Source organism: Heloderma suspectum, chromosome 5 (genome assembly GCF_057233095.1).
Source record: "Heloderma suspectum isolate Gila_16-S chromosome 5, 16-S_ref, whole genome shotgun sequence".
NCBI lineage: Eukaryota > Metazoa > Chordata > Lepidosauria > Squamata > Helodermatidae > Heloderma > Heloderma suspectum.
The window spans coordinates 233,385,320-233,446,267 of NC_139462.1; the positions used below are offsets into that span (position 1 = coordinate 233,385,320).

A 60,948-nucleotide genomic window follows, 5' to 3' on the forward strand; every position below is an offset into this window, starting at 1 on the left:
TGGCAGCCACCATTAGCGTATCGCCTTGTATAGGGAGCCGGAGAGCCGTTCCACGAACTGCCACAGAGGAACCCCCCCCCCTCCCCTGGACAGGAAGGTAGGGGATTCGTACATCACTAGTTTCAGCTAATGTCTTGCTTCCTTCATTGCCTTCAGCTCCAAGGTATACCAAGGAGCTAAATTGGCTCTACTAAAGTGGAGAGGGCAGATTGACCAGGGTTTCGACAGCAGCAGCAGCCATACTAACTGGAAAATCCCCCAAAGCCACCAGGCTCCATTAGTCTCTGGGGCAGACCATTATAAGAGGTTCCCTCTCCCTTGTCGAGGGGAAATGCTGCTGAAAGTCTAATCATCAACAGGTAATAATCAAACCATGACAAAGGGGTAGATATTATATCCCCCACTTTCAGATCACTGCTAAAATGATGACACCAATTCCAGAGTGTGACCTGCTGCATGTGTTGGGCTGATGACATGTTGGGACAGCCCCATGGTTGCCATGGTGTCCTCTTTCAAAACTGCACATGTCAGCCTGTGTAAAGGAGCTGATCTTAATCCCGCAAGGAATCCAGGATGCAGAATTTCAACCTGGTGTGATGAAGCCCCAAGTACCACCTCTCTATGGACCACAAGACAGGGTAGAGTAATACACAAAGATCAAGATGAGCTATCACACACACATGCAAACACAATCAAACAAATACTTGGGGTACCTGGAAAAGGACCTCCTGCCCAGATTGCATAACCTTTTAGAAGGGCAATAATCACATTTTGTTGTCTTTCCTCCTCACTCATCTCTTTCTGTCCCTTCCCATACATCTGTCTCTTCCCCTCTTGTTGTCTTCCCCTTTCCCTCTTCTTGGAAAATTGTCCCCACCCCAAAAAACATAGTTTAGGAAAAAGACTTCCATTGGCACCAATTGACAGGTTGTTTTCCTAAGTTTAATTGCATGTGGAAGGAGGGGGCTGGGGGGGGCACATTGCACAGGGAGGAAAGGGTTAACCCTTCCCTGTCCAACCGTGATTCCCCTGGAATCCCTATTGGCAATTAAGCTTAGAAAAACCTTCCAGTGGCGTCAATGGAAACATTTTCTTCTCATCTTAATTGCCGTGCAGGGGGGATTTGGGGGAGGGTTATGAAGCATGTGGGGAGGAGAGGGTTCACTTCTCTCTGTGCAGCTGCAACCCCTTGAAAATTGCCCCCTAAATGGCAATTAAACTGATAAAACAACTATCTGCTGGCACCAATGGCCTCTCGGGGCTCTGAAGAACAGATTCAGGGACCTGGGGAATAGATTAGGGACCAGGGCTCCATAGGCCCAGGCCTAGCAATGCGCCCAGTACCTCGTGCTATGGCACAGCATATGATCTGAAGGGGGAAGGTCCCCAGTCTAGCCCCTGTTACCCCCTGCTAAAAGCTAAGTGGCAGTCAGGACAGGGAAAGACCCCCACCCCAACCCATAGGTGCCTGGAGACAGAGCTGGGGGCCCTGAAGTACTTCTGAAAGCCAGGAGATCCTGGAGCCAAAGTCCAACAGGAGGGAGGAATGATTTGGAAGAAGACCCAGTGCTGCTGCCACTTGCAGAGAAAGGAAGGCACAGATGGTTCCTTCTTCCTCGTGTGCTCACTCTGCCAACAAACAAATGCTGGGCAGCAGGAAGAACTGACTTTGCAAACTGCCACAGGCCTCCTGTTTGCACTCAAGGACCTTTAAGATAGCAAACGCAATGAATGGAACATAAAAGTAGCATTAGCCCTTCCTAGCTTATCTCTGTGCAGAGCCAGAAGTGTAGGTATGATCCAGAATTAATTAAATCAATAATGGACACATTTCTTTTCTCGTTATCCCTGTCCCATCTGTATTTCTTTGCACAGGAATTTGGACTGCCTGGAACTCTGAACTGGGACTTGTCCTTTGTGGATCAAGACATGGTGAGAGTCAACGGAGGTAAATCTCTTTCCAGCCTTAACTGCAAATTCATTGATGAACCAGATGAAGAAAGATGTAAACCAAACTAAACAGTTTGCTGCTCACCCCCTGCACTTCCAACAGATCCACCTTCTAATCTTGTGGCATGCTTTACCAGGGGCTCTAATCACTGTGCTTTGAGGGAGGGCATAACCGATAAGCGCATCTTCTTTGAAGACCCTCATAATGTCAAGGCTGCTCTTTTGCACCGCCCCCCCCAGCTATCACTCTGAAACCTGGCAGGCTTGATCCCTCTTAAGGATAAACGATCTCTGCAATATTCATTCAGTTCTGCCAAGAAATTTTTAAAAAGTGATCACCAGTTCACTTTTTTAAAAAATAATCAAAATAGAAAGACATGTAGCATGAAGATGCCCTGCACCTCTTTTTCTAACATTGGGTAGGCATAATCCCCTTAAAAGTTCTGGCAAAGAGGGAAATGCTATAGCCATTTTTAAAATTCCCCGTAATAGTCAAAGGGAAGCATGAACCCTCTGATTTCTGACCCTGGACAGGTTCGGTAGTGGTGGGCAGACTCCCAGTCAGTCAAAGCTTAACTGGACCATTTTCCAAAACACTGAATTGGGGTCTGAATCAAACCTGAGGGTCTGTGTGCATCTCTGTTATGAATGGCTGCTGGTCATAATCGCTATAGCTGGATCTACATGGAAACAGTTTTTGAGGAGATTCTGTTTAAATATTTTGTTTTTGGCCCATGCAGGCAGATTTTCATAAAATCAGGTTAGTTCCTCCCGAGGCAAATGGTAGCCAATAAAGCAGTGTATACGTAAAAATAAATCTGCTTGCAGTGGGCAAACGGCTCCTAAAACCACATTAGTTCAGGGTCGGGTGGGCGGAGTCGCACTGAACATCATCAACTGCATAAGTAGGGGCAGGGGACGAGCAGGGCTTGCTCCCCGCACCTCTCCCCACCCCCACACTCAGTGAGGTGTAATGGAGGATGAGTTACTTCCAAGTAGGCATGTTTAGCAGACAGCTCTCTCCGTGTCCAGCCCTTTTAAAATCTGTAAGGCTCTGCATACTCGTGCACCTCCATAAGAGCTTAGCTCCGCACTTCCATAACAGCGTAGTTTTAAAATGACAGGCTTGAGGCTTAGTCTCCAACAATCCCCCCCCCCCCCCCGCACACACATACACACATACACACGTGCTTGGTGAAGTGCAGAAGAGGACGAGCTACGTCCAAGTAGGCTTGGGTGGTTTTCAACTTGACAGGCTTGAGGCTTGCTCTGCGCCGCTCCCCCTCCCCAGTCACATGGTCAGTGAAGTCAAGTGCAATTGGAGAGAGTTGCTTCCGAGATAGCATGTCAATCCAGCACACTTTCGCAACAGCATGATTTCAAACAACAGGGCTGGTTGCCTGCCCTCTCCCCACTCCCACAGTCAGTGAATACTTAAAGCAGTGGGGAAAGGAATTCTCCCAACCCCCCTGCTCCTGTACTTGGTAAAGTGCAACTGAGGTTACTTCTGAGTAGGCATGTTCAGCCCTTTGCTCTCCCCACACCCTCCCCCAACTTCCCTTTCCGCCAATAAGCACTGCTCCCAGCAGCCCGCACTGAGCGCAGTTCAGGTCACACAACTCCCAAACCACACTGAAGCCACCCCAACAGGAAAATCCATCAGAAAAGCAGTCCCCACCCCACGCAAAGAAATGGATTTCACTGCAAGAAACAGCACACTTCCTATGGAGAGGGGCATGCATCGTATGCCACGATTGTCTTGGGGCTGCAGCAGGACCAGAGTAAATATCGTATGTAGATAGGCTTGAACTGTTACCTCCAGTATGCCCTTCAATCCCAGCTGCTGGGGAACATGATTGGGAGAATACTATTGCATTTATGTCCTGCTTCAGGGGTTCCCATTGAGGCATTTGGGTAGCCACTGTGGGAACAGAAAGCTTGACTAGATAAACCTTTGGCCTGATTCCACACCAATTTTCTTCTGTTCTTATTTCTGATATAACTGGTCAAGGCAGCCAATTAGAATTGTATTCAGAAGCTGTTTCCACCTTCTTACTAGTTCTAAACTTCCATTACAAAAGAAATGGCCAGTACTGACCCGTTAGGTTATTGCATAAATGGGATTAAACTGAGAATATATCACTGGGATAAAACCCAGGCTAGGGCTTCCTTATCACAGGAGTCGCAGTTCATACGCTCTAGGTGTGGCAGCTGGCCTGTCTCAGAATACAGGGTCTGTCAAAGGAGGACTATGGAGCGACCTAGGTAGTGTTCTGAATATATTCCCAAACAGTGAAATCACCCCAGGAGGATATCAGATTCAATTAACAAAAAACCCTTTCAGTTTAATTTGTTGCATTACGCCAGGGATGGGGAACCTCTGGCTTGTGAGGGGTCCCCGCGTGGCCCGTGGAGCCTCCTTAGATTCCTCCAGAGAGTGGGGTTTGGGAATCCCCATGGTTATCTTAGGATGTGCAGAGAAATCCCCACTGTTACAACAGCAGGGATGAGGGCAGTGGAGGACTTGGCTGGCTGTGGGAGGAGAAACTGCTCCTTCCAGCGTTGGTCAAGACTGTTTGTGCACTGCACACTGTGCCCATGAGGAAAATGTGCACTGTGCAAAGCCCCAGGGACTCGCTCATGCAGTGCCTCCTGTCTCTTGGGGAGGATGCCACATGGGTGAAGCTTTCTGGCCAAGCTGCTCCAGTCTCCAACGTGGATGGGGTGGCTGCAGCCATGTGGTGCCTTCCCCCTTGGGGAGGACAGTGTGCAGGTGAAGCAGCAATGCTTCCCCAGCTAAGCCATCTGGAAAAAGCCAAAGTGCCAGCTGATGGCATCAGGGGGTGTGGTCATATGGCCCACAATGGGCTGCGAGATCATTCGGGGGCCACCAAAACTGTTCACCACCACTGTTTCCATGTACGCTCAAGCTCCAAAGTGCCATGCCTACTACAGCTGTGTTATTCTGGCAATATGGATATGGGATAGTATCCTATGCCTAGATGGTTTGACAGATTTCAAGGCTGCTGTCCAATGAGAAGGCTTCAGTTTAGTTTCTAACTCTGCATTCCATGTAAACCTCAGGGGATCCAAGTTCAGAGAAGATGTATCTCAAACTAAGCCATACAGGAATTTGTTGGTATCAAGGTTCCACTTATGACCTGGACACTCTCAGCAACCCCTTAGGGATCTCTTGCCTCCTTAAGAGTCCCACCTTCCTTCTTTTAAACTTCCCCTTCCCAGTAACATGGGGTTCAGGCTGTAATCATCATGGCAATCACTTGTGACCGAGTAAGATTGTCTTCCAAAGGTAGAGTCTTAGCAGGTGGCTGGTCTGCAGGTGGCTGTGAAGGCTGATTCTGGATCTACACAGCCTCCCACAGTGAGGACATAGGTTTCCAGGTGGAAGGTGGTCACGGTGAGGGAGGATTTGCTTGACGTGTCTTCTGCTGAGCTCGTTTCTCCCTTTCACCTAGGGATGTCAGAGAATTCCGCCATGGATCTTGTTGAGGCCGAAAGCCAGTGCATTCGGCCCCCCGAAATCCATGGTGGAACGAAGCCCCCCCGCCCCCCCGCCCCGCAAAAGGCGTGTGAAACGGGACACCTAACTGCTGCCGTTCACGCTGACTTGTGAATGGTGGCTGCGGCCACAGCTGCCATTCGCTTCTTCACTATAGCCGTGATAGGCTACGTAAATACTTACGTAGCCTATCACGGCTAACGCAGGAACGCCATTTGCATCCCTGTATTTTGCTGTGATAGGCTACGTAAATATTTACGTAGCCTATCATGGCCCCCCCCAAAAAACAGCGAACACAAATGGCGGCAGCTACGGCGGCCGCTATTTGCGTTTCCTTTTTTTTTTTTGCCATGATAGCCTACGTAAATATTTACATAGGCTATTACGGCAAAAGAGGGGCACAAATGGCATAGTGGCCGCCATTTGCATTCCCTTTTTTTTTTTGCCGTAATAGGCTATGTAAATATTTGTGTAACCTATCACAGCAAAAAAAAAGGGAAGGCAAATGGCGGCCACTGTAGCCACCGCCATTTGCGTTTGCTGTTTGTTTGTTTTTTTTTGCCGTGATAGGCTACGTAAATATTTACGTAGCCTATCACGGCAAAATACAGGGACGCAAATGGCGGTGGCTACGGCAGCTGCCATTTGCGTCCCTGCAGGCTGCCCAGCAGCTGAATGTCCAGCTGTGGGCGGCCCTGGCTGGTGGCTCCATGGAATCTCGGCAGAGTGGAGCCAGCCGGAGAAAATTTCAGGGGGAGGGACGGAGCGCCTCCCCCCCCCACCGCAAATGTCACCCTTCAAAAAGGTAAGTGACTTTCGTACATCCCTACTTTCACCCTGTACTTGTGCTTCTTCAAAGTCCATAGTGCCTTTAATATAGGCTGACCTCCAGCTGGAACGCTCATGAGTTAGAGCTTCCCAGTTCCAATGCTTGTGTTACATTTTTTTAGATTAGTTTTAAGAACATCTTTAAATCTCTTTTGCTGTCCACCAATATTCCGTTTTCCATTCATGAGTTGGGAATAGAGTAGGTGCTTTGGAAGATGATAATCAGGCATTTGAACAACATGGCCGATCCAGCGAAGTTGATGTTGGAGAATCATTGTTCCAGTGCTGGTGGTCTTTGCTTCTTCCAGTACACTGACATTAGTCCATCTGTCTTCCCAAGTAATTTGCAGAATTTTTTGGATGCAGTGTTGGTGGAAGCTTTCAAGAAGTTGGGAGTGGCGTTTATAGATGGTCCATGTTTCACAGGCATACAGTAAGGTTGGTAGTACAATGGCTTTGTAAACAAGCATTTTGGTCTCCCTGCGAATGTCCCAAACTTTGAACACTCTGCGCTTCATTCAGGAGAATGCTACACTCGCAGAGCTCAGGCGATGCTGAATTTCAGCATCGATGTCGGCTTTTGTAGAGTGATGGCTGCCAAGAAAGGAAAAGTGATCGACATTTTCCAGCATCACACTATTAAACTGGATTGATGGCGCTACAGAGGGATTGGTTTGTGCTTGCTGGTAAAGCACTTTGGTTTTTTTGATGTTAAACGAGAGGCCGAGCTTTTCATATGCTTCTGCGAAGGTATTTAGGATAGTTTGGAGATCTTCCTCTGGGTGTGCACAGATTATGTTATCATCAGCATATTGAAGTTCTATGACAGAGGATGTAATTACCTTACTTTTTGCTTTCAGCCTACTGAGATTAAAAAGTTTTCCATCTGTTCGATATATGATTTCTACACCAATGGGAAGTTTCCCTTCAACAAGGTGTAGAATCATAGTGATGAAGACAGCAAATAAGGTTGGAGCAATGATGCATCCCTGTTTAACACCTGATCCCACTTTGAATGGATCACTTTGACTCCAGCAGTTCATGGAATGAGAACTGCCAGATGTACAAGCTGGGTTTAGAAAAGGCAGAGGAACTAGAGACCAAATTGCCAATATCCGCTGGATAATGGAGAAAGCCAGGGAGTTTCAGAAAAGCATCTATTTCTGTTTTATTGACTATTCTAAAGCCTTTGACTGTGTGGATCATAACAAATTGTGGCAAGTTCTTGGTGGGATGGGGATACCAAGTCATCTTGTCTGCCTCCTGAGGAATCTGTATAACGACCAAGTAGCAATGGTAAGAACAGACCACGGGACAACGGACTGGTTTAAGATTGGGAAAGGAGTATGGCAGGGTTGTATACTCTCACCCTACCTATTCAACCTGTACGCACAACACATCATGCGACGTGCTGGGCTTGATGAAGCCAAGGCTGAAGTTAAAATTGCTGGAAGAAACATTAACAATCTCCGATATGCAGATGATACCACTTTGATGGCTGAAAGTGAGGAGGAGCTGAGGAACCTCATGACGAAGGTGAAAGAAGAAAGTGCAAAAGCTGGGTTGCAGTTAAATCTCAAAAAAACCAAGATTATGGCAACCAGCTTGATTGATCACTGGCAAATAGAGGGAGAAAACGTGGAGGCAGTGACAGACTTTGTCTTTCTAGGCGCAAAGATTACTGCAGACGCTGCCTGCAGCCAGGAAATCAGAAGACGTTTACTTCTTGGGAGGACAGCAATGACAAATCTTGATAAAATAGTGAAGAGCAGAGACATCACACTGACAACAAAGGTCTGCATAGTGAAAGCAATGGTCTTCCCTGTAGTAACCTATGCCTGCGAGAGCTGGACCATAAGGAAGGCTAAGCGAAGGAAGATCGATGCTTTTGAACTGTGGTGCTGGAGGAAAATTCTGAGGGTGCCTTGGACTGCAAGGAGATCAAACCAGTCCACACTCCAGGAAATAAAGCCAGGCTGCTCACTTGAGGGAAGGATATTAAAGGCAAAACTGAAGTACTTTGGCCACATCATGAGAAGACAGGATACCCTGGAGAAGATGCTGATGCTAGGGAAAGTGGAAGGCAAAAGGAAGAGGGGCCGACCAAGGGCAAGATGGATGGATGATATTCTGGAGGTGCCGGGCTCGACCTTGGGGGAGCTGGGGGTGGCGACGGCCAACAGGAAGCTCTTGCGTGGGCTGGTCCATGAAGTCACGAAGAGTCGGAAGCGACTGACCGAATAAACAACAACAACAAACTTTGAGAGCCATTGTTATCCAAGATCGTTGCCATCATGGAGGAGCCGCAAGATGTTCACAAATTTATTAGGGCATCCGGTTTTCAGAAGGATGGTCCAGAGGGCAGTATGGTTTACAGTGTCGAAGGCCTTAGTCAGATCAATAGACGCCATGTACAGGGGTTGGTTTTGCTCCCTGCATTTTTCTTGGAGCTGTTGTGCGGTGAAGATCATATCCACTGTCCCCCTGGAAGGGCGGAAGCCATTTTGGGATTCAGGGAGGATGTCTTCTGAGATAGGTAGAAGGCGGTTTGCGAGGATCCTTGCCAGGATTTTGCCTGCCGTAGCTAGAAGGGAGATGCCTCGATAGTTTCCACAATCTGTTCTATCACCCTTTTTAAAGAGAGTGATAATTATGGCATCCCTGAAGTCTGCTGGGATCTCTGCCTCCTCCAGATATTTTCGATGAGCTTGTGAAGCTGTTGTGTCGCTTCAGGCCACCTTCTTTAAAGATTTCAACAGGGATCCCATCGGGTCCGCTAGCTTTATTATTTTTCATTTGATTAATGGCTTTACTGACTTCCTCCAAACTAGGGGATGCTGCAAGCTCATCTCTGGTTTGTTTTTGTGGGATTTGCAAAAAAACCTCATCAGCCACAACAGAGTTACGGTTAAGGAGGTTGTAGTAATGCTCTTTCCAACGCAGTGCAATAGACTCTTTGTTCTTTAGAAGTTCGGCACCATCTACTGAGCGTAAGGGGCTTGTACCATGGTTTGTTGGTCCATAGATGGCCTTTGTGGCATTAAAAAGCCCTGCGCATCATGGCCATCTGCAAGATGCTGGATTTCTTGTGGGATGTCAGAGAATTCCGTGACGGATCTCAGTGAGGCCGAATGCCAGTGCATTCGGCCCCCTGAAAACCGTCACGGAACGAAGCCCCCGCCCCCCGAAAGGCACGCAAGATGGAGCACTTACCTGCTCCCATCCGTGCTGCTGTGCGAATGGCGGCCGTCCTGCGGCCGCCATTCGCTTCCTCCTCCTTCAGCCGTGATAGGCTATGTAAATACTTACGTAGCCTATCACAGCTAACATAGGGACACTATTTGCATCCCTGCAGAGGCCGTGATAGGCTACGTAAGTATTTACGTAGCCTATCACGGCGGGGGGGGGGGAACCCCAGTGTACACAAATGGCAGCGGCTACCGCCATTTGCGTATGTTGGGGTTTTCCCCCTGCCGTTTGCGTCCTTGCATTTCCCTGCGTCCCTGCATTGCATCCCTGTTTCCTGTTTCCATTTGCATCCTTGCAGTGAGCTGTGATAGGCTACATAAATATTTACGTAGCCTATCACGGCTCACTGCAGGGACGCAAATGACAGCGGCTATGACAGCCGCCATTTGCGTCCCTGCAGGGCTGCCCAGCGGCCGGATGTCTGGCTGCGGGTGGCCGGAGCCAGCTGGTGGCTCCGCGGCTTGGCCGCGGAGCGGAGCCAGCCAACCAGGATTCTGGGGGGAGGCACGGAGCACCTCCCCCCCCGGTGAGGATTCTGGGGGGAGGGATGGAGCACCTCCCCCCACCTGCGGAGCCCGGCGGAGCCAGGTAAGTGGGGTTTCGTACACCCCTAATGTCTTGAGCTTTGTTTATTCACCAGGTGTTCTTAAGTTCCCTAGCTCTTCTTTGGACCTCAGCTTTTGCACTGGCGTGGATTTTTTTTTCAGTGGCCCAGTTGATGTCTAGGGATGTACGAAAGTGACTTACCTTTTCACGGATTCTGTTCATGGTGGGGGGGGGGGATGCATTCCATCACTCCCCCCAGAATCCTCGACAGGGGGGAGGCGATCCGGTCCTCCCCCCTGGAATCCTTGATGGCCGGCTCTGCTCCGCGGCAGCTCCGCGGAGCAGCCGGCCAGGCCAGGGCCGCCCGCAGCTGGATTTCCGGCCGCGGTGGCTGCTGGGTAAAAACAAAAAATAGCATACGCAAATGGGGAACATGGGAAAATGGGGAAAAATAAAGGGGAACGCAAATAGCCTAGTGGGCGCTATTTGCGTCCCTTTTTGATTTGCTGTTTTAGCCCACGTAAATATTTACGTAGGCTAAAACAGCGAATCAAAAAGGGACGCAAATAGCGCCCACTACGCCATTTGCATTCCCCTTTATTTTCGCCGTAATAGTCTAGGTAAATATTTACGTAGACTAAGACGGCCAAAAATAAGGAACGCAAATGGCAGTGGCCGTAGCCGCCGCCATTTGCGTACGCGTTTGTTTGTTTTTTTTAACCGGGATGTGATAGGCTACGTAAGTCTTTACGTAGCCTTTCACATCTCTGTAAAAAAACACACACCCTAATGACCAGACTGCAAATGGTGGCGGCGACAGCCAGTTGGAAGACCAGCCGCCGAAGCCGCTGCCGCTGCTGCCGGAGCCGCCGCCGCCCGGAACATCCGCCCCAGGTAAGTCTCGTCCCAGGGGGGATCCGCGGTGGGGCAGGGGGGTGGCAGGCCATTCCGCCACAGATTTTGTGGGGCCGAATGCACTGGCATTCAGCCTCACCGAGATCCATGGCGGAATTCTCTGACATCCCTATTGATGTCTTTTTGCTATATTTGGAAGGTTTTCCTTTTCTTATCAATAATATGTTCAATCTCCCTATCATTCTCATCAAACCAATCCTGATGTTTCTTAGTTTGGTATCCGATCGTTTGTTCACAGGCTGCGATAATGGAATTCTTCAGTTTATTCCAGTGTTCCTTGACATTTTCAGGCGTTTCCATAGGCAGATGTTCCTTGAGAGTTGTTTGAAAGCGGGCTCACTTAATAGGATCTTGAAGGGTTTGGGTGTTCATTTTACGCCTTGGTTTTCTTCCTTGGAGCCTATGTTGAGGGACAATCTTAATGGCCATTGTGGAACAAATTAATCGGTGGTCTGTCCAGCAGTCGTCAGCAGGCATCATGGCTCTGGTGAGGAGTACATCGCAGTGATCTCTGGCATGGACAATTACATAATCTAGAAGTTGCCAGTGCTTCGACCGAGGGTGCTTCCATGATGTTTTAAATTTATTTTTCTGGCAAAAAAGTGTGTTGGTAATGACAAAGTTATGCTCTGCACATTTAGTCAGAAGTAGAATGTGGGATGCGGATGCCAGACTGCGCATCACATATTCAAAATCGCATCTTCCAGTTGAGCAAGGTGGCTTTAATCTCCCCAATCTGAGATTTTATTTTATAAAATAAAATGCGGAATTGCCATGGAGCAGAGTCGGCCGGCTAGAATTCCGGGGCGAAGGGACGGATCGCCTCCCCCCACTGTGGTCACCCCCCCCGGAACGGCAGATAAGCCATCTGCCCATCCCTAGGGATGTACAAATTTTATACAGTCCATTCCATCTGCATTTCATGGATTGTCAGGTGCCTTTTGTTCCATTGTCCACTCATGGGTGGAATCGGATTTTTTCAAATTTTCTGAATATGCAAATTCTCATTTGCACAAATTTGTACTTGCACAAATGCACAAATTTCCCCTCCAAAATGTGCATTTTCATGCTTTAGCTCTATGGTGGAAATGTGTATTTTTGGCTGATGTTTTAACATGAATTTTTCTATGACTAAATTTGTGTAAAATTCCAGAAAGTAAAACAGACAAACAAAACATGGTCCGCAGGTCCACAGACTCCATGCAACTCAGGAAAAGACAGTCTACTACAGAATCTACAGGTTGGATCCATTAAACTCTGAACTCATTTGATACCACTGCGGATTTTTCTTACATCCCTAATTCTAACTAGCAGCTGCTGTTCCAAGGGTTCAGTCAGGGAGTACTAGGGCCGTGCATGGTCCCCCCTGATCTGACTCAGAAACCGCTTTGTGGCTTTGGAGGTGGGCCCGATTTGGCTTGGGCTGATTTGGGGGGCCCCCAAACCGACTCAGCCCCGAAACTCAAAGCAGTATTTGGATGGCTGAATCCTGCTTCAGAGCTCCCCAACACCCCCAGCAAACCCCCAGCTCCTTACCTTAATGCCGCCTTCTCCTCCTCCACTGCCTTCTCCTCCAACCCCACCCTCCACCACCACCTCCTCCGCTGCCACCTCCTCCTCCGCTGCTGCCACTGCATCCTCCTCCATCGTACACACACACACACACACACACACACACGTTGTTAAATGCAAAACACAACATGCACAGTACAAGTTCCAAAAGTCTTCCACCTGGTGCACTGAGCAGTGCTGACTCTACTTTTTCACTTCCGTGTTCTCTAAAACCCACAGGAGAAGGAAGAGAATCAGGCCTGAGGATCATCCTCGTCGGCAAGGCTGGTGGTGGGAAGAGTGCCACGGGAAACACCATCCTGGGCCGGGCGCAGTTTGAGTCCAGGCTCCAGCCAAAGGCAACGACCGTGACCTGCCAAAGAGGCCAGGGGAGGTGGGGAGACTGGGGTGTTTCGGTGACTGACACAGCAGATATCTTTGACTCGGAGGCCTGCAGTGAAGGATCAGCGGCTGAGATCGCACGTTGCATTGAGCTCTCCAGGCCCGGCCCTCACGCCCTGGTGCTGGTGACCCAGGTGGGCCGCTTCACTGCGGAAGACGAGGCAGCAGCCAAGCAGGTCCAGGCCGTGTTTGGAGCGGGAGCCACCAAGCACATGATTGTCTTGTTCACCCGCAGAGAAGACTTAGGAGGGGGCTCCTTGGAAGATTATGTGATGGGATCAAATAACGAGACCCTCCTGGAGCTGATTCAGAAATGCAGGAAACGCTTCTGCGCTTTCAATAACTGGGCAGTTGGAGCAGAACGGGACAGGCAGGTCTCGGAGCTGATGGAGATGGTCCTGGGAATGGTTCAGGAGAATGGAGGAGGCCATTACGCCCATGAGCTCTACTTGAAGGACAGCTTAACAGAGGCAGAAGTCAGATGCTACATGGGAGGAAAAAAGAGAGCTGTAGAAAGGGACTCTGAGGTCTCAACTTACTTTGGTAGAAATCAGCTGTTCACTTATTTAGGGTTAGGGTTAAGGAGAGTGATAGATTTATGTAAGTATCCCACTGGCTTTTCATGGAGTACAAAGTCACCAGGGGCAGGGCCCAGGGGCCCACCAGGGGTGGAGCCCAGCAACACACCATGTGCAGAACCAAGTGACACACCAGGGGCAGAGGCCAGCAGCCCACCAGGGGCGGAGGCCAGGGACCAGCGAGGGGCGAAGCCCAGTGACACACGAGGGCTGGAGCCCAGCAAAACACCATGGGCAGAGCCCAGCGGCCCGTCAGGGGTGGAGGCCAGGGACCAGCAAGTGGTGGAGCCCAGTGACACACCAGGGGCAGAGCCTAGTGGCCCACTAGGGGTGGAGCCCAGGGGCCCACCAGGAGCAGAGCCCAGTGACACACAAGGGATGGAGCCCAGTGGCCCATCAGGGGCAGAGGCCAGGGGCTCACCAGGGGTGGAGCCCAGTGACACACAAGGGCTGGAGCCCAGTGACACAACATGGGCGGAACCAAGCGACACAGCAGGGGTGGAGGCCAGCGGCCCATCAGGGGTGGAGGCCAGGGACCAGCAAGGGGTGAAGCCCAGTGACACACGAGGGCTGGAGCCAAGCGACACACCCAGCGTGGAGCCCAGTGGCCCGCCAGGGGTAGAGGCCAGTGGCCCGCCAGAGGCAGAGGCCAGGGACCAGCAAGAGACGGAGCCCAGTGACACACCAGGGGCAGAGCCCAGTGACACACCAGGGGCAGAGCCCAGTGGCCCACTAGGGGTGGAGCCCAGTGACAAACAAAGGCTGGAGCCCAGCGACACACCACGGGCAGAACCAAGTGACACTGCAGGGGTGGAGGCCAGCGGCTCACCAGGGCCGGAGGCCAGAGACCAGTGAGGGGCGAAGCCCAGTGACACACAAGGGCTGGAGCCAAGCGACACACTTAGCGTGGAGCCCAGCGGCCCTCCAGGGGCAGGGGCCAGGGACCAGCGAGGGGCAGAGGCCAGTGACACATGAGGGCTGGAGCCCAGTGATGCACCAGGGGTGGAGCCCAGCGGCCCACCAGGGGCGGAGGCGGAGCCCAGCAGGGAGCCATACCACAGAAAGGAGAAACTGAGGTGCATGAAGTTTAGGGTCATGAGTTCAAAGTGAGTGTGTGTGGTTCACACAAAAGTACTCCTTTGGAGAGACCTTGTCCTGTTTGATCAACAACTCCCTTTGCATAGGCAATTAAGTGATTTTAAAATCATGAATGCAAAATGGGGAGGGGGTCCACAAAGGGTCATCATCTTCATCATCATCATCGCAATAATCCATCGCAAAAAGGAACAGCGAGAGAGCATTCCTGCAAAGCTGAGTGTGAAGGGACCAGGAAAGGGACAGTAATAACAACAACAACAATCCCAACAACAATATGCTCACACAGAAAAGAACAGCCTCTGAAATGTAGCAGCAGGTTCTGAGAGCATCCAAAATTCAGCCCTTTGCATATACACTACAAATCCTCTCCATAATCAACCTTCTCTGTGCATATACAGAAGTAACAGTGAAAAGCAGCACAATTCAAAAAACAGGTTATGTACCTACTGAGAAACAGAACTGAATTACAGTCAGGAATAAGCATGGGCAGCGAATTCTGAGGACATTCGCCACAATCCATCCCTTTGCATGTGGTGATGATGATAACGATGATGACGATATCCTGTGGAACCCAGCAGCTACCCATTGCAGACACACATGGACACACATGGTCCATTCATAGTCAAATACCCCACTGACACACACACACAGGCATTCTCAATCTCCCTCATCACCCCTCGCCCCCATTCACACACACAGGCACCCAATTCACATAGACACTCGGGCATTCTCAATCATAAGAACATAAGAAGAGCCATGCTGGATCACAACAAGGGTCCATCTAGTCCAGGATTCTGTGCTACTGGAGGTAGCACATAGCCATTGGGACTAGTAGCCATCGATAGCCTTTTCCTCAAGGAATTTATCTAACCCCCTCTTAAAGCCATCCAAACTGGTGGCCATCACTACTTCCTGTGGTAGCAAATTCCATAGTTCAACTATGTGCTCTGTGAAGAGGGACTTCCTTCTATTTGTCCTGAATCTCGGTCCCACCAGTCAGCTTCATCATGGGATGACCCCAGGTCCTAGTATTATGAGAGAGGGAGAAAAATGTCTCTCCATCCACTTTCTGCTGTGCTTAATGTTGCACACCTCTATCATGTTTCCCCTTACTCACCATTTTTCTAAGCTGAACAGTCCCAGCTATTATAATCTTTCCTCATAGGGGACTTTCTCCAGTCCCTTGATCATTTTAGTTTCCCTTTTCTGTACTTTTAACAACTCAACAATATCCTTTTTTAGGTGTATTGACCAGAACTGTACATAGTATTCCAAGTATGGTCACACCAGAGATTTGTATAAGGGGTGTATGATGTTGGCAGTTTTATTTTCAATTCCTTTCCTAATTAAGCCTAACATGAAATTTGCCTTTTCCCCCCCCCAAAGTAGTCACACACTAGGTTGACAAGTGTATATGCGAAGGTGGGATTTGTTGCCCAAACAGTCATCACTTTACCTTTGCTTATATTGAACCTAGGGATGGCGGAGAAATCCTCCACAGACTCCAATGAGGCCAGATTCGTTAGAATCTGCCCCCCCGGAGTCCATGGCAGAGCGGACTACTCCCCTCCTCGCCACCCCCGAAATTCTCCCCAGACGGACCCTACCTGCTGCCAGCCGGTCCGGGTCTGTCCGCTGCCATCTATCCACTGCCCTGGACTGCAGATGCAAATGGCGTCTAGCATAGCCAACACCATTTGTGTCCCTGCTCTTTGCCATGATAGGCTACGTAAATATTTACGTAGCCTATCACCGAAAAGAGCAGGGACGCAAATGGCGTTGGCTATGCCGGACGCCATTTGCATCCGCAGCCCGGCAGTGGACGGAAGTCTGGCTGCGGAAGGGCCCAGCCAGGGAGGATTCCGGGGGGAGGGACGGATCGCCTCCCCCCCCGTAGATGCCCAAACCGGAACGGGGTGAGTATTTTGTACACCCCTAATTGAACCGCATTTGCCATTTGGATGTCCATTCTCCCAGACTGAAGAAGTCCTTTTGGAGCTCTATACAATCCCTTTTTGTTTTAACCACCCTAAATAATTTGGAGTCATCAGCAAACTTGGCCACTTCACTGCTCACTCCTAATTCTAGATCATTTATGAACAAGTTGAAAAGCTTTTGTCTCAATACAGGTCATGTGGGACCCCACTGTTTACATCCCTCCATTGGGAGAATATACCATTTATTCCTACTCTCTGCTTTCTGTTCTTTAAGCATTTACTGATCCATAAGATGACTTCTCTTAGTCCATGGCTGCTACGTTTGCTCACAAAGCTTTGGAAGTCCAAGTAAAGAGTGTCCAACAGATTACCCCTGTCCACATGTTTATTGACACTCTGAAAGAAGTCTAAAAAGTTAGTGAGAGAGAAGCCTCACTACCTTTACAGAAGCCATGTAGATTCTATTCAGCAGACCTGTCCTATAAGATTACAACTTTTATATTCGATAATGATTTCAACCAATTTTCCTAGATCAGACGTTAAGCTTAGCAGCCTGTAATTTCCTGGATGACCCCTGGATCCCTTTTTAAAAGCTGGTGTTATATTGGCCATTCTCCAGTCCTCTGATCCAGAGGGTGATCTTAGGGGCGTGTTAGATATTTCTGTTAGAAGATCAGCAATTTCACATTTGAGTTCTTTAAGAACTCTAGGATGGATGCCATCTGAGCCCAGTGATTTATTAGCCCTCAGCCATCTCTTCAACATTTTTATTAATGACTTGGAGGAGGAGGTGCAGGGAATGCTGATCAGATTTGCAGATGACACAAAATTGGGCAGGATAGCTAATACCCTGGAAGGCAGAAACAAAATTCAAAGTGATCTTGATAAACTGGAGAGCTGGGCAGAAAACAAAAGAATGACATTTAATAGGGATAAATAGGGATGCCGGAGAATTCCACCACTGATCTGTGAAGCCGAATGCCAGTGCATTCGGCCCCCCGAAATCCATGGTGGAATGAAGCCCCCCCACCCCATCCCCCCATGAAAGGCATGTGAAACGGACCACCTTCCTGGTGCCGTTCGCGCTGCTTTGCGAATGGCGTCTGCGTCTGCGGCCGCCATTCGCTTCATGATTTTTCCCGTGATAGGCTACATAAATACGTAGCCTATCACGGCTAACGCAGGGATGCCATTTGCGTCCCTGCGGAAGCCGTGATAGGCTACGTAAATATTTACATAGCCTATCATGGCAAAAAAAGGGAACGCAAATGGCAGTGGCTACGGCAGCTGCCATTTGTGTCCCTGCGCAGCCCAGCAGCGGCCGGATGATGCTGCGGGCGGTCCTGGCCAGTGGCTCCGTGGAGTTGCTGTGGAGCGGAGATGGCCAGCGAGGATTTTAGGGGGAGGGACGGAGCACCTCCCCCCCACCGCGGATGTCATGAAATGAAACAGATAAGTCGTTTCGCACATCCTTAGGGATAAATGCCAAGTTCTGCACCTAGGAAAAAGAAACCAAATGCACTGTTACAAGATGGGGGATACTTGGCTCAACAGCACTACAAGCGAGAAGGATCTTGGAATTGTTGTCGATCACAAGCTGAATATGAGCCAACCATGTGATGTGGCTGCAAAAAAGGCAAATGCTATCTTGGGCTGCATTAATAGAAGCATAACTTCCAAATCCCGGGAAATACTAGTTCCTCTCTACTCAGCACTGGTTAGGCCTCCTCTGGAGTACTGTGTCCAGTTCTGGGCACCGTGCCTTAAGAGGGATGCAGACCAGCTGGAGAGGGTTCAGAGGAGGGCAACAAAGATGATCAGGGGACTGGAAGCAAAGTCCTATGAGGAGAAACTGAAAGAACTGGGCATGTTTAGCCTTGAGAAGAGAAGACTGAGGGGAGATAGGATACGCTCTTCAAGTCCTTGAAAGGTTGTCACAGAGATGAAGGCCAGGATCTCTTCTCGATCATCCCAGAGTGCAGGACACGGAATCATGGGCTCAAGTGACAGGAAGCCAGATTCTTGCTGAACATCAGGAAAAACTTTGTGACTGTTAGAGCAATACAACAATGGAACCAATTACCTAGAGAGGTGGTGGGCTCCCCAACCCTGGAGGCATTTAAGATGAGGCTCGCTGGACAGCCATCTCTCAGGGATTCTCTGACTTGGATTCCTGCATTGAGCAGGGGGCTGGACTCGATGGTCTTGTAGGCTCCTTCCAACCCTACTATTCTATGATTCAATGAGTATTTGCCTCAGTTCCTCAGACTCCCTTCCTGATAATATCAGTTCAGTGACAGGTGTATGTCCTACATCTTCTGCAGTGAAGTCAGATAAAAATAAGTTATTATCCTCCTTTAGGACTTCTTTAATTCAGTTGTCATCCAGTGGTCCAACTGCCTCCCTAGCTGGTTTCTTGCTTCTGATATATTTAAGGAATTCTTTATTGTTGTCAAGAACAAATCCTGCCCGACAAATCTGATCTCATTTTTTGATCAAGTCACCTCCCTTGTAGACTGTGGGAATGCTGTAGACATCATATTCCTCGACTTCAGCAAAGCTTTCGACAAAGTGCCCCATGATCTCCTGATGAGCAAACTAGCTCAAAGTGGGCTAGATGAAACAACGATCCGGTGGATCCACAGTTGGCTACAGAATCGGACTCAAAGAGTGCTTCTCAATGGGATCTTGGGGTGGGTTAGGGTAATTTTAGAAATGTGATGTTTTTAATGTTGAATTTTATTGGTTTGAAATGTTTTTATTTTTGTACATCACCCAGAGTGGCTGGGTGACCGGCCAGATGGGCGATTAATAAATTTAATAAATAAATAAGTAAATACGTAGATACATACTTACATAAAATCTTCTCTAACTGGGGAGAGGTAACGAGTGGGGTACCGCAGGGCTCAGTCCTGGGCCCAGTTTTCTTCAACATTTTTATTAATGACTTGGAGGAGGAGGTGCAGGGATTGCTTATCCAATTTGCAGATGACACAAAATTGGGAGGGATAGCTAATACTTTGGAAAACAGAAACAAAGTTCAAAGTGATCTTGATAGCCTGGAGCGCTGGGCAGAAAACAACAGAATGAAATGTAATAGTGATAAATGCCAAGTTCTGCACCTAGAAAAAGAAACCAAATGCACAGTTACAAGCTGGGAGATAATGTGGCTCAACCACACTACAAGCAAGAATTGTTCTTAGAACTGTTCTGACTTGGATTTCTGCACTGAGCAGGGGGTTGGACTCAATGGCCTTGTAGGCCTCTTCTAACCCTCCTATTCTAGGATTCTATGTTGTGGATCACAAGCTGAAGATGAGCCAACAATGTGATGAAGCTGCAAAAAAGGCAAATGCTCTTTTGGGCTGCATTAATAGTAGCATAGCTTCCAAATCCCGGGAAGTACTAGTTCCCCTCTACTCAGTGCCAGTTAGGCCTCATCTGGAGTACTGTGTCCAGTTCTGGGCACCACACTTGAAGAAGGATGCAGGCAAACTGGAGAGGGTTCAGAGGAGGGAAACAAAGATGATCAAGGGACTGGAAACAAAGCCCCTATGAAGAGAGACTGAAAGAACTGGGCATGTTTAGCCTTGAGAAGAGAAGGCTGAGGGGAGATATGATAGCACTCTTCAGGTCCTTGAAAGGCTGTCACAGAGAGGAAGGCCAGGATCTCTTCTTGATCATGCCTAGGGATGGTGGAGAATTCCGCCACAGATTCCAGTGAGGCTGGATTCTTTAGAATCTGGCCCCCCGGAATCCATGGCAGAATGGCCTCCTGCCCCCCGCCCCCCTGCGGAATTCCCCTGGGACGGCACTTACCTGGGACGGATGTGGCGGATTCAGCGGCGGCGGCAGCTCCGGTGGCAGCGGCGGATCCAGCGGCTGGTCTCCTGGCCAGCCGCAGCAGGGCTGCTGCTGCCGCCATTGCCATCCTTGCAGCTGTGATAGGCTATGTAAGAATTTATGTAGCCTATCACGGCTAACTTCAACACCCCCCCAAACCGCAACGTACGCAAATGGCGGCGGCTACGGCAGTCGCCATTTGCGTTCCCTATTTGTCGCCGATTTATCTTACGTAAATATTTACGTAGGCTAGAACGGCGAAAAATAAAGGAACGCAAATAGCGTCCACTATGCTATATGCGTCCCCCTTTTGTCCCGCCGTTTTATCTTACGTAAATATTTACGTAAGATAAATTGGTGACAAATAGGGAACGCAAATGGTGGCCGCCGTAGGCGCCACCATTTGCGTATGCTGCTTTTTTTTTTTAGGTTAGCTGTGATAGGCTATGTAAATTCTTACGTAGCCTATCACGGCTGTCTGGCTGGACGCAAACGGCGGCCGCTATGGCGGCCGCCATTTGCGTCCGCACAAGCCCGTCTGCGGGTGGAAATCCGGCTGCGGACGGCCCTGGCTGGCTGCTCCACAGCCTGGCCATGGAGCGGAGCCGGCCGTTGAGGATTCCGGGGGGGAGGAGCAGATCACCCCTCCGTCGAGGATTCCGGGGGGAGGGACAGAGCGCCTCCTCCCCCTCGCAAAAGATTCCGCGAAAAGGTAAGTGAGTTTCGTACATCCCTAAGAGTGCAGGACACAGAAGAATGGGCTCAAGTGATAGGAAACCAGATTCCGGCTGAACATCAGGAAAAACGTCCTGACTGTTAGAGCAACACGACAATGGCATCAATTCCCTAGGGAGGCGGTGGGCTCTCCCACACTGGAGGCGTTCGAGATGAGGCTGGACAGCCACCTGTCAGGGATGCTCTGACTTGGATTCCTGCATTGAGCAGGGGGTTGGACTCGATGGTCTTGTAGGCCCCTTCCAGCCCTACTATTCTATGATTCTATGCCCTTGATGTTGTTAGTATTATGCTCCTCCAAATGCTTTTTTGCATCTCTTATTGTGTGCTTGTGTCTGCTTTGTGCAAGAGTGTGCTCCCTTTTGTTTTCCTCATTTTGGCAAGACTTCCGTTTTCTGAACGAAGCCTCCTTTTCTCTAATAGCTTGCTTGACACTGCTCATTAACCATGCTGGTGACCTCGTACTTGGTGTTACCTTTCCTAACTTGTGGTTATCATTCTAGCTGAGTTTCTAATACTGTGGTTTTGAGTAACTTCCAAGCATTTTGAAGTAATTTAACCATGGGCCCATCTACATGGGAGGTTTTCTCTGATGCTGCTGTGGCTTAAAGTCATTAGGGACATATGCCCTCATGGTCACGTTGCAGCCAGCCCAGAGTTTACCTGTGGGGAAGATGAATTTTTACAGAGTACTTTTACCCTGTTTTTTTTTTTTTTTTCATTTTGGCTCCCCTGCAGTTCAGCTGCTGTGTGCCCATCCCTCTGCTTTAAATTTGGTATGATGGGGCATTCCTAGGGCTGTGTCTTTCACCTGGCTGTGCCCTCAGTAACCTTGGTAACTAGAGTAGCTCTTTTGAGCTTCCAGAATGACCATGCACTTCCTTTTTGCCAGTAGGAGTAATTAGCCTCAGTGGATTATTCACATCTCTGATGTTTGCCTTACTTTGCTTGTCCGATGTTGTGTAAAAATAAGAACTTTATCACAGTAGTGCTCTGGTGAGGTCTCGGGCTCATGGGAGCCTGTCATTGTGAGCAGGGAGAAAGCGCCCAGAGAAGGAGAAAGGGGATGGTGGAAGCTATAACTCCCCGACATTTGCTGGGAGGAGATCAGTGCCACAGAAAGCTCTGAGTGATGCTGGGGCTGGAAACCAGACAGGGTTTTTGTATGTCGCTTCAGCAAGGAGCAGATCAGATTGGAATTTGCCATCATCACCTGGGCTCCTTGGAAGAAAGGTGGGATATAAATGTAACAAATAAATATACTGTCTCTACTCTGATTGGCATTGGCTCTGCAGGGTCTCTGGCAGAACTCCTTCCCAGCACCTGCAGTCTGAGCCTTTTAACTGGAGATCCCACGAATTGAACCTAGGAGCTGATCTATGGCCCCTCACAGTAGCCTCAGAGGGGATGTCCCCACCAGCGATTTACTCTGAGCTGGCGGTGTTTGGAGGTCATTAGGGATACATGATGTCATGGCCATCCAGCAGCCATCCCTGAGCTTCAGGGGAAGAAACAGATTTCCTGAGACTTCCTGATTTCCTGAAGTCCAATTTCCCCCTCTTAAGTTGGGTTCACCACGATATAGTTGCTGTGCGCCCCAACTCCCGCATTGACCTCGGGTATGCTAGCCCTGCCCAGGTCTGTGCCTTTCCCCATGACCCTAGTCAAGGGGTGTTTCCCATCCCTGTGTTTCCCAGCACAAACCAATTAGTCTCTACTCAGAAGTAACTCCCATTGTGGTCAATCAGGCTTCTCCCCAAAATGCTCACTCATGAAGTTACTAGATTTCCATGAATTGAAATAATGCATTTGGGGGCCTCATTGTCGAAGCTTTGATTGATTGCAGCATCAGGGCAGAAAGGACACTGTGTTCCTTTAGTGATTGTTCTTTAAGGGAGTAAATAATGCGAGGGGGGATTGCTCTTGGCATCATCAGTTTCAGGGGAAGGAGGATACTGTGTTCCTTTAGTCATTGTTCTTTAACAGAGTAAATAATGCTGTGGGTGGATGGCGAGGGGGAGACAGACAGAGAGAGGAGGAGAGTGATTTATGCAGAGACACAGGAGGAAACCTCCTGGGATTTTATCAAAGGTGAAAGTGGGGGGGGGAGCCTGGAAAGGGGGGGGGCTCTGTTATTGGTTGAGCAACCCCTGCCAGTCAGATGACATTTATTTATTTATTTATAATATTTTTGGCCACCTTTCAGGGCAGGCTTACAGCAATAAAATACATAAAAAGTTAAAATATTAAAAGTGATAAAAATATAAAAACAATAAAAAACAATAAAAGCCAACAATAAAACCAGCAACAACATTCACTCAAATCCCCCCACCCAGAAGTATGTTCTGTGAAGTGATTTATACTGCTCCGGAGCCCTGCTTGGACCAAAGCCATTTCCAAGAGAAGTCTGGGTATGATATCATTCCCTCCCCCTTCCATGGTCGTGGAGAGAGGTCCAGAGTCACATTCCCCAAGTCACGGGCAGCTTTTCCTGGGTTTCAATTACATGAGCAACACGGAAGACGTATGGTGCCTTTGCAGTGTTTGCTTTATTTACACATATAATATAAGCAGAGCATAAGTGGAGGCAAACGATAGGGATACCCCCATGGTGGGGATTATGCTACCCCATAAACAGACTCCTCCTAAACCACCAGGTGCTTCACCTTCTCCACACACAGCACGGTCACTCACTCTGCCTGGCTCCTAGCATTTCATACAGAGTTTTTGTGAACTGCCCAGATGGTTTAATATGTTTTTAGCTGTTTAAATTATTTCTTGTTTTATACTGTTTAAATTGATTTTATCTGTATGCTGCCCTGAGATCTTAATGATATAGGGTGGGATACAAATGTTACAAATAAATAAATAAATAATCAATCAATCTAGCCTGGGCAAATGCTGCACCAAATATACAGCCAGATTGACCCCACCCAGCTTACCCACCCAGGTTTCCATGATGCATGCCAGGTTCTGTCAGGATTGATTCTGAGCACAGGGAGATATTTAGCAGCTCAGGTTCAGAAGACGAACTGCCAGAACTGGGGGAGGCATTTTCCCAAGCCAGTTCAGATATGGGTAGGTGTGCTTCTCAGGTTATTAACACCCAGATGGCTGGGCCTGAAGCCCCCTGTGCCCCCCCCGTCAGAAGCCGGGAGGAGGAGGAGGAGAGTGTGGGATGTGACCTCTAAACTGCCAAATCCTCCTTCCCCCACTCATGTGTCCACCCTGACCAGCAATCACGCCTACAGGGGCAGCCCCATTCTTCTCCCCACTGTCCCTCCTATGTAGACACATCCCAACCCACTGAACATTCTGCACACGCATGAATTAGAAACACACGCATACACCCTCAGATGCCCAGAGAATAAAGGGCATTGGTCCAACAATTCTGTATTCAAGGCACCGCAAGAACACACTCTTAAAAACGCCCCACCAAGCATATCAATGTATTCATGGGAAGAAACCAATCCATCACCTTGGCTACTGTCCCCAGGCTCAGCTCTCACCAGAGCTTGGGCTGAAAACCCCCACCCCCACCCCCAGGTGCGCCTTGCTCTTGCTGAGGAGAATTCAGTACAAACAGCCCAGGTAAATTCCACAGGAGAATGTGCCCTCTGTGGCACAGGAGTAGCACCTTTGGGGCAGGGGACCAGATGTGATCAGTTTCTAGATACCTTCAGGCTGCTGCTGTGTCTTGTGTCCTATCTTCCACTGGCTGCTCGCTTCACCAGAGAGCTGCAAGACGAGAGCCCCTTACCCTCGTCCTTCAGCGTGCACCTTTTCCCAGGCTCAGTCTTTATATTACCTGGATGGGAGAGAGATGAAACAGCCTGAATCAGGAGCCCCAGGTGAAATCAGGTGGCCAAATTCACCCTCCAGTCTGCTCCTCTCCAAAACTGCTCTTGCCCAGGCCCAAGCTTTATATTAGGTGGATGGGAGGGAGATGAAACAGCCTGAATCAGGAGCCGCAGGTGAAATGCAGTGGCCAAATACACCTCCCACCCAAAAAACTTCCTGTGCAGGTCGAAGCTTTATATTACTTTGATAGTTGAATCCCAAATGCAATTTGTGCCTATCGTTGTGGGAAAGGATGTGTTACAGCCAGATGCAGACATCTGTGTGGTGACCCATAGTCCAAAGAGGACATCTGAAAGTGAAACAACAACAAAAACTCTGGTGTGTCTCTCCGGAGTTAGCAAGCCTGAAAACAAAACCAAAAAAGGGGCGAGGAAGCCCTCCCTGAGACCCTAATGAACCCTTTGATGGAAAGCAGGATGCAGCACCGAGAAAAAGCTTCAAGATAAAGAACAACGGGGGAAACTTAGAAGGTTTACAAGAGGCCAAATTGACAATAACCCGCCCCCCCATCCCACCCTGGGAAGTAATGGAAACAAAGAATTTCAGGGATCTGGTATTACCAGAGATTCCAGTTATAGAGCTGGAAGATGCAGAGAACTTTAAGCAAGACTGTCTCACAGTTCTTAGTCTAGACTAGAGCCCTCAGAAAAAGTGCTGTGCAATGAGAGGTTCCCTTCACAGAAAAGGTGAGAGAACACGTGATCTGGAAAAAGGACTGTTACATCAATTACAGTTGTGCAAAGATGGAGATGTAACTTGGGAAACTCATAAAACATTAGTTGTACCCCATAGATCCCATAAAAGTATGTGTTGGTATTAGGGCTATGCATGGACCCCCTGATCCACCTCAGAGGCTGCTTCGGGGCTTCTGAGGCAAGTCTGATTAGCTTCAGGCTGATTGCGGGGCGGGGGCAACATGCTTTGCCCTACAGAGCCGAAGCAGGATTCAGATATCCGAAACCTGCTTTGCCCCTCCCCCCATGCACCACCCAGCCCCCAGCTCCTTATCTGGGCCCTTAGGCTGCCAGCCATCCTTCTCGGGGGAGTGGGGAGTTGCTGCTGCCACTGCTGCCTGGCGCCGGGAGAGCTGCCGGCACTTGGCCACTGGGGGAGCCATCACCTCTGCTGCTATTTTTAAAATGGCTCCCCCCTCAGGAACAGCAAGACAGCTGACGGCGCCCGTCCAGAAAACCCAGGTAAGGAGCTGGAGGCTGGGCAGTGGTGGCAGCACGGCTGGGCTTCTGGATCACACCAAAGTGCTTTGGGGCAACCTGACCTGCTTTGTGCTGCTTTGTGTCCTTTCCACCTTGCCTCGGAGGTGGCATGACGTGGTCTGAAGAGCCCACTTTGACTTGGAGCTTGGGCTTCAAGCCAAAGCGGTGTACAGCCCTGGTTGGTGAGACTAGGCAGCATGTTAGGGGATGAGGTCATGGTCTTCCTGCCTTTATTCAAGGACAAGTCAAAGGCTGTAAGGGACGTTCCTTACATAATTATAGGTAGAATGCTGTTGAAGTGCCAACAAATTTGGAACACTCAACAGTGGCCACAAGACTGGAAAAGGTCAGTTTACATTCCAATCCCAAAGAAGGGCAACGCCAAAGAGTGTTCAAACTACCGTACAATTGCGCTCATTTCACATGCCAGCAAGGTGATGCTCAAAATCCTACAAGCTAGGCTTCAGCAGTATGCGAACCGAGAACTACCGGAAGTACAAGCTGGGTTTCGAAGAGGCAGAGGAACTAGTGATCAAATCGCCAACATTCGCTGCATCATGGAGAAAGCAAGAGAATTCCAGAAAAATGTCTATTTCTGCTTCATTGATTATGCTAAAGCCTTTGATTGTGTGGATCACAACAAACTGTGGCAAATTCTGAAAGAGGTGGGAGTACCAGACCACCTTACCTGTCTCCTGAGAAACCTGTACGAGGGCCAAGAAGCAACAGTAAGAACCAGACATGGAACAACCGAGTGGTTCAAAATTGGGAAATGAGTACGACAAGGCTGTATATTGTTGCCCTGCTTATTTAACTTATATGCAGAGTACATCATGAGAAACGTCAGGTTGGATGAATCACAGGTCGGAATTAAGATTGCCGGGAGAATTACCAACAACCTCAGATACACAGATGGTACCACCCTAATGGCCGAAAGCGAAGAGGATCTAAAGAGCCTCTTGTTGAGGGTGAAAATGGAGAGTGCAAAAGCTGGTCTGAAACTCAACATTAAAAAAACGAAGATAACGGCATCTGGCCCCATCACCTCCTGGCATATAGAAGGGGAAGAAATGGAAGCAGTGACAGATTTTACTTTCTTGGGCTCCAAGATCACCGCAGACGGTGACTGTAGCCATGAAATTAAAAGACGCTTGCTCCTTGGGAGGAAAGCCATGCCAAACCTAGACAGCATAGTAAGAAGCAGAGACATCACCTTGCCGACAAAGGTCTGTATAATCAAAGCTATGGTTTTCCCAGTAGTAATGTATAGCTGTGAGACCTGGACTATCAGGAAGGCTGAGCGCTGAAGAATTGATGCTTTCGAACTGTGGTGCTGGAGAAGACTCCTACGAGACCCCTGGACTGCAAGGAGGTCAAATCAGTCCATCCTAAAGGAAATCAACCCTGAGTGCTCATTGGAAGGACAGTTACTGAACCTGAAGCTCCAATATTTTGGCCACCTAATGCGAAGAGAAAACTCTCTGGAAAAGACCCTGATGTTGGGAAAGATTGAAGGCAAAAGGAGAAGGGGACGGCAGAGGATGAGATGGCTAGATAGCATCACCGATGCAATGAATATGAACTTGAGCACTCTCCGGGAGAGAGCGGAGGACAGGAAGGCCTGGCGTGCTCTGGTCCATGGGGTCACGAAGAGTCGGACACGACTTAACGACTGAACAACAACAAGGCATGAAAAACCCTATAAGACAAACAACCCCCCCCCCAAGTGATGCATATAAATATGTTAATACCTATTACCACAGGAAAGGTCTAGTTTTTAGTATAATGAAGACACACCCATCCACTTGCTGGAAAGAGGGATAAAAAACAGAAAAGAACAGATTGGGATGGATAGGCTCACCTCCATACACATTCATTGGTTGCTTGCCCAGCTGTCTCTGCCGCCCACCCCTGCTCATGGTGCCATGTGAGCTGCTGGAGGGCTCAGCAAGCAGCAGATGAGTGCTGCAGGGGTGCCTGTCCCCATGGTGAGCTGAGCCATGATTATGTGCAAAATAGCAGGGAATAGGGGAAAATGGGGAAATAGCGGAAGAGCTGTTCCCTTTTCAATGAAAAAGTTAAAATCAGCAATTATCCAGTACAGTGTCTGAAGACTCCCTATGAGAGCAAGCCACCACCACAATTTTGCTGCATTCCAGCAAACAGTCAGGGAGTTATAGCTCCCACCCCCTTTTTCTGGTTATGCACACTTTTCCATGAAGAAGCAAAATTGTGCAATTATCCACTCCAGCACCTGAAGGGTCTCCATGAGGGCACCCAAGCTGTGCAATTTCACCCCATTCCAGGAAACCATCAGGGATGTATAGCTCCCACCCACCTTTCCCTTCTCTGGTCACAAAGCAACATTTTGCTTTGTTCCCCGAAGAAGCAAAATGACTGGGGGGGGGGGCAGGGGATGTGGAATTGCACTTTTGCACAATTCCTCTTTTGCACAGATTCATTTTTGTGCATATCTACCATAGCATTAAAGTGCTATAGCAGACAGAAGTGGCTCTGCCAGTAATATCTGGGAGGGGTGAAATGCACAACTCCAGTGTATCGCTACAGCGCTATATCGCTTTAGCAATTTTGGCACTATAAAGGCTTTCTGCCAGGACTGTTTTTTGTGTGTGAAAAAGCAGCCACCCTGTGAAAAGGTAAGGAACAGAATATAATGAGATAGAAACAACTGTGTAAAGGAGTCTGATCTACCCCCGCAATGAAACCGGGTGGAGAAAGCCCTGGCATTTCTATGGATTTCTGCCCCCACATGATGAACCCCTATGTTCAAAGCCAGTAGACCTCTGACTGCAAGACTGAGGAACAGAAAGATGTGTGTGTGTACAGGAAAAAAAGGGGGAGGAACCTTTTATTTTTGAAAATTAAGGCTTCACAGAGATCCAAAGGCTTCACAAAGATCCAAAGATCCAAAGGTGTGCTGTTTTAAAACAGCAACTGGTGTACATAGGCTCACTGCCTCTGGTTCTGAGGTAGCACATAGCCATCAAGACTAGTAGCCATTGATAGCCTTTTCCTCCAGGAATTTGTCCACCCCCCCTTTTTAATCTATTTTTATTTTATTTTTATAAATGAAATAAATACTACCAACAATATAATCAGACTCTTCAGTTTCCAACATTACAGTATTCTAAGAAAAAAAAGGGGAGGATAGCAAAAGAAGGGAGAGAAAAAAAGAAAAAAGAAAAAAAAAAGAATTATATTAAACTTCAATAAGAACAAACCAAATATCCAAACAGTCTTGTAGCACAGAAATAGAAGCAAACAATCCATTTCCATTGGCCATAAATTACCATTCAGTTAATGCGTATTCATAAACATTTAAAAGTTTAGCCAACAAGGAACAGTAATAATAATATTAATCCCATAATGATGATGATGATGATGATAATAATAATAATAGGGGGGAAAGAGAAGTTTAAGAAAAGGATAAAAACAGGAACAAATCATTTGTATATTTTAAGTAATATCATATCTAAAAATGTATTTATATGGGTACATACACACACAAATATGCACTTTATTACAATATAACTTTTAAAAAAAGGAGAAAGAGGAAAAACATGCAAACACTTATTTTGGCATACCACGTAGACATCTTATTAGCTAAAGCCCAAACAACACTTCAAAAGAACAGTAAAAATAGCTAAGTTCCAACTCCGGAGACTGAGAGACTTGGTTCCCTTAATTTAATTTTAATACCAGTTAAAAATGCTTCTGCAGCATCAGGATCCAAAAATCTTTTCATCTGGCCTTCAAAAAGAATACAAAATGTAGCCAGATATTTAATATGATATTGCAGGTTAATTTGCTTTGCCAAACTTCTTGCCTTGGTGAATTACCTTCTTCTGTCAGTGATTTCTTTAGTATAATCATGAAAGAGCATAATCTTGTCATTTGCTGGTCCCCACTGGAGCTCACCTTGTTCTCTTGCCAGATGTATAAGGTAATTTTTTGTGGAGACCCGTGAAAATGGAACAATAACAGTTCCAAAAGTCCCTTTAGTGCCATGTATTGATCCAGGAACATGATATGCATGCTCAATATCAAGTAGAAAATCAGATGGTAAAGCCAATAGCTCATGCAAAAGTTTATCCATAAATTCAGGCAAACCTATATCAGTAGCCACGTCTTTAATACCGAGGATACGTAGATTCGCTCTGCGCGTGAAGGCCTCCAGTTGAGAGATTCGAGCAGACAAAACATCATGAGATACTCTCATGGCCGTTTCATGAGCAGTAACCGATCTTCAAGATCATTAACCTTCGCTTCCATCTTTTGGACAGAGATATTAATTAAATCCACAGCCCCCTGAATGGCAGTAGTTCAGTCCTGAATAGTTTCGAGTTTCTTTGACTGCTCTGGTAGCTGAGAAGACATAGTTTTTATCAAAGCAAGCAATTCCTCTTCATCTCTGGCATTTCTAGAAACCTTTGCTGAGAAAGCAATTGGGGGGTAGGTGGTGTTTTCAAGCCGTTCCTTTTTTTCTTTTGGTACTGCCATCCTCCACTTTCCAAAGCACAACAAGCAAGTATAATTGCAGAAACAACAACAACAAAAAACACTTAGCAGATTTAATTACAGGTCCTCAGATATTGCAAGAAGTATACGAAACCCCACTTACCTGTCTCTGCTGGGGTCTGCAGGAGGGGGGAGGCGATCCGTTCCTCCCCCCGGAATCTGCGATGGAGGGGAGGCAATCCGGTCCTCCCCCCCAGAATCCAGCCCGGCCGGCTCCGCTCCATGGCCAGTCCACGGAGCTGCCAGCCGGGCCAACCCGGAGTGGGGCTTCATCCAGATGGTACTGTAAGCTTCCCCCTTTAATTCCAGGGGAAGATAAAAAGGTTTCCTAGCTGTTTGAGATAAGCAACCTGCAGAACTCCACAAGTCACTGCCGGACACCATGGCTCCAACCAGATATCCACTGTCCAACCCCCTTTTAAAGTCATCCAAATTGGTGGCCATCACTACATCCTGTGGTAGTGAATTCCATAGTTTAACTCTGTGCTGTGTGAAGAAGGACTTCCTTTTATCTGTCCTGAATCTTCCACCAGTCAGCTTCATGGGATGACCCTGGGTTCTAGCATTTTGAAAGAGGGAGAAAAAAAGTCTCCCTATCCACATCCTCCACACCATACATAATTTTGTAGACCACATAGAATCATAGAATCATAGAATAGTAGGGTTGGAAGAGGCCTACAAGGCCATCGAGTCCACCTCCTGCTCAATGCAGGAATCCAAGTCAGAGCATCCCTGACAAATGGCTGTCCAGCCTCGTCTTGAAGGCCTCCAGTGTGGGAGAGCCCACCGCCTCCTTAGGGAATTGGTTCCATTGTCGTATTGCTCTAACAGTCAGGAAGTTTTTCCTGATGTTCAGCTGGAATCTGGCTGCCTGTAACTTGAGCCCATGATTCCGTGTCCTGCACTCTGGGATGATCAAGAAGAGATCCTGGCCTTCCTCTCTGTGGCAACTTTACAAAGACTTGAAGAGCACTATCCTATCTCCCCTGAGTCTTCTCTTCTCAAGGCTAAACATGCCCAGCTCTTTCAGTCTGTCCTTATTGGGCTTTGTTTCCAGTCCCCTGATCATCTTTGTTGCCCTCCTCTGAACCCTCTCCAGCTTGTCTGCATCCTTCTTAAAGTGTGGTGCCCAGAACTAGACACAGTACTCCAGATGAGGCCTAACCAGTTGTCAGGAGTGCCCTAGCGGCCTCTTTCAGAACGCTTTAATAGCCAACTCAAGACGCAGATGAAAGGATTCTTTTCAAGGCTTTAATCCTTTTACAACTTAATGACTCTTTCAGATGCTAATCACCAGCGACTAAGCAATGAACAGCAGAGTAGCCTATGCTCCGGGTAGGCAGCTGGTCCCCGTTTGAAGGAGAATTACTTGAAGACCCTGAACTTATGGGCTAGGGAGAGATCCTCCCTCTTTCCCTTGGGTCCAAGGGAAGCGGCCGTTGCTTGCGCGCCAAACAGGCGCTACGCCTCCTTTCCGCGCCCTCCATCGCTCGTTGCTCCCTGTGTCCGCGTCAAGCATCTAGCAAGCCCCCCTCTCACACTTTCTCATTGCCAGGGTCACTATCTATCTCAGGAATGCCAGCAGGAGGAATCTCTGCCAGCTGATGTGCCTGTGAGGGATGAGCTGGCTCCTTTCCCACCGATTGCTGATCCTCCTCAGAATCAGAACTGCTCTGGGGTTCTATCAGCTCAGTTTCCACCCTGACACCACTGCTGAGTAGAGGGGAACTAGTACTTCCCAGGATTTGGAAGCTATGCCTCTATGAATGCAGCCCCAAATAGCATTGGCCTTTTTTGCAGCCACATCACATTGTTGGCTCATATTCAGCTTGTGATCGACAACAATTCCAAGATCCTTCTCGCTTGTAGTGTGGTTGTGCCACGTGTCCCCCATCTTGTAACTGTGCATTTGGTTTCTTTTTCCTAGGTGCAGAACTTGGCATTGATCCCTAGTAAATGTCATTCTGTTGTTTTCTGCCCAGCACTCCAGTCTATCCAGATCACTTTGAATTTTGTTTCTGTCTTCCAAAGTATTAGCTATCCCACCCAATCTTGTGTCATCTGCAAATTTGATCAGCATTCCCTGCACCTCCTCCTCCAAGACATTAATAAAAATGTTGAACAGCACTTGGCCCAGGACTGAGCCCTGCGGTACCCCACTTATTACCTCTCCCCAGTTGGAGAAGATCCCATTGATAAGCACTCTTTGAGTCCGATTCTGTAGCCAGCTGTGGATCCACTGGATTGTTGTTTCATCAAGCCCACTTTGAGCTAGTTTGCTCATCAGGATATCACGGGGCACTTTGTCAAAAGCTTTGCTGAAGTCGAGGTATATGATGTCTACAGCATTCCCACGGTCTACAAGGGAGGTTACTTGATCAAAAAATGAGATCAGATTCATCTGGCAGGATTTGTTCTTGACAAATCCATGTTGGCTTCAGGGAATCGATGCTCTGACTTGGATTCCTGCATTGAGCAGGGGGTTGGTCTTGATGGCCTTGTAGACCCCTTCCAACCCTACTATTCTATGATTCTATGAATCACTGCATTGTTTTCAAGGTGCTTCCAGATGGATTTCTTTAGAATCTGCTCCAGAATTTTCCCAGGGATTGATATCAGACTGACTGGTCTGTAGTTCCCAGGTTCCTCCTTTTTACCCTTTTTGAAGACAGGGACAACATTAGCCCTCCTCCAGTCATCTGGCTCCTCACCTGTCCTCCATTATTTCTCAAAGACAATAGACAGCGGTTCTGAGAGTTCTCCTGCCAGTTCCTTTATTACTCTAGGATGCAGTTCATCTGGCCCTGGAGATTTGAACTCATTCCAAGTCATTAGGTGTTTCTTGACCATATGCCTATCGATCTCAAGCTGCAATCCTGCCCCTTCAGCCTGCACTTTGCCTTTGCCAGGTGGGCCGTAGACCCTTTTTTGGGAGAAGACTGAGCCAAAGTAGGAATTGAGCACCTCTGCCTTTTCTTTGTCATCTGTGATCATTTTGCCATCCTTATTTAATAGCTGAACCACCATTTCTTTCCTCTGCCTTTTACTATGCATGTAGCTGAAGAAAGCTTTTTTGTTGCTTTTAGCCTCCCTCGCTAACCTCTGCTCGTTCTCAGCTTTAGCCTTCCTGACGCCATCCCTGCAATTCTGTGCTACCTGCCTGTACTCTTCCTTTGTTACTTGGCCTTCTTTCCACTTCCTATATGTGTCCTTTTTTGTTTTCAGGTCATCTCTAAGCTTTTTGTGAAGCCACATTCTGTTGTTTTCCACCTTTTTTTCTTGTTGGAATTGTTTGTACTTGTGCCTTGAGAATTTCCTTTTTTAAAAGCTCCCAGCCATCTTGGACTCCTTTTCTCATTAGAGTCGCTTGCCATGGGACCTTACTGATCATTGTTCTGAGTTTATGAAAATCAGCTTTCCTAAACTCCAGGGTGCACTTTTGACTACATTCGGCTTTTGCTTCCCTTAAAACCAAGAACTCAAGTGCAACATGGTCGCTTTCCCCCAGAGTTCCTGTAACTGCTACTTTATCCACTAAGTCATCTCTGTTGGTTAGGATCAAGTCAAGGATAGCCGATCCTCTAGTTCCTTCCTCTACCTTCTGTAGGAGGAAGTTATCCGCCACACAAGTCAGGAATTTCCTGGAGGGGCCATGTTTTGCAGAATTTGTCTCCCAACAAATATCGGGGAAATTGAAGTCCCCCATTACTACTACATCATGCTTCCTTGAAACATTGGCTATTTGCTTTTCAAAAGTTTCATCCTCATCTTCTCCTTGGTTGGGTGGCTGGTAGTAGACTCCGACCACCAGGTTCCTTTTATTCTTTGCTCCATTTATTTTGATCCAGATGCTCTCAATGGTGCTACCAAGCTCTCTCATGTCTCCCCTTACCCTCCTTTTTTCCAGGCTAAACAACCCCAGCTGTTGTAAGCTTCTCTCACAGGGGAGATGCTCCAGACCCTTGATCGTTTTAGTTGGCCTTTTCTGCACTTTTTCCAGCTCTACAATACCGTTTTTTTAAGGTGTGGTGACCAGAACTGTACACAGTATTCCAAGTGTGATCACACCATAGATTAAATAGGGAGGGGATGTTTGGCTGGGTCTAGGGGGTTATCAACTCCTCCTTGAGAGAGGGAGTGGTGCCAGCCACTTTAAAGGAGGCAGTGATTAGGCCACTCCTGAAAGCCTAACATGGACCCAGAAGATGTGAAACACTATAGGTAGGTTGCTAATGTTCCCTTCCTCAGCAAGGTGCTTGAGTTGGTGGTTCCAGCCAACTCCAGGTACTCCTGAATGAAACAGATTATCTAGATCCATTTCAATCAGGCTTCAGGCCTGGTTTTGGAATGGAAACTGCCTTGGTCACCCTGTGGGATGACCTTTGCTGAGAGAGGGACAGAGGGAGTGTGATCCCTGTTGATTCACTTGGACCTCTCAATGGCTTTTGATACCATCAGCCATGGTATCCTTCTGGATAGAATATCTGAGCTGGGAGTTGGAAGTACAGCACTGCAGTGGTTTTGTTGCTACTTGGATGGCCTATTCCGGAATGTTGTGCAGAAGAATTGTTTCTCTGACCCTTGGCAGTTATGCCACAGTGTGCTACAGGGCTCTATTTTATCCCCTATGCTGTTCAGCATCTCCATGAAACCACAAAGGGAGGTTATCCCTAGATATGGCCTGAGGTGTTACTTAAATGTGGATGACACCCAGCTGTACAGTAGCAAGAAAAAGTTTGTGAACCCCTTAGGATTGTCACATATTTCCAACCTAAAATGTTATTAGATCTTAATCTAACCCCATAATCCTAGATAAAGAACAACACATAACCTGCTTAAACAAATGACACAGAAACATGATGCTTTTTCAAAATTTATTTATCCACAAGTGATTCAACATTCAATATCCATGTGTGGAAAAGCATGTGAACCTTTAGATGCAGTACCTGGGGGCACCCCCTTGAGCAGCAATGACAATGAGGAGGTGGCCGACTGTCCCCACTGGGTTGCTCCCTCCACCTGTCAGTAGGCCTTTTTCCACAGGTAAGTGCCGTGCAAGATTTCCTCTTGCCTTTAAAACTGCAGCAAAGTTTAAGCAAAACCCTTCTTACCCTGTGTTAGTGCATCAACAGGAGAGCTTGAGTTTTGGCTTCACTGTGTTCTTCCTCTTTTTTTCCTGCCCCCCCCCCCTTCTGGAATGGGAATAACACTGAAAGATGTTCACGGACTGCACTTTACTTTTCTTAAGACAGGGAGTTTTAAGAGAAACCAGTCACACAGATTTTCTGCACAACGCTGCCCCTCCCTTTCTTTTCAGAGCGCTACGCATTCCAAAGCAGCTGCATAGAGGCTTACAGACCAGCGCAGTCGGAACACCAAGTCAGAGGCAGCGGTTAAGCACCAGACTCCTTCCTGAAGCGGAGAGCGCACCTGCCCAGGTAGGGAGGATTTGCTCATTCCAAAAGCCTTTTGGGTGGCAGGGCTGGGAAAGGCCTTCCTTGCAGTGCTCGAACTGCCTCTGAAAGACAGGACCCCTGAAGCCAAAGTCCAGAAGGAAAGGAGGGGTGCCTGGGGGTGGGGAGCCCGCTGCCACAGGGCGGGTCCCACTCCCTTTGGGCGCGCTCTCTCTGCCAAAGCACTACTGCAGAGACGGAGAGGGGAAAGCTGCCCCTTTGCCATCTTCCTGTAGTCCTCCCTCTTGCACAGGAACCTGTAAAATCTGTGAAATATATGGTGCAGAAATAATGTTACCCCTCCCAACTTAACTCCCAGAATCCCCCCCCCCTGCTTTTGCCCTGCTCCCAAGACATGCTCACATAACCTGTGGTGAGTGTCCTGGAGAAGCGAAAGACCCAGAACTAGGATTAATAGGGAGTTATAAGTCTTTAAATGGGACTTTTGGTTCAGAAAAAATACATTCTTTATACTTTATACATTATTGTAACTCTCCTCATACCTTTAGGGAACATGCCAGCCATCATTTAAGCCAGTAAATTATGTTTATCATTTGCAGTGACAAATCTCTAGAGGTGGTTGTTTGGCAGCAGCAAGAAATGGCGTATCAGACAATTTTGGATCCTTCATGGGTAGGTATTAACAGAGGTTGTATATTAACATGGTTATCTTTTAGAAAGTGCAACAGTCAATGTTCAGTCCTTGTTGCTGAGTGTGTGCGTGTGTGTGTGTAGAACTGAAAGCCATTTCCCTCCCCTCACCCCAAGTAAACAAATGCTGGGGGTTAATGCTTGGCTCTGACTCAAGGGGTAGGAGGAGTAGCTTTTGTCTACATGGAATCCATCTCCCTAGTCAATTACCCTGTCCAGCAGTCAGCCAGTTTTGAATGTCTGCATCTGATACTAGGATCTCGAGACAGGACTGGGATTCTGTTGGTGTACCAACTAACCCATTGCCAAACGATCTCCCTGCCTGAGCAGATGGAGGTGGTCTCAAGTGTGGTGGTGAAGACCCCAAGGATGGTGGTCTTGGGGAACCAATATTCAGGCTGAGGCTGTATTGACAGGACCTGCTCAGAATTTCATGGCCTCCATGTCAACCAAGGACCTGTCTCAGTTAATATCTGGCATAACACATGTGGCAGGACATACATTACATGTGGTTTTCTGTAATGGACAGAAAGAGGATAATTATCTCGGGGGGGAGGGGGACCAGTAATGATACTGTTGGCATGGCCAGATCATTGCCTGATCCATTTTGATCTTCAAGCTGTCTGGAACCTCTGCAGGGGTGGTGGACCAAATTTGATGGTCTTCCCTAGGAGGCTGATGAATCCAGATGGCTTGCTGAGGTCTCTTGGGGATTTTCCTGCAGGCTTAGCCTTCTGAAGCCCTGGTTTCCTCTTGGAATGAGGAGATGACCTGGGCCCTCAATATGATCTCTCCCAAACATCCTTGGCACAGTCATAGAGCTGCATCAGCTAGGGATGGGTGGAACGCTTACCTCCAGGTCCGTGGGGGGGTGTCCATGGGGGGGGCAATCTGTTCCTCCCCCCTGGAATCCTAGCTGGCTGGCTCTGCTCCGCGGCAATTCTGCGGAGCCGCCAGCCAGCTCCGGAGCGCCAGCGATACAGCTGCCATTGCCATATCGTTGGCTGGGCTGATTGACTGTGGACGCAAATGGCGTCCACTACGCCATTTGCGGCCGTAAAGGTCTTAGTTTAAGCTAAATGCAGCAGTAAACGCACTATTGCCGAGCCAGGTATCCCTCATTTTATATCAGTGCTATTGATTTCTTTTTCCTAAATAAAGAACTTTGCACTTCTCTCTGTTAAATTGCCTTCTGTTATATTCTGCCCAGTCTTCTAACCTATCAAGTTCATTTTGAATTATGTTTCAGTCTTCTAAGGTATTCACTATCCCACCGATAGTGTGTCATCTGCAAATTTGATAAGCCTCCCACCCCTCTTCCTCCAGGTCATTAATAAAACTGTTGAAGAGTACAGGGGCCAGGACTGAGCCCTGTGGCACCCCACTTGATACCTCCCTCCAGGTCGACGAAGAACCACTGACGAGCACTCCTGGAGGACGGCTCTCCAGCAGCTGTGGAGCCACCTGGTAGCAGTGCCATCCCGCTCCCACTGAACTAGCTTGCTGATCAGGATATCATGGGGTGTTTTGTCAAATGCCTTGCTGAAGTCAGGATATGTTATGTCCACAGCATTTCCATGATCCACTAAATAAGTTACCCAGTCAAAAAATGAAATAAGATTAGTCTGGCAGCACTTGTTCTTGACAAATCCATGCTGGTTGTTAGTTATCGCTGCATTAATGCCAAGGTGCCTACAGACTGAGCTCCTTATAATCTGCTCTAGAATCTTCCCAGCTATTGATGTTGGACTGACTGGTCTATAATACCCCAGATCTTCGTTTTTGCCCTCATTGACGATAGGGACAACATTTGCCCTCTGTCAGTCCTCTGTTACTCCACCCGTTCTCTAGGATTTCTTGAACATAATAGATAGAAGTTCCAATAGTCCATCCTCTAGGTCCTTCAACACCGTAGGTTGCAATTCATCTGGCCTGGGGACATAAACTTATTTAAAGTGGTTAGATATTCCCTGACCTCACCATTCCAGATGGGACACAGATCCTTTTTTCAGAGAAGACTGAGCTAAAATAGGAATTCAGCAGTTCCATTTTTTATTTGACCAGTCAGCATTTTGCTATCATCGCTGCCAGCTAATCTACCACTGCTTTTGTCCTCCTTTTAACATATTTTTGTTATTCTTAGCATTCCTTGCCAACCTCAGTTCATTCTGAACTTTAGCCTTCCTAATACCATCTTTGCAATTCCAGGCAATCATCCCGTAGACTTGACCTGTCCCTCCTTCCACCTCCTATATGTGTCCTTTTTTATTTTCAGATCATCACTAAGCTATTTGGGTAGCCACATTGGCTTCTTTTGCTGTCTTTCTTCTCTCTTTTTTCCTCATTGGAATTGTTTCTGATTGCACCTTTAGTATCTCCTTTTCTAGGAACTCCCAGTCCCATCCCTCTTGAACTTATTGCCCTATTAGATTTTCCTGCCATGGAATTCTGCTTATCATTGCTCTGAGTTTATTGAAAACAGGTTTCCTGAAGTCCAAGGAACACACTGACTATACTCAGCTTTAGTTTTCCATACAAGCAAGAACTCAAGAATTACATGGTCACTTTCCCCCAAAGTTCCTGCTACTTCCACCTCATTAACTAACTCTTCTTTGTTTGTCAGATCAATCCAAGGATGGCTGATCTTCTCATACCTTCCCCACCTTCTGAAAAAGAAAGTTCACAGCAAGATGTCATAGAATCATAGAATAGTAGGGTTGGAAGGGGCCTACAAGGCCATCGAGTCCAACCCCCTGCTCAATGCAGGAATCCAAGTCAGAGCATCCCTGACAGGTGGCTCTCCAGCCTCATCTTGAACGCCTCCAGCGTGGGAGAGCCCACCGCCTCCCTAGGGAATTGGTTCCATTGTCATATTGCTCTAACAGTCAGGACGTTTCTCCTGATGTTCAGCTGGAATCTGGCTTCCAGTAACTTGAGCCCATTCTTCCGTGTCCTGCACTCTGGGATGATTGAGAAGAGATCCTGGCCTTCCTCTCTGTGATAACCTTTCAAGGACTTGAAGAGTGCTATCATATCTCCCCTCAGTCTTCTCTTCTCGAGGCTAAACATGCCCAGTTCTTTCAGTCTCTCCTCATAGGGCTTTGTTTCCAGTCCCCTGATCATCTTTGTTGCCCTCCTCTGAACCCTCTCCAGTTTGTCTGCATCCTTCTAAAAATGTGGTGCCCAGAACTGGACACAGTACTCCAGATGAGGCCTAACCAGTGCCAAGTAGAGGGGAACTAGCACTTCCTGGGATTTGGAAGCTATGCTTCTATGAATGCAGCCCAAAAGAGCATTGACCTTTTTTGCAGCCACATCACATTGTTAGCTCATCTTCAGCTTGTGATCGACAACAATTCCAAGATCCTTCTCGCTTGTAGTGTGGTTGAGCCACATATCCCCCATCTTGTAACTGTGCATTTGGTTTCTTTTTTCTAGGTGCAGAACTTCACATTTATCCCTGTTAAATGTCATTCTGTTGTTTTCTGCCCAGCGCTCCAGCCTATCAAGATCACTTTGAATTTTGTTACTGTCTACCAAAGTATTAGCTATCCCACCCAATTTTGTGTCATCTGCAAATTTGATCAGCATTCCCTGCACCTCCTCCTCCAAGTCATTAATAAAAATGTGGAAGAGCACTGGGCCCAGGACTGAGCCCTGCGGTAACCCACTTGTTACCTCGCCCCAGTTAGAGAAGGTCCCATTGAGAAGCACTCTTTGAGTCCGATTCTGTAGCCAACTGTGGATCCACTGGATTGTTGTTTCATCTAGCCCACTTGGAGCTAGTTTCCTCATCAGGATATCATGGGGCATTTTGTCGAAAGCTTTGGTGAAGTCGAGGTGTATGATGTCTACAGCATTCCCATGGTCCACAAGGGAGGTGACTTGATCAAAAAATGAGATCAGATTCATCTGGCAGGACTTGTTCTTGACAAATCCATGTTGGCTTTGAGTAATCACTGAATTGTTTTCAAGGTGCTTCCAGAAGGATTGCTTGACAATCTGCTCCAGGATTTTCCCAGGGATTGATGTCAGACTGACTGCTCTGTAGTTCCCAGGTTCCTCCTTTTTACCCTTTTTGAAGATAGGGACAACATTAGCCCTCCTCCAGTCATCTGACACTTCCCCCGTCCTCCATGCCTTCTCAAAGAGAATAGACAGTGGTTCTGAGAGTTCTTCTGCCAGTTCCTTTATTACTCTAGAATGCAGTTCATCTGGCCCTGGAGATTTGAACTCATTCCAAGTCATTAGGTGTTCCTTGACCATATGCCTGTCGATCTCAAGCTGCAATTCTGCCCCTTCAGCCTGTAGTTTGCCTTTGCCGGGGTGGGGGTGGGGTGTCATAGACCCTATTTTGGGAGAAGACTGAGCCAAAGTAATAATTGAGCGCTTGTGCCTTTTCTTTGTCATCTGTGATCATTTTGCCATCCTTATTTAATAGCTAAACCACCATTTCTTTCCTCTGTCTTTTACTGTGCACGTGGCTGAAGAAAGCTTTTTTGTTGCTTTTAGCATCCCTCGCTAACCTCTGCTCGTTCTCAGCTTTAGCCTTCCTGACGCCATCCCTGCAATTCTGTGCTACCTGCCTGTACTCTTCCTTTGTTACTTGGCCTTCTTTCCACTTCCTATATGTGTCTTTTTTTTGCTTTCAGGTCATCTCTTAGCTTTTTGTGAAGCCACATTGGCTTCTTCTGTTGTCTTCCTCCTTTTTTTCTTGTTGGAATTGTTTGTAATTGTGCCTTGAGATTTTCCTTTCTTAAAAACTCCCAGCCATCTTGGACTCCTTTTCTCGGTAGAGTTGCTTGCCATGGGACCTTACAGATCATTGTTCTGAGTTTACTAAAATGGGCTTTCCTAAAATCCAGGGTACGTGTTTGGCTACACTTGGATTTGCCTACCTTAGAACCAAGAATAGGCATGTACGAAAGTCCCCTTACCTGGCTCCGCCGGGTTCCACTGGGGGGGGGAGGCGCTCCGTCCCTCCCCCCGGAATCCTCGCCAGCCGGCTCTGCCTCATGGGGATTCTGCGGAGCCGCCGGCTGGCTCCACCAGCACCCGGACATCCGGCCGCTGGCTAGCAGGGACGCAAATGGTGGCGGACGTAGCTGCCGCTGTTTGCGTCCCTGTAGTCAGCCATGATAGGCTACGTAAAGACTTACGTAGCCTATCACGTCTGGCTTAAAACAAACAAAAAACGCGCGTACGCAAATGGCGGCAGCTACAGCCGCCGCCATTTGCATTCCTTATTTTTGGCCATCTTAGTCTATGTAAATATTTACGTAGACTAAGACGGCGAAAATAAGGGGGAACGCAAATAGCGTCCACTACGCTATTTGCGTTCCCCTTATTTTCGCTGTCTTAATCTACGTAAATATTTACGTAGACTAAGACGGCCAAAAATAAGAAACGCAAATGGCGGCGGCCGTAGCTGCCGCCATTTGCGTATGCGTTTTTTTTTTTTAGCCAGACATGATAGGCTACGTAAGTCTTTACGTAGCCTATCACGTCTTGTAAAAAAAAAAAAACCCAACAAGACTGTAAATGGCGGCGGCGGCGGCAGCTGGTTGGAAGACCAGCCGCTGCAGCTGCCGCCAGAGCCACCATCGCCTGGAAGATCTGCCCCAGGTAAGTCTCGTCCCGGGAGGATCCGCAGGGGGGCGGGGGGGTGGCAGGCTGTTCCGCCACAGATTTCGGGGGGCTGAATGCCCTGGCATTCGGCCTCACCGAGATCCGTGGCGGAATTCTCTGCCATCTCTAGCTATTACGGCGAAAAAAAAGGGGAACGCAAATAGCGTAGTGGGCGCTATTTGTGTTCCTTTCCCCCCTGCTTTTTTAGCCTACATAAATATTTACGTAAGCTATTACGGCGAAAAAAAAAGGAATGCAAATAGTGCCCACTACGCTATTTGTGTTCCCCTTTTTTTTCGCCGTAATGGCCTACGTAAATATTTATACGTAAATGGCGAAAAAAAGGGAACACAAATGGCGGCCGCCGTAGCCGCTGCTATTTGCGTACGCTGTTTTTTTTGTTTTTTGAGTTGCTGTGATAGGCTACTTAAATAGTTACGTAGCCTGTCACGGCAGCCTGGCTGGACGCAAATGGTGGCCGCTACTGCAGCCGCCATTTGCATCCGCAGCAGCCCATCCGCAGCTGGAAATCCGGCTGTGTACGGCCCTGGCCAGCTGCTTCACGGAGCCACCACGGAGCGGAGCCGGCCAGGCAGGATTCTGGGGGGGAGGACCGGATCGCCTCCCCCCCGTCGAGGATTCTGGGGGGAGGGACGGAGTGCCTCCCCCCCACAGTGAAAAATTATGTGAAAAGGTAAGTGAGTTTCATACATTCCTAACGTAAATACTTACGTAGCCTATCGCGGCTGCTAGCAAGGATGCAAATGGCGGCTGCTACGACAGCTGCCATTTGCGGCCGGCCCTGGCCGGCGGCTTTGCGGAGCCACCATGGAGCGTAGCCGGCTGGGGAGGATTCCGGGGTGATGGACGGGTTGCCTCCCCCCCCGACCATGGATGCCCCTGCACGAAGCCAGGTAAGGGATTCATACATCCCTAAACATGGTCGCTTTCCCCCAGAGTTCCTGTTACTGCTAATTTATCCACTAAGTCATCTCTGTTGGTTAGGATCAAGTCAAGAATAGCCAATCCTCTAGTTCCTTCCTCTACCTTCTGTAGGAGGAAGTTATCCACCACACAAGTCAGGAATTTCCTGGAGGGGCCATGTTTTGGAGAATTTGTCTCCCACCCAATATCGGGGAAATTGAAGTCCTCCATGACTACTACATCATGCTTCCTTGAAACATTGGCTATTTGCTTTTCAAAAGTTTCATCCTCATCTTCTCCTTGATTGGGTGGCTGGTAGTAGACTCCGACCACCAGGTTCCTTTTATTCTTTGCTCCATTTATTTTGATCCAGATGCTCTCGATGGGGCTACCAAGCTCATCCTTCTGTATTTCTCTGCAGAGATATGTATTTTTCACATACAGTGCAACCCCACCTCCCCTTCTGTTCCTCCTGTTCTTTTTGAACGAGTTATATCCTTCAGCTGCTGTATTCCAGTCATGAGAGTCATCCCACCAAGTCTCAGTTACACCTACCAAGTCATAATTTCCCTCCTGTATTAAGAGTTCAGGTTCGTTCTGTTTGTTTCCCATACTCTGGGCAATAGTATATAGACATTGAAGACCACATGCTTCATGGTTTGGCTTTCTTCCTACATGTTTCTGAAGACTACTATTGGGTGCTATTAAAGCTGTTCTCTCCATTGCAGTGCATGAGCCTTCGTCCATTGTTACCCCCAACTTTACTTCTCCCTTCCCCGTAGGATTCAGTTTAAAGCCCTCCTGATGAAGTTCTTCATGCTGTGGCCAAACACATTCTTCCCAGCCTTTGTGAGGTGCAACCCATCCCTAGCCAACAGCCCATCTTCCAGGAAGTATAGCCCGTGGTCCCAGAATCCAAATCTCTCTCGTCGGCACCACCTTCGTAGCCAGTCATTCACCCAGAGTATGTCACAAATGTCCTGTAGATGCCATGCTTGGCAGAGTTTGTGTCCCAACAGGTATCAGGGCAATTAAAGTTCCCCTTTACTACTACTCCTTGCTTCCTTGTAATATCTGCAATTTGCTGTTGGAAAGCATCATTCACATTTTCTCTTTGGTCAGGGTGGTGGTGGTAGTAGGCTCCAACTTCAATATTGTTTTGATTCCGTCCTCCATTTATTTTAACCCAGATTCTTTCAATAGGGCCACCATGTTCAATCTTTTGAATTTCTGTGCAGGTGTGTACATTCCTAATGTGTAGCGCAACTCCTCCCCTCTTTCTATGGCTTATGTTCTTTCTGAACAAATTATATCCTTCAGTTGCTATTTTCCACTCATTGGAGTCATCCCACCAAGTCTCAGTTATACCTATTAAGTCATATTTACCTTCCTGAATCAAAGTGTTCAAGCTCATCCTATTTATTTCCCAGACTGTGAGCATTACTATAAAGACACCGAAAGCCATGAACTTTATGCTCCAATGACCTCTGTGCATTTTCATTAAGAGGTTTAACGGGCCCCACTACAGCTGCTCTCCCAGCTCCTCCCAGTGCAGGAGCCCTCATCTGTAGCCCTCACCTCTGGGCTTTTGTCTCCATCCTCCACAGGATTCAGTTTAAAGCCCCCCCTGATCAAACTTACAATTCTTTTGGCAAACCCATTCCTTTATTCAGAAAGTATAAACCATGGTCCCAGAAATCAAATCTCTCCCAGTGGCACCATCTTCATAGCCAGTTGTTCACCTGCAGAATTCTTCTTTCCCTTGTTTTAATAGAGTTGGAGCCAGATGTGCCCAGAGTGCCAGCTAGTCATGTTACGATGGATACTTTTTAGCTTGTGCAGCCTGAGGACAAGGACAAACTGCTTGGAGGATTGAGGCCCACCACTTGCTCTCTGGACACTTTTCCATCCTGGCTTGTGCAATCGGCCAGAACTGGTCTGGATATCTTGACCTCTGATGGGATTAATGCCTCCTTGAGGGAAGGCATTAAGCCAGTGGTCACCACTACCTTAAAGTAAGCCATACTTAATAAGGCCACTATTGAAGAAACCTAGTTTAGATCCATTATTTTCTGATCATTACTGCCCAATATCAAATCTACCATTTTTAGGCAAGGTGCTGGAGCATGTGGTGGCTTCTAAACCCCAGGTAGTGTTGGATGATGCCAAGTATGAGCATCCATTCCAATCCAGGGTCAGGCCTGGCTTTGGGAAAGAAACTGCCTTGATTGCCCTAGTAGATGACTTATGGTGGGGAATGGATAGGGGGGAGTGCAACCACGTTAGTTTTCCTGGACCTCTCAGTGTATTTCATTAACGATGGTATCTTTCCGTTGTCTGGATTGCACATAGGAGGCACAGTGCTACAGTGGTTCCAGTCCTTCCTAGACAAATGGTCTCAGAAGGTGGTGCTGGGGACCACCTGCTCTACCTCATGGCCATCGGGCCATAGGATACTGCAAGGTTCCATCCTGGCCCATATGGTTTTCAATATCTACATGAAACCAGTGAGGGAGGTTATCCAGAGGTTTGGGCTGAAATGCTATCAGTATGCAGATGAGACTCAGCTCTACCTCTCGTTTCCATCGAATGATCCTAGGGAGGCTGTTGAATGCCTGAACCAGTGTTTGGAGATAGTTTTGGGATGCATGAGGGAAACAAGCTGAAACGTAATCCAGACAAGATGGAGGTATCATAAATGGGAAACCGACCACTCTGGAGAGAGGAAAAACATCTGGTCTTTGATGGGGCTGCATTCCCCCTGAAGGACCAAGTGCCCAGTCTGGGTGTGTTCCTGGGCTTGATGCTAACTGGAGAAGCTCAGGTGGCTGCAGTGTCCAGGAGTGCTTTGTACCAGATTAGGCTGGTACGCCAGCTGCGGGCCTATCTGGAGAGAGGTAATCTTGCCTCAGTCATTCATGTTCTGGTGACTGGTGTAGGGATGGAAGAGAATTCCGCCACGGATCTCGGTGAGGCCAAATGCCAGTGCATTCACCCCCCCGAACTCCATGGCGGAACGGCCTGCCACCCCCCTCCCCCCCGCGGATCCCCCCCGGGATGAGACTTACCTGGGGCGGATCATCCAGGTGGTAGCGGCTGCGGCAGCGGCTGTGGCGGCCAGTCTTCCGACCGGTTGCTGCCGCTGCCATTTCCAGTGTTAAAAAACAACAACAAATGACGTGATAGGCTACGTAAATCTTTACGTAGCCTATCACATTTGACTTTAAAAAAAAAAAGTGCATTTGCAAATGGTGGCGGCTACGGCCACTGCCATTTGCGTTCCTTATTTCGGCCCATCTTAGTCTACGTAAATATTTACGTAGACTAAGACGGTGAAAATAAGGGGGAATGCAAATAGCGTCCGCTACACTATTTGTGTTCCCCTTATTTTCACCGTCTTAGTCTACGTAAATATTTACGTAGACTAAGACGGGCCAAAATAAGGAACACAAATGGCGGCGGCTGTAGCCGCCGCCATTTGCGTACACACTTTTTTTTGTTGTTTAAAGTCAGACGTGATAGGCTACGTAAAGATTTATGTAGCCTATCACGGTTGACTACAGGGATCAAACGGTGGTGGCTACGGCCGCCGCCATTTGCGTCCCTGCTAGCCAGTGGCCGGATGTCCGGCTGCTGGCGAAGCCGGCCAGCGGCTCCGCGGAATCCCCGTGGAGCGGAGCTGGCCGGCCAGGATTCCGGGGGGGACGCGCTCCGTGCCTCCCCCCCCCCAACGGAACCTGGCAGAGCCAGGTAAGGCCAATTTTGTACATCCCTATTCTGGTGACATCTAGGCTTGACTACTGAAATGCACTCTACACGGGGCTCAGCTTGAAGACAACTCAGAAAGTTCAGTTGGTGTAGAATACAGCTGCCTGGATCTTGGTGGGGGATGGGCAGTCAGATCATGTGGCACTCATACTGCACCAGCTTCATTAGTTGCCAGTGCATTTCTGAGCCCAGTTTAAAGTGGTGGTTTTAACATTTAAACCCTTAAATGGTTTGGACTCAACTAAGTTGCTTGGGGGACCAACTTTCTCCCATACGACCCTGCCCGCACTTTGAGGAAATCAACAGAAGCCCTTCTCACTTTCCCACTGCCAAGGGCAATTAGGTCGGTGAGTTCAAGAAGGGAGAGGGCCTTTTCAGTGGTGGCCCTGCCCCTCTGGAAATAAATTCCCTCAGGGGTTCATCAGGCCCATCTTTTCAGGCCTTCAGGACAGCTCTGAAGATCCACCTATTTTTGATAGACTTCCCATAATCTGTGGGCTCAGGCTTTATACGTGTAATCTGTTTTTATACTGTTTTATAGGATTTTATTGTATATTTATTTCATAGAATCATAGAATGGTAGGGTTGGAAGGGGCCTACAAGACCATCGAGTCCAACCCCCTGCTCAATGCAGGAATCCAAGTCAGAGCATCCCTGACAGGTGGCTGTCCAGCCTAGTCTTGAATGCTTCCAGTGTGGGAGAGCCCACCGCCTCCCTAGGTAATGGGTTCCATTTAAGGATGGACAAAAGTCCCTTACCTGGTCCCGCAGCTGTTTTCGGTGTGGGGGGTAGGTGCTTTGGTTCTCCTCCCGAAATTCTTGGCGGGGGGGGGGAGGCGCCCTGCCCCTCCCGGCCGAAATTCTGGCCGGAGGGAAGCCCCCCGTCTCCCCGGCCGTGAAATAAAAAAGTTATGGGGGAAAAAAAAAGCATGATAGGCTACGTAACGATTTATGTAGCCTATCACGGCTAGATTTTCAAAGTCAGCCATGATAGGCTACGTAAATCGTTACGTAGCCTACCACGGCTGACTTTGGGAAAAAAAAAAGCGTGCACGCAAATGATGACATTTTAGTGCCTGAGGCTTGAAGACTTCTGGGGACTGATGGCATCTCTACACCAGGGATGTCAGAGAAATCCGCTGTGGATTCAAATGAGGCCAGATACTTTGGAATTCAGCCTCCAGAATCCGCAGCGGAATGGCCCCACTTACCTCTGCTCCAGGAGGATTCCCCGCAGAACGGCACTCAGCTTTAGGCTTAACCAGACCTGTTCGCCTCTGCGCCGATCGCCATGTTGCTTAAAAGAATGGCAATCGGCAGGATGTGCCCATAGACTTATACGCAAAATAGAGCCGTGAATCTTGCGTGTAAGTCTTTAAAAAATGGCAATCGGCAGGATGTGCCCATAGACTTATACGCAAAATAGAGCCGTGAATCTTGCGTGTAAGTCTTTAAAAAATGGCAATCGGCAGGATGTGCCCATAGACTTATACACAAAATAGAGCCGTGAATCTTGCGTATAAGTCTATGGGCACATCCTGCCGATCACCATTTTTTAAAGCAACATGGCAATTGGCACAGACGGGTCCAGGTAAGTGGCCCTCAAAACGGGCGGCTCCGCAGAATCCTCGTGGAGTGGAGCCGCTCCAGAGGATTCTGGGGGCAGGGGAACGGATCGCCTCCTCCCCCCAGGTGGATTCCCCACCGGAACAGACAGTGGGGAATCCGTACATCCCTACTCTACACCAGCCTAAAATTCTGCATTTAAATTGGGGCTTTCTGCTTCTGTTTTAGATGCAGGATCACAATGACTGCATTTACACACACTTCTTCTCCCCCTCCTTCTCCCCATGTCTGAGTCTTCCACTATCTGTCCTTGATCGCAGTCCTCTTCTTGCCACTTTTCCTCTTTTCACGGGGTTGGGGGAGGGACTCAAGTGGAACACAACAGGGTAATTCGATAGCTCATTATCTGTGATCTATTTAAAAACAGAACAAAGGGCATTCAGTGCAGGAGACATCCTGGAGGGTCACGGCATCATGCAAAGAGCCTGCAAACTTCCGTGAGGGAGCCATCTCACTAGCAGGATAAAAGCTTTGTGTGAAGAAGCCCTGAGTCTGCCCTCTCCCTAAGGGTAACTGAGTTTGGGTTCACATATTGGGTTGAATGTGCAAAATTAGGTATCAAACTAATTTCTCCCCCATCCCTACTCTGTGTGTATTGACCTAATAGACTGAAGACTAATTGTATCTAACACATTCTTTTATTGCAAATCTTTCAGGGAATGGTGGACAGGACGAGACGCGGTAAGGAATAAGACAAAACATCACATTCTCGGGGCACCTTTGCACTGCTGCTTGGCTTGTATCTCAGAACCATCCATTATTTGCTACAGTGGGTTTTTTTGAAAGGGGAACTGATCATCATAGCCACAGAAGTGGGGGGAAGCCATTTGGATCAGGGCAGTGACACTAGGGGAGTGGTTTATCCCTGTGCCTCTGTGCATTGAACTGACTTAGCCCCCTCCCCCAGAAGGTGCTGTCAGCTCCAGAAGTGACAAAACACCTGTTTGGGAGGGGGGATTTTCAGAATTGGTTGAAACATCAGCCTTGTTTGCTGTTGTGTTAGCAGATGGGAGAAAGAGAGAGATTGGCCTAATATAATAATATAGGAACATAAGAAGTTGTCTTTTACCAAGTCAGATCATCGGTCGATCTAGCTCAGAGTTGTTGACAGTGAGTGGCGGCAGTTTTCCATGGTGTCAGATATGAGTCTTTCCCAGGTGTACTGGAGATGTCAGGTATTAAGCCTGAGCCTTCTACATGCAAAGTACATGCTCGACACTGAGCTATGTCACTAATATAAGCATAGCTAGAGGCATGCAACTGATCTGGACTTTTCCCCGCTCAGATAATCACCATCTTATCATAGAATCATAGAATCATAGAATAGTAGGGTTGGAAGGGGCCTACAAGGCCATCGAGTCCAACCCCCTGCTCAATGCAGGATGGCTTTTTAGCCAGTAAGGCAATTACAAATAAATAAATAGATAAGTAAGTCTGCATTACAGATGTCTGCAATGATGGGATGATGGCCAGATTCCTGGTAGTGTAGGTGGCTTTGAAAAGAGATGAGACAGTCAGGTCATGAAGAAAGGTCTCTCAGCGGTTATATGAGGATTTCCTAGCTACGACAGCTAATTGAAACTTTCAGCACCTCTGAAAATCAAAATAACAAGGGGCGAAGTGGTTAGCCTGTGACGTGTTAGCCTAGCCTTCTCCAGCATGGTGCCCTCCAGAGGTTTTAGGACTACAGCTCCCTTCAGCCCCAGCCACCATGATCAATGGTCAGGGATTTGGGGAGATTTCATCCAAAATATCTGGGGGACACCAGGTTGGGAAAGCCATGCTTAGGCATTAGGCACATATGAGAGGAGAAAAGGTGCGGAAAATGATAGCAAGCTGGGGCCTCTTTGTATAGGTGGCAAATTGGGATTTATTTAAATTTCACAGAAGGCAAAGCCAGCCAATTAATTCCCCATACAAATCACCCCAAATAAAATACATACTTCAATTAATTTGCCCCCCGCCCTCAGCTTGCCCCGAATCAGTAGCTCCTCTTCATGGAATCCTGGAGTTGGAAGGGGCCATTGAGTTCAACCCCCAGCCCAGTGCAGGGATCCAGCTTAGAGCGTCCCTGAGAGATGTCTGTACAGTCTTTGCTTGAATATCTCCTGCAACAGAGAGTCCACCATCCCTCAGACTGCTGGTTCCATTGTCTGACTCCCTTGCCATTGTCTGACTGCTCTGACTGTTAGGATGTTTTTCCAAAGTTCAACCAAAGTTCAACCAAAGATCTGCCTTCCTGTAACTTGAGCCCATTAGTTCATGTCCTACAGGCTTGGATGACAGAGACCAGGTTATGGCCCTCTTCTGTCATCTCCCCACTCAGTCTTCTCTTCTCAAGGCTAAACATACCCAGTTCCTTGAATCTTTCCTCGTAGGACTTAGTTTCTAGTAGGGATGCCTGTAGTTTACAAATCCATCCCTTTTGGGGCCTGACAGATTTCCACTGCCCGCCCAGCCAGGGGCTTTCCCCAAAAATCTGGGAACTTTTTCAGTGGGTTCCCCCCCCCCAAATAGAAAGTTGTGCAAATTGTGGTTGCAGTTTGCATAGTTTGTGCAAATTCTGGCTGCAATTTGTGCAACTTTCTATTTATGAAAGAAAGAAAAAAAACCTTCAGAAAATCCACACGCTGGCCTGACTCAATGCAGATTGAGTCAAGCCAGCTCAGAGGGAAGCGAGCTGAAGTCTGGGGGCCTGGCTAATTAAAGCTTGGCGAGCTCCACCCCCCCCAGCCCAATTCCTCTGACATCCTTAGTTTCTAGTCCTCTGATCATTTTTGCTGACCTTCCCTGAACTTGTTCCAGTTTATCTGAAACCTTCTGAAAGTGTGGTGTCTAGAACTGGATGCAGTATTCAAGGTGAAGTCTGACCAGCACAGTGGATTGAAACTATGTTAACCCATCATTTTGAAACCATACTTGTATTGATGCAACCTAAATTCGAATTCGCCTTTTTTGCAGCCACATCACACTGCTGACTCGTTTTCAGCTTGTGATCAAGTCCAGCTCCAAGATCCTTGTCACATGTACTATTGCCAGATCAAATGTCCCCCCTGTGCATTTGGTTTCTTTTTCCTAAATGGAGAGCTTTGAAATTGTCTCTGTTAAATTTCATTCTGTCACATTCTGCCCAGTCTTCTAACCCATCAAGATCATTTTGAATGTTGTTTCTGTTTTCTCAGGTATTCTACAAATTTGATAAGCATTCCCCCCACCACTTTGTCCAAGTCATTAGGGGCACAGTCCTATGCATGTTTAAACAGACGAAAGTCCTACAACTCCCAGCATGCCCAGTGATGGCTGGGGCATGCTGGGAGTTTTATTTTATTTTATTTATTATTGCATTTATATCCCATCTTTTTTCCTCTTGCAAGGAACCCGAGGCAGCTTACATTATCCTCCTCCTCTCCATTGTATCCTCACAACAACAGCCCTGTGAGGTGGGTTGGGCTGAGAGTGTGTGACTGGCCCAAAGTCACCCAGTGAGCTTCCATGGCCAAGTGGGGACTAGAACCCAGATCTCCCAGCTCCCAGTCCAACACTCTCGCCACTACACGACTTTTGTCTGTCTAAACATGCATAGGACTGAGCCCTAACAAAAAGGTTGACGCATACAGGCCCCGGAAGCAGCTGTGTGGCACCCCACTCGATCACTTCTTCCACTTTGATGAAGAATCGTAGCTGAGCGCTATTGGAGCATGGTTCTCCATCAAGCTGTGGATCCACCTAGAGAAATAGTACTTTCCGTCCTACATTTAGGGTGCAATCCCATGGCTGCTAGACAGTAGCTAGACGGCCGTAGCATTTTTCGGCTTTTGGGAACTGACCTTGGAGCCTCGGTCAGTCTTTGAACGTTCTGGTCTGGCCCCTCTCTCCAAATGGATGGCATTAGTTATACAGGAAGAGTCAGGGTTCCTCCCAAGGTTTCTACTGTTAAGAGATATGTGGCATATTATGGGTGCGTTCACACAACACGCTAGTCCATCATGGGTGACAAGCTATGTACCAGGGGTTGTTTTGCGAGCAACCCACAGTGCGTGGCTTGTTCCCCGCTTCCCACTCAGCCCTCCAAGCCAGCACTGCCCGGAATACCCAGGGGACTTGGCGGCAGGACCCATCTTGTGATCCGCGCCCTTTTTGCCAGTGCCCCTCGCCAGCACCACCCCTCCAAAGTGTCCAAAGAGGGGGTGTGGGTGGAAAGGAGGACAGGAGTGGATCTGTTTGAAAAAGGCTTTCTGTGACCAAGGCAGTCTTTCCCAGCCAGTCCCACTGGTTTCCCTCATTCCCCCCTCCCCTTTCCACTAGCTAGGCTAGATTGTGACAGGTCATTCAGAGCTGTCGGAATCCCATGCGGCTAATAGAACAAGTGTGAAAGGGGCAGGGGTGCACTTCTCAACGAAAAGGGGGTCCTGCCAACTCAGGGTGGGGTGGGGTAGAAAGAGGGTACCCTGTCGGTGGGGGCAAGACTTTAAATGTGGGGGGACTCAGCTTACTAGGGGATCTTGAGCACTTTCCCCACCTGTCGAAACAGCTGGACTCCTGTGATTTAAAGTGCTACCCCGACCCCTGTGGATCCCCTCCTTCTGGGCACCCCTCCCCGAATCCCAAGCACCCCATTTCCATAGAAAAGTGGGCACCACCCCACTTCCTGACCCCAAAGCAAGTAATTGCTTCTGTTTTGACAGCTGCCAAAATAGAAGCGATTAACAGTGATCTGAGGAGAGAAACCGGGGCTCAGGCACCCTTAAACACAGGCGCAGGGGACCTGGGCAAGTGGGTATTCCTGGGGGTGTGTGATCTACACCCGTTTCCCCACCTCTCAACTGTGCAAGGCTGTCAAAACAGATTTGAGGCAATCTACATGAGCAATTTAGTGCAGGGGGAGAACAGTTTGAAGTCTTTTGCGACACATCACCTTGTCGCCAATCCATAGCCAACCAGCAGCTTCCCTCTTGAAAAGCTGCATTTTCGGAAAGTCCTCCCTCTCCCTTCACTTCTCTTTTCAGCACCCAGAGGAAAATTACTGATGACACCAAATTATTTAGGGTGGTTAAAACAAAAATGGATTGCGAAGAGCTCCAAAAGTATATCTCCAAACTGGGAGAATGGCAGAATCAAAATGGCAAATGCAGTTCAACATAAGCAAGTGGAAAGTGATGTATGTTGGGGTGGGGTGGGGGACCAACTTCACATATGAGCTGATGGGATCTAAGCTAGCGACGACCAAGAAAGAGATCCTGAGGTTGTGATGGACAGCTCAGTGAAAATGCTGACCCAGTGTGCATCTGCTGTGAAAATGGAAAATTCCATGTAAGGCAGAATTAGGAAAGGTATTGCAAATAAAACTGTCAAGATCTTACTCCCCTTATTTAAATCTGTGGTGGGACCACATTTGGAATACTGCATACAGTTCTGGTCACTGCACCTAAAAAAGGATATTGTAGAGCTGGAAAAAGTGCAGAAAAGCACAAGTAATATGATCAAGAGGCTGGAGCAACTCCCCTATGAGGAAAGATTACAACGTCTGGGACTGTTTAGCTTAGAGAACAGGTGAAAGAAGGGAGACATGACAGAGGTGTACAAAAATATTCATGGTGTGGGGAAAGTGGATAGGGAGACAATTTTTCTCCCTCATAATACTAGAATCCAATGCGGTCATCCCATAATGTTGACTGGTGGGAGATTCAGGAAGGATAAAAGGAAGTACTTCTTCACACAGCACATACTTAAATTCACTGCCCCAGTGGCTACTAGTCCGGATGACTACGTGCTCCCTCCAGTGCCAGAGGCAGGGAGCCTCTGTACACCACTTGCTGGGAAACATGGGCAGGACGGTGCTGTAGCGCTCATGTCCTGCTGGTGGGTTTCCAAATGAGGTATCTAATTGGTCACTGTGTGAACAGAATACTGGACTGGATGGATCCTTATTCTGATTCAGCATGGCTTTTCTTATCTCCTTAACTTCTTACCCCCATGCAATTAGGCTTAGAAAAACATTTCCACTGACACTAAAATAAGCCTTTATTCTAACCTTAATTGCCACATTGGGGTGATCTTGGGGGGGTGTCATAGCATGCAGGTAGGGGAGGGTTAACCCTTCCCTCCCCAGGTGATAACCTGGGATCAAAAGTATTCACCTTTTCCTCCACGAACCAGAACTGAACTGGTCACCGGAATTGGTTATGAGGTTGACTATGAACATAAGAACATAAGAAGAGCCTTGCTGGGACGCCCTGTAGTCCTCTTGGTCTTTCTGAAACAAAATGCATAAAGGGCAGCTGGGGATGCCCACATCAGCCCCAGCCCTTCTCCTTGACCCCTATGCCTCAGGTTGACAGGGTGGGTCTGTCATAAGGCTGTCAACCTGTCTGAATGCAGTGACAATATTGTCGGGACCGTGAACCTGGATTGCACAGGACCCTCGATCCTGACAGCTGTCACAGCTGAAACTGAATCAAAAATTCAGTGGCTTGATCCCTGCCCCGTGCCATATTGGACCACCGTCATGTATTATGTGACTGTAAATGTCAGATGTTTAGTAATGGTGTTCATATTAATTATTGAAATAGGTCAAATCCTAACAGTGGTGTTCAGCCTTTCTCTGACATGTTCTTCAAAACCAACAGGGGGCGAATCCGAACTCAGGATCATCCTCGTCGGCAAGAGTGGCGGTGGGAAGAGTGCCACAGGAAACACCATCCTCGGCCAGGTGGAGTTTGAGTCCACCCTGGGGGCAAAGACAACAACTCTGCGGTGCCAAAAAGGGCAGGGAAGCTGGAATGGCTGGGAGGTTTCTGTGGTCGACACAGCAGCCTTTTTTGATTCAGAAGCCTGCAGTGAGATATTGCGATGTGAGATCAAGCGCTGTATTGACCTCTCCAGGCCTGGCCCTCATGCCCTGGTGTTCGTGACCCAGGTGGGCCGCTTCACTGTGGAAGACGAGGCAGCAGCGAAGCATGTCCAGGATGTGTTTGGTGTGGAGGCTGCCAAGCACATGATTGTCTTGTTCACCCGCAAAGAAGATCTAGGAGGGGGCTCCTTGCATGATTATGTGATGTGGTCTAATAACAAAGCTCTCCTAGAGCTGATTCAGAAATGTGGGAATCGCTTCTGTGCTTTCAATAACAGGACAGTTGGAGCAGAACGGGAGGGGCAGGTCTCTGAGTTGATGGAAATGGTCCAGACGATGGTTCAGGAGAATGGAGGGAGACATTACGTCAATAAGTTGTACTTGGAGCCTAACTTAGGGGATGGAAAAATCAGATCATACATGGCAGAGAACAGAAAAGCCAGGAGATGGGCAGATGGAGGTTGGGCTTTGAATAAAAAATGGTTATTTGTGGGGATTTTTATTATTGTCATTCTTGTGACTTTGGCTATTCTGGTTCATTTCCTAAATAGGGATGTGCCCACACACCCCAGCTCGGGTTCTCCGGGCACCCACTGAAGTACTCCCTGCTCCCCCCCAGACCCGTGTTTGAACCCCTTTGAGTTCGGTGACTTGCCCAAACTCACTGCAGACCCGTTTCGTGAGCGCCCACCATTTTGCCCCCCTTTTTTGTGGGGAAAAAAGGGGGTTTAAAAATGAGCGTATTTAAATATGGGCAGCTTGGGACTGGGAAAGCTTAATGTGTGCAATATAAGAGGCATGTTGCCATGTACAACATTGTGACAGCCAAGCTAATTGAGACCACTTTGAATCTGTTCTTGAAGGAGATAATGATAACAACTTTTATGATTAGTTAAAATGTTTGAGAAAACTCTCAACTTTGCTGTTTTTGTGGACTTGTGAATGTAAGTATGGTATTGACATATTGGCATAATACAAAATACTTTTCCTGGAATCAAGCTCTCTGTGTGTCACCTAAAATATGGTGATTTTAACCATTTGTTTTGTTACCTTGTGCTCATATTTGAGTATGATGTATTTCTGTCTTTTAAAAAAATCCAATAAAGGTGTTCTTTTCAGTAAAAGCTACTCATTACCAGTGGGCATTTTGGCTAATATTTTTACTAGGGGCATAGACTATTTAATTTTAAACATGTATCTGGCTGAATCCTTCAAGATGGTACCAACCACTCCCAGACCTGTGTATTTGGATGGAAATGTTACCTCAGCAGAGTTACGACCAGCTATGGATCAGTGTCAGATAACAGGCTAAATGTGGAAGATTTTGGTGCATAATATGCTGGATAGACTTGTGCTTCAGCCTCTATGAACAATTTTACCCATCAGTGAATCTCAAAAAATTTTTTTTTCCAAGCTTACTTACAGATTTTGCACTGCGTATTCTGCATCTTTTCAGTGAGGGGCCCAAACATTATTTCACTACATTATTCATCTTTTGGGGTCAATTTCAGCCCCTTTGGGCCATAATTGAGCAAAAGATACCAATCTTATAGCCCCAAATATGTATTATGTATTTCTGGCTTTTTTTTTTTTACATTGCTAAGGTATTTTTTTCCAGTGAAAGCTACTCATGAGAGATGGACATGGCTAATAATTCCACTAGGGTCATTGGTTATTAGGAAAAGTTGCCTCATTTATTTGCTCAAGGTGGTAACACTCACCAGGCTCCTGGCGCATGGACTACTCCTGCAGGGGAGTCACCAAAACCTAAGCATCTTTTCTGACCATTGCAAGAGCATTCAGTTGAACATGTTTTGTTAAAGGGTTTCCATGTTTATTCCAGCTTCAAAAGTACAGGGAAATTTGTCATTTATTTGACAAATTTGTCCAGTGCTGAAGGAGTTGCACTGCTTACCAGTTGTTTTCCAGGCCAAATTCAAGGTGTTGGTTTTGACCTTTAAAACCCTATATGGTTCTGGCCCAGCCTATCTTAAGGAGCGCCTCCAGCAGCACCAGTCAGGCCGCTTAACAAGATCAGCCTCGGATGGCCTTCTGTCTGTCCCATCAGCCAGGACAGCTAGACTGGTGGGGACGAGGGAGAGGGCCTTTTCTGTGGTGGCCCCCACTCTGTGGAACTCCCTCCCTAGGGAACTCCGCCATGCCCCCTCTTTAATGAGCTTCCGTCGTGCATTAAAAACCTGGTTGTTCAGGCAGGCATTTGGGGTGGGTTAGGGTATTTTAGGAAATATTTTTATTGTAGAATTTTATTGTTTTAAACTGTTTTATTGTATGCTGTACAGCGCCCAGAGTGGCTGGGTGACCAGCCAGATGGGTGATTAATAAATTTAATAATAAATAAAATAAAAATAAAATTTATACTTTATTTATTTATTTATTTATTCATTTCATTTTATTTCATTTCTATACCGCCCAATAGCCGGAGCTCTCTGGGTGGTTCACAAAAATTAAAACCAAAGAGCACACAATAAAACAATACAAAATATATAAAACATTAAAACCACAGTAAACAATACAACCAGAATAAAACCAGAATAAAACCTAGCAGCAATGCAGGGATTTAAAATACAGATTTAAAACAGCAAAGCTAAAAGTCTAAAGAGCTAAAATGTTAAAATGCCTGGGAAAATAAAAAGGTCTTCACCTGACATCGAATATAGGTGCCAGGCAAACCTCACTAGGGAGTTCATTCCACAGCCGGGGTGCCACAGCAGAAAAGGCCCTCCTCTTAGTAGCCACTACTTGGCCTTGAGACCCTTGTCCATCCTGGCTTGTGAAATCTGCCAGAGCTGGGCTGGATATCTGGACTTCTGAGGTGGTAAATGGCTCCTGGAGGGATGGTGAGGTCCCTGCAGCTTTGAAAGAAGTGGCCCTTGTTGAAGAAACCAAATCTAGATTGTATGGTTTTGATAACTACTGCCCAGGATCAAATTTGCTATTCTTGGGCAAGGTGTTGGAGCATGTGGGAGCCTCACAACTCCAAGCGGTGTTGGATGATACAGTTTATTTAGATCCATTCCATCTCAATCATTTATCAGGCCTGGTTATGGGATGGAAATAGCCTTAGTTGCCCTGGTTGATGACTTACGCCAGGGAATGGCTGGGAGGAGTGCAACACTATTGGTTCTTCTGGACCTCTCAGCAGCTTTTGATACCATCCAGCATGGATGGATTGTTTATCTGGATTGGGCTTAGGAGGTTCTGGTCCTTTCTGGAGGAGCGGTCTCAAAAGGTATGGTTGCATTTAGGTTAAACCCAGTGCTTTATGGCCGCAAGTGGCATCCTCTACGCCATTTGCGGCCGTATTCCTCCCAGCGATACGGTAATGGCAGCTGCCATTACCGTATTGCCAGCCCTCCGGAGCCCTAGTGCCATTCCAGCCTGAATCCTCCTAGAGCCGAGGTAAGTGCAGCGGTACAGAGCCAGGTGCGGCTCCGTGGAATCCTTATGGAGCAAAGCCGCTTTGGAGGATTCGGGGGGGGGGGGGAATGGATCACCTCCACCCTGGGCAGATTCCCCACCGGAATGGAAGGTGGGGAATCCATACATCCCTAGTTACCAGCTTAGGCTGGCATGCCAGCTGCGGCCTTATCTGGAGAGGATGGACCTTGCCTCAGTGATCCATGCACTAGTGACATCCAGGCTGGACTACTGTAACATGCTGTACATGGAACTAGGGATGTATGAAACACCTACCTGGTTCCATGCTGGGGCATCCGCGGTGGGGGGGGAGGCACTCCGTTCCTCCCCCCAGAATCCTCCCTGGCTGGCTCTGCTCCGTGACAGCTCCGTGGAGCAGCTGGCCAGGGCCGTTCGCAGCCGGAGTTCTGGCCGTGGACGGGCTGCTGCGGATGAAAATGGCAGCTGCCGTAGTGTCCAGCCAGGCTGCCCTGAAAGGCTACGTAAGAATTTACATAGCCTATCACGGCAGTAAAAAAACAAAAACAAACCGCGTACGCAAATGGCGGCGGCCATGGCGGCCGCCATTTGCGTTCCCTTTTTTCGCAGTTTTAGCTTACGTAAATATTTTGTGGGTTGGGGGGGTGAGAGCTTTGTTCCGCCATGGATTCGGGGGGCTGAATGCCAGTGCATTCGGCCTCACCAAGATCCGTGGCGGAATTCTCCGCCATCCCTACATAGAACTGCCTTTGAAGAAGGTTCAGCAACTTCAGCTGGTGCAGAATGTGTCAACCCAAGTGTTGACGAGGCAATTTGATCATATCAGGCCTATACTGCACCAGCTGCACTGGTTACGGTTTTGTCACCCTCAACAAATTTGGTGAAATTGCTCATTCAATTTCCCTGCAAACAAATAGAGTGGAGAATTTTGAAAGGCTACTTGCACACAGCTTAATCTAGAGACGAACCACAAGGTGGAAAGTTGAAATCTGTGTCCAGGAATATATACAAGACTTTTTGATGTCTGAATTGAGATGAATCAAGACACAATGGCAAAGAAAGTCCAACTTGGCTTGCAGTTGTAACCATCAGACCAGCTGCAGGTTTATTTGACAAGTGGCAGTCCTGCCAGATCAAGACAGATACCTTTACATGAAAGGAAATATGGGCACACCGTAACTATGGAGCTTTTCTACAACTTGATCAGAATCATGAAGAAGAGCCTGTGATTTCAGGGCTCAGGGTCCATTGATTTAGGATCTGTTCACCTGTAACCACTGCACAGTGAAACTGTAAGCAGCAGGTTGTAAAGATAATGAGGGGAGGGACTGTCATCTCAAGATAAGGAATGGCCTTCAGTCATATCTGTGTTTTAGAGACATACATCCTGGCTTCTTTAAGGGCACAGAGCACATTGTCTTATGGCTGTTGTGAGTGTAGGGTGTGAACATCAGCTAGTAACCTATTTATTTAACCCACCCCGAGGAAGTTACTGAAACAAATAAATGAACTTCTGTCTTAAACCTAAATGGTTGAATTTCTGCCTTTCCAACATGGCTTGAAGAGTTAGAAATATTGTGGATTCCAAATGCCCTACCAAGTGTGCTGTGCTTGAACTGAATTCTTAAGTATGTAAAGTCATTGATTTGTTCTCTATTAATATGTATTGTCCACGTATGCAGCTCGAGCCTGTTAGAAAACAAAATAAGATTCATTTTATATAAGGACATAAACATAAGAAGAGTCATGCTGGATCAGGACAGGGTCCATTTAGTCCAGCATTCTGTACACACAGTGGCCAACCAGCTGCTCACAGGTAACCCACAAGCAGGACATGACTGCAATAGCACTCTCCCATCCATGTT

The 60,948-nt window shown here is 47.8% G+C and overlaps 1 protein-coding gene across 1 annotated transcript; it reads left to right on the top strand.

Moving 5' to 3' along the window:
- Positions 1–36,121: 36,121 nt before the first annotated feature.
- On the top strand, positions 36,122–58,010 carry LOC146345358 (GTPase IMAP family member 2-like). Its single transcript, XM_084860118.1, has 4 exons — positions 36,122–36,204; positions 36,780–36,852; positions 49,473–49,497; positions 55,443–58,010. The coding sequence occupies exons 2-4, from the start codon at positions 36,820–36,822 to the stop codon at positions 56,261–56,263; spliced, it is 879 nt and encodes a 292-aa protein (XP_084716244.1). The 5' UTR covers positions 36,122–36,204; positions 36,780–36,819; the 3' UTR covers positions 56,264–58,010.
- Positions 58,011–60,948: the final 2,938 nt, after the last annotated feature.

Bases quoted from the DNA above. Each gene is read 5' to 3' on its own strand.
- LOC146345358 (XM_084860118.1), top strand. From the start codon at position 36,820: ATGGCGTATCAGACAATTTTGGATCCTTCATGG. The intron at 36,853-49,472 runs GTAGGTATTAAC...CAAATCTTTCAG, and splicing joins CAATTTTGGATCCTTCATGG to GGAATGGTGGACAGGACGAG. The intron at 49,498-55,442 runs GTAAGGAATAAG...CAAAACCAACAG, and splicing joins GGTGGACAGGACGAGACGCG to GGGGCGAATCCGAACTCAGG.